The sequence below is a fragment of the Tripterygium wilfordii genome, chromosome 3 (genome assembly GCF_013401445.1).
Source record: "Tripterygium wilfordii isolate XIE 37 chromosome 3, ASM1340144v1, whole genome shotgun sequence".
NCBI lineage: Eukaryota > Viridiplantae > Streptophyta > Magnoliopsida > Celastrales > Celastraceae > Tripterygium > Tripterygium wilfordii.
The window spans coordinates 4283725-4337308 of NC_052234.1; the positions used below are offsets into that span (position 1 = coordinate 4283725).

The following is a 53584-nucleotide window of genomic DNA, read 5'->3' on the forward strand; positions in this document are numbered from 1 at the left end:
TTTTTCCTTCTTTGCGGAGTATCATAGGTCACTACACAACTTTCTCGTCCAAACAAACTCAGACGGTCGACATTCCAAAAACTTCCCCAGACCTCCATCATCAAAATTTGACTTAGTCCAGCTGCCAACTGTTGATTCTTACTTCTCGTTGATCATGTGAGTGAGATAATCATACGTATGACATACCTTCAATGTTGTACAAGTAATTTAAGAAATTCAAATCACAAATTAATAAAATGAATATTCCATAAAATAATTATCGGATACAAGAGTGTGAAAAATAATGGTCAACCAAGCAAGTAATCACATCCTACATAAACATATGGATCTAACATGTGCAAAAAAAGAATCCCTAGTTATAGGTTTCAAGACCACCTCTTTCTGTGCAATTATATCTATGTTATAATGATATTTCAACTACATATGTTTAGTTTTTTCATGGTACGTAGGATCTTTAGAAAATGTCAGTGCAACCATACTATCACACCAAATTGTGATAGATTTTGATGTAGTCTTGACAACTGATAGAACATTCTTAGCCATATAACCTCTTGGACTACTAAGCTACATGCAATGTACTCAGCCTCCATAGTAGATAAGGCTATATGCAAGATTGATTTTTTTTCCTACTCCACGAGATCACTCCTTCGTTAAGCAAAAGGCATATCCTGAAGTTGATTTGCATTCATCCACGTCTCCTTCCCAGTCTACATCAGAGTGGTTGACTAACCGCAAATCCTCCCCTTGATAATCCAGTACATAGTCCATCGTTCCTTTCAAGTACCTTAGTATCCTTTCGACCGCTTTTCAGTGCTCAAGCCTGAGATTCAATTGAAAGAGACCTACTATCCCAACTGTTGGGATTATCTCCTAAAAACATACCATGTATGACAGTTCTGAGGTTTATTGATAAATATTTAATATTGCATTATGTGTGTTAGACGTCTTTTCATTTATGTATGAATGTTCCATCAATATCTAGAGATGTTATTTATAGTAATCTTGGATACTCAGATACACTTTATGTGTAAGTATAAATAGACACAAGATTCACTATTACATCTTAAATAAATTAGTCACAACCAGATTAACAAAGCTAGGCACTTTGTTGATATAGGTTGTAATGCATGGACATCTCCAAATAGGAGAGTGGTTTGTCTTGATCACTCGAGAGGAGTCTCGGATTGGTGCACTAGTGTATGTAAGGAAACATACATTGATGGACTTACATAGGAAAGAACAACCAAAAAAGTACTATCAATGAGTTGTTCATCATATAGCTGTGAGAGTACGATATCTCTTAAGCTTGAGTAGGTCAATACTTTCATACTTATAGCGTGTGCGTTTTGATTCATCAATGAGTGAGACACACACTATTGTCAATATACTCGATGAATTGGATGTATGCCTCTAGGGTGTGGGAACATACCTACAACATAGTCATTCATGTACTTTCAGGATACGGAAGTGTAAGCACCCACCTGAGAGGTTCAAATTAATCTACCCAGAAACTCTGCAGAGTGATCCTTATGGATCAAGTGTTAGCATTTAGATCGACTGGCCAATCTAATACGCTTAGTGGATAGATTTAAGGGAATTGAGAGCTCAGGGGAAATATGGACTTTGGAGTGTTTGATAGTACATAAACTCTCACTCCAACTGACCGGGTGTTGCATGGAGGATATATTCATACACATCTCACAGGTCAGGGACAGGTTTCTAATAGGAAAAGCCTTGATGTAAGAATCGTACATCTCTGGGAGTTCATCCATAGTTCAGATAGTGTCAGACGAACATTGGATTGAAATATTATTCCTAGTCATAGGGCTTGGCGGTAAAGAATAATGTTTCGGGAGCCTAGATTTGTATGTCCTGCGGAGTCCCCTTGGTAGCCTCATTTTAGTCTCTCATCCTACTAAAGGAAGATCGGCAAATTTCACCTTATCACAACTGTCATTGGGATATTTCAAGAATAGAGTTTGTATAACAAAAAGGATATAATTTTATTGGGTTTTGGTTTCCCAAAGATAACCTCAAGATAAAATTATTTTTGTTAAGATATACAAAATTCTTGTAAGTGTATCTATATTAAATAATAAGTCTCAGAATTTTGGTTTAGATTGTAAAATAAGTATTTTACATAATCAAAATTAAAGTCAAGAATGGACCAAAGACCAATATAATATCTGAGCCTTGAATTCTTGAAAGATTGGGCCCAAAGGAAAACGTAGAGGTCCAATAAAGTTGGAAAGATTCTATTGTGGACCAAGATAGGCCCAACCCATGCCTTGCAATGCAAGACACGGTCGGCCATACTAGGTTTTCCAAAAAGTTGGCCAATCACTACTTGAATTGGTGGTCAAGTTTGTTAGTTTCCTAATTCCAATGGAATTGGAATTTCAAAGACCTAGTGACACTTATTTAATTCTATATAAATACAACACTTCTATATTTTTTGTTTAAGCATCAAGGTTGTAGTTTTTTTTTCTCAGCCGCTTAAGACAAAAAGAAAAAAGGAAGAGTGAAATCTTATAGTAGCCGAGTGTTACATTCACACAAAAAGGAAGCAACCGTGTGTGTAATTTTGGTTCACCGCCAATCGGTGATTTTTGTTTTGCTTGTTCGCAAGGAGATTAAGGGGAATACCAAGGAAACGACGTAGGCATTCCAAGTTCATAGAGATCAAGACGGTGATTCGCACGGTCAAGAAAAGAAGAAAGCTTAGGACCTCGATTTTGAAGAGGTTGGTTAATCTCTAACTTTCTTGATGCCATGTTGTGTGTGCTTGATCTTGTTTTAATAATTGTTAGGATATAAACCTAGAAGCATGCTAGGATTATTTACAAAGATTAAAACTTGATCTTGTGTGTTCAATTAACATGTTAAAATAAGATTTGAGATCAAATAAATTTTTAGAAGCATGTTAGGCAAAAACACGCTATGGTCATAGGGCATCGTTTGTTAAATTTTGATTTACACCTATGCTAAGACAATCCTAGTTAGCTTCCGCTGTATGTCTAAAATTGATTTTAGCAACCAACACCAACGGCATAGCTGATATCTAGTCGAATACACAACATTGCATATATGAGTCTCCCAATAGCACTAGAATATGGTACTCTGAATATTTTATCTTTTTCTTCTGGAGTCTTGGGATCCATTTTTTGAATAAGGCTAATATTCCTTTCACAAGAAGTATCTATAGATTTACAGTTATGGATATAAAATCATTCCAATACCTTGTGTAGGTAAGTCTCTTGAGATAAACTCAAAATTCTTTTTGAACGATTCCTTAAGATTTTTACTTTAGTAGATAATTGGCTTCACCCATATTTTTAATTTTAAAGTTTGACATAAACTCTTTGTTATTTTCAACCAATAAGATGTCATCCACGTATAAGGATAAGGTGAATCGAAGCTATTCTCACCATTGGTAAAAAAAAGTTTCTTCGTAATCAATTCCCTCTTTGTGATTGTACTCCTTAGCCATAAATCTAGCTTTATATTGATCTATGTTCTCATCAGCGTTACACTTGATTTGGAGAACCAATTTATTCCCAACTGGTTTTCAATTGGGTGGAAGTTCAAGTAAGTCCCAGACCTGGTTTTTTGTTCCATAAACTCCATTTCTTCAATCTCAAATTGACGATGGAGAATATGTTCATCCATAGTCCTTCAAGGTGGAGATTTAACTTGATCTTGCTCGTCTTGAGAATTTTCAGCTAAAACGTCGCTCCCCTTGTTCCTATATAGTTTAGTATCCTCAATTCACAACTATTACCATCATCATTGATACTCGTTGTTTTATAAAATTGAAAACATAGGTTCGTATTTTAGGTCCTTACTCTATGATAACCAACATAAATTTACTATAGATAAATTTCAATATATACTAACCATAACAAACCGCATTAGATAATGCAGATAAATTTTAATATAAACTAACCATAAATAACGACAACATCTACTATAGTGACCTATCCTAGAGGAGATTTGTAATATCCTGACCTGATTTTTACACTATTCATAGTTTTTTGACGCATTGTTCGAGGTGGAGTGAACCTCGATGATCGCAAATCGGGATTTGAGAAGAATAAAAATTAAATTAAGATAAAAATCTGGAAATATTTTTCGTAAGTGGGGGATTTAAAAAGAAAATTTTTGGGACAAGAATCACCTTAATCGGAGTTAAATGGAATTAGTTATGATTTTTTAAAGTTTAATACGTGTATATGTCTTATAAATGTACAATGGCATTTCTGTAAAAACTGTAGGGACTACAGTGAAAAGATGAATTAATTAATTAAATACCAAAACCTTTTAAAATTTTCAAAAACGCCCTCTTGTTTTCACGATTTTCTCTCTCTCTCTCTCCTCTTTCTCTCTCTTAAACGGGTTTGACAGTGATTTTGTGATTCCGGCGATGGTGGTGGTTGTGGTTGGTACCAGAAGAAGCGTATTGACGAGACGAGTGTAACCCAACTTGAATCACATCAAAAGAGCTCCGGTTTGGGAGAAATCTAGGATTGAAGTTCCGGCCACCGTGAACTTCCTTTGGTTGATTCGGCCGATTCCGGCGACGGTTTGGCTTGTTTCAGGTACCTATGAGTTCATCTCATCAAGCTCTTCGACTTGATATAAGATTTGACAGGTTTGGGTGGTCGGATCGCCGGCGGTAGTGTTCAATAGGTTTTGGCCGAGTTGACCGAGTCAGGCCGAGTTGACTCGGTTGACTGGTGTGTTGACCGGTCTGACCCAGTTTGACCCGGTTTGGCACTGTTTCACCAGGTTTGACCCGGTTTTACACTGTTTGACCCGGTTTTGGCCATTTGACCCGGTATTGATAGTTGACCATTGACCGTTGACCATAGTTGACCGATGGTATTTTAACTGTATTTTCGTGTATCGTGTTTTTCGGTGTAGACGGTGATCCCGGTTGAGATTCGGAGCGGGTTGACTTTCGGAGTCAGGGGTTGACGGGGACGCTTGCGTGGTATTTGCTTTCCGATTTCCAGGTAGGGTTTTCCTTACTCTTGTGATTCTAGAGTTCCGGTTTCACGGACTCTTATTATAAGGTGGTTTTGTCGGTTTCCGGGGGTGGAAATACGGCTTGCTATATGTTTATTTATATTCCTAGTTGATTATGATTATTGGATTGTTTTTAGGAGTGGGGTGGTTGGAGGTGATTGGAGGTGGTTGATGTAGACTGTGGGGCCCATATAGGAGCCCAATTTATTGGATATGGATTTATGATGGATGATATATATAGACCGGGTACGTACCTGTAGACCGTCTGAGATGAGGTGCATCATAGGGGACGCTCTCTGGTGTAGGCTATGCTATTGGGATATCTGATCCTCATCCAGTTTCGGTGTGGACCTAGACTGGGAGACACCCTACGGGGATTAGGGTGGGTCCAGGGGTGGATTATGGATTACGGATTATGAATTATGGACTTTGGAGTGGATTATGGATTTCTGGTGACTGGGGTTCGTGGTTACAGTGCTATATAGCCTTATCGGCTACTATATTACCTGATTGGACTGTCGATGATTGCTTATTTATTGTATTGCTTATTCTGCATCATATTCCTGGATTTCTTATATTTTTTTGGATATCGGTGTTTCCTTTCTACCCCCTACTGAGCTTTGTAGCTCACCCCTCTTCTTTATTCCCTTTCAGGTGAGTTCGGTGCGGGAGATGGTGGTTAGTGACGGGTTGCGTGAGCTGATGTGTAGCCTCGAGCCGACTATTCTAGCAGGGCGTGGATTTTGGTATTGTATTTTGTGTATATTACACGGTTTGGTATCGAGTGGATATATTCTACTGATCCGTTGTTGTATATTTACTCCGGTGGTTATCTTGTTGGCTACACATCATGCGCTTCCCGACTAACCTGGTGAGTTTTTATTTTTGGTGTTTCTTGCTTTTGGATTTATGTATACGTGTGTTATATTTTCCAGATATGGTGGATACACGTAGTACCCGGGCACGAGGAATGGGATGGGGTAGGGGACGACATGGGGCGGATGAGCCTCATGGGGTAGATGAGGCGGGTGTGCCTGAGGTATACCCGTTAGAGCGTGGGCGAGGATTGAGAGGTAGGGGTGCGAGACGTGGTAGAGGTGTGAGACGTGGGAGGGGTAGGGGTAGGGGCAGGTAGGGAGTGTATATAGACCCAGTGGATGATGTTGAGGAGGATCAGGAGGTACCACCGGTACAGCCAGCACCACAGGGGGTAGAGCGCGGTAGTGACTACTTTACGGCAGGAGGTCCGGGATGTTACTGAGTTGGTGTGAGCTCTTGGGAAGACTGTTACGGGACTTGTGACCCAAATTACTGCTCCAACCCAGCTGCATCACAGGCACCTATTGAGGTTCCAGCATTGGTTCTGGCTCTGGGTGGGTTACAGGAGGGTGCAGGACAGATTGTGGCAGCACAGGTAGTTCCTTTGGTGACTGACACTTCGATCAAGGAGCTAGCCGAGTTGCGGAAGACGAATCCTTGGGTTTATAGGGGAGTGATAGATCCAGTGGCAGTAGAGGAGTGGCTTCGCCAGCTACGCAGGAAGATGACCCCTTGCGGATTCCTGAGGAGAGGAGGGCTTTATTAGCTGCGGAGTTTCTAGAAGGGGATGCTTTCACTTGGTGGGAGGTGATGACAGTTAGTCGGGGCAGAGAGGGTGTGCCATGGGTAGAGTTTGAGACGCTTTTCTGGCACAGTATGTTCCACAGACGGTGCGTGTAGCTAAGGCTAAGGAGTTTCTCGAGTTGATTCAGTCTCCAGACATGACAGTGACACAGTATCAAGCTCGTTATGAGGAGTTAGGGCGATATGGGGAGGAGTATATTTGCACAGAAGAAAAGAATATTCTGAAATTTAGGAGAGGATTGTCACCAAAGATTTCACCTCATTTGGCGGTTCAGACTATCACCACCTATTGTGAGTGTATTGATAAGGCACTCGGAGTGGAGAGGATTTTAGTGGAGATTAAGGATTACTGTGAGATTCACAAGAGGAAGCTTGAGAGTTCTACATCTGCTACTGGCGAGAATAGTCAGCACAGACACAGGACTGATACTCGGGGTCAGTAGCAGAGTCAGAGGTAGGGTTCTCAGAGTCGGAGGCAGGGTTACCGAGGACCTAGGCAGGGACAGCAGGGTCCTAGACAGGTTCAGCAGGGGCAGAGACAGGTTTAGCAGGGGCAGAGATCAGACCAGCAGGGATAGTCTTCGAGGCGGGACCAACAACCTCAACATTGCTATGTTTGTGGTCATGTGGGCCACATGCGTTGGGATTGTCCTATGGCAAACAACCCGTTATATTTCCGATGTGGTTTGCCAGGACATACTAGAAGAGATTGTCCGCAGGGTGGAGGACCTGCATTGCCAGTACCTCGAGGTCAGAGGGCTCCAGCTCCAGTTCCAGCACCAGTTCCTGTACCGAGAGGTCCTGCAGGACGGGGTAGGCCACCAGCTCAGCAGCAGCAAATTCAGAGAGGTGGAGTGTATGCAGTTGGCCCTGATGCGGTACCAGCAGAGCGAGATCATTTGGGAGGTAGGTTTCTCTTATTCAGTTCTTGGGCACGTGTTTTGTTTGACACTGGTGCTACGCATTCATTTATTTCTGCATCATTTGCTGAGGCATTGGGTTTAGAGATTACAGGAGTGCCGAGGAGATTTATAGTTGATTCATCCCTAGGACCAGGTACCATGATTAGTGGTATCTGTAGGGACTGTGTTTAGTTTCGCAGACCATGAGTTTAGAGCTGATCTGTTTGTGATGTCATTTACTGATTTTGATGTTATTCTTGGATTGGATTGGTTGACTGCGTATGAGGCGATTATAGAGTGTGCTGAGAGGAGGATTACACTGATTGTGTTATAGCGGGTTTGATTACTTCAGCGTCTAGGGAGGATTCTTCGATCCTTATACCGGTTGTGAAGCATTACATGGATGTTTTTCCTGATGATTTACTGGGGTTGCCACCACAGAGGGAGATTGATTTTGTGATTGAGTTCTATACCACCGTACAGGATGGCACCAACAGAGCTGTAGGAGTTAGACACTCAGTTGATCGGTTTACAGAAGTTGGGTTTTACACCTGTTTTGTTTGTGAAAAAGAAGGATGGTACGATGCGTATGTGTGTGGACTACTGACAGCTGAACAGGGTGACAGTGAAGAACAAATATCCATTGCCGAGGATTAATGATTTGTTTGATCAGTTGAGAGGTTACCACTATTACTCCAAGATTGATCTCAGATCGGGTACCACCAGTTGAGGATCCAGGAGGGGGATATTCCGAAGACAGCTTTCCGCGCACGGTTTGGCCATTATGAGTACTTGGTTATGCCATTTGGGCTAATGAATGCAGCTGCAGCGTTTATGGATTTGATGCACAGGGTGTTTAGGTCGTATCTGGATCAGTTTGTGTTTGTGTTCATTGATGACATATTGGTTTATTCAGCCACTGAGGAGGAGCATGTCAGACACTTGGAGATTGTGTTGCAGACGCTCAGAGAGCATAAACTGTATGCCAAGCTGAGTAAGTGTGAGTTTTGGGTGACTCAAGTGAGATTTTTAGGGCATGTGATTTCTCAGGAGGGTATGGCGGTGGATCCAGCTAAGGTGGAGGCAATGGTAGCATGGAGGAGACCGAAGAATGTAGGAGAGATTCACAGTTTCCTAGGATTAACATGTTACTATCGGCGTTTTATCGAGGGGTCCTCGAGGATTACGGCACCGATGACTCATTTGACCCGAAAGGATACTCCGTTTGTATGGATAGACGAGTGTTAGCAGGCTTTCCAGGAGTTGAAGACTCGGCTCACATCACCTCCAGTGTTGGTGATACCAGACAGAGGTATTGGTTATCGGGTGTATTGTGATGCTTCAGGAGTTGGATTGGGTTGTGTCTTGATGCAACAAGAGAGAGTGGTTGAATATGCTTCACGTTTATTGAAACCGCACGAAAGGAATTATCCTGTGCACAATTTGGAGTTGGCTGCGGTAGTGTTCGTACTTAAGCAGTGGAGAAAGGTTTGAGGTATTCTCGAATCACAGGAGTCTTCGGTACTTGTTTACTCAGAGGGATCTAAACCAAAGGCAGCACAGATGGATGGAGTATCTTGAGGACTTTGATTTTTCTTTACAGTATCATCCGGGCAAGGCCAATGTGGTGGCTAACACCTTGAGTAGAAGATTGGTTGTAGCTCGGTTGGCTATTCAGGAGTTTGGGTTGGTGTACACACTTAGTCAGTATCGACTGGATATAAAGGAGCGTGGAGATGTATTGAGTTTACGGAGTTTGATTGCTCGTCCGACACTTGTACAGCGGGTGTTGGATGCACAATTGGGGGATGCATTATTTGATGACATTGAGGATATAGAGGGATGGGTTAGAGGCACTGATGGTGGAGTCAGATTCCGAGGCAAGCTAGTAGTTACAGAGGATACAGAGCTACGGGAGGAGATACTTCGGGAGGCACACCACTCACGGTTTACGATGCATCCTGGTGCTACTAAGATGTATCGAGACTTGCGGAGGTAGTATTGGTGGAGTGGCACAGACCGTGACTCACTGTCTTACCTGTCAGCAGGTAAAGGCAGAGCATCGATGACCCGCTGGATTATTACAGCCGCTTCCATTACCTGAATGGAAGTGGGAGCATATCACTATGGATTTTGTGATGGGTTTATCTATGACTCCGCGGAGACATGATGCAGTTTGGGTTGTTGTGGATCGGTTAACAAAGACAGCTCATTTTATGCCTATTCGTCAGACATATTAGATTGAGTTGTTCACGAGATTATATGTACGGGAGATAGTCCGATTGCATGGGGTACCGTTGAGTATTGTGTCTGATCGGGATCCCAGGTTTACTTCACGGTTCTGGGGCAGTTTTCAGGATAGTCTGGGGACGAAACTGAACTCCGGTACAATTTTTCATCCTCAGACTGATGGGCAGAGTGAGCGAAATATTCAGATTCTAGAGGATATGCTTCGGGCTTGTGTGATGGATTTCCGAGGAGATTGGGAGACCCATATTCCTTTAGTGGAGTTCGTGTACAATAATAGTTACCAGAGCAGTATTCAGATAGCACCGTTTGAGGCATTATATGGGAGACTTTGTAGATCGTCGTTGTGTTGGTCAGAGGTTGGAGACAGACCATTATTGGGTCCAAAGATGGTGCAACAGACTACTGAGGTGGTGACAGTGATTCGACACAGCTTCTGACAGCTCAGTCACGTCAGAAGAGCTACGCGGATAGGAGACGTAGACCTCTACAGTTTCAGGTGGGGGATCACGTGTTTTTGAGGGTTAGTCCGAGGCGAAGGATACAAAGATTTGGGACAGCGGGAAAGTTAGCTCCGAGGTTTATAGGACCATTTGAGATTTTGGAGAGGGTGGGGACGGTAGCTTATCGATTAGCATTACCCCTACAGTTGTCAGGAGTACATGGTGTATTTCATGTTTCTATGTTACGGAGATACCATAGGGACCCTTCTTATATATTAGATTGGTCTACCTTGGAGATTGGTGAGGACGCTACTTTTGAGACCCGTCCTATCAGGGTTGTGGATAGGCAGGAGAGACGACTACAATCGAAGACCATACCCTTAGTCAAGGTGATATGGCAACATTATGGAGTAGAGGAGGCGACCTGGGAGTTGGAGTCTGACATGCGAGCTAGATATCCAGAGTTATTCTCTACCTAGGTATAATTTTAATTTGGGGGACGAAATTTTTCTTAAGGGGGAAGGATGTAATATCCTGACCTGATTTTTACACTATTCATAGTTTTTTTGACGCGTTGATCGAGGTGGAGTGAACCTCGATGATCGTGAACCGGCGTTTGGGAAAAATAAAAATTAAATTAAGATAAAAATCTGAAAATATTTTTCGTAAGTGGGGGATTTAAAAAGAACATTTTTGGGACAAGAATCACCTTAATCGGAGTTAAATGGAATTAGTTATGATTTTTTTAAGTTTAATACGTGTATATGTCTTATAAATGTACAATGACATTTCTGTATAAACTGTAGGGACTACAGTGAAAAGATGAATTAATTAATTAAATACCAAAACATTTTAAATTTTTCAAAAACACCCTCTTGTTTTCACGATTTTCTCTCTCTCTTCTCTTTCTCTCTCTTAAACGGGTTTGACAGTGATTTTGTGATTCCGGAGACGGTGGTGGTCGTGGTTGGTACCAAAAGAAGCATATTGACGAGAAGAGTGTAACTCAACTTGAATCACATCAAATGGAGCTCCGGTTTGGGAGAAATCTGGGATTGAAGTTCTGGCCAACGTGAACTTCATTTGGTCGATCCGGCCGATTCTGGAGACGGTTTGACTTGTTTCAGGTACCTATGAGTTCATCTCATCAAGCTCTTCGATTTGATATAAGATTTGATAGGTTTGGGTGGCCGGATCACCGGCGGTAGTGTTGAATGGGTTTCGACCGAGTTAACCGAGTCAGGCCAAGTTGACTCGGTTGACTGGTGTGTTGACCGGTCTGACCCGGTTTTGGCCATTTGACCCGGTTTGACCGTTGACCATTGACTTTGATCGTTGATCATAGTTGACCAATCGTATTTTAACTGTATTTTCTTATATCGTGTTTTTCGGTGTAGACGGTGATCCTGGTTGTGATTCGGAGCAGGTTGACTTTTGGAGTCAGGGGTTGACGGGGACGCTTGCGTGGTATTTGCTTTCCGATTTTCAGGTAGGGGTTTCCTTACTCTTACTTGTGATTCTAGAGTTCCGGTTTCACGGACTCTTATTATATGGTGGTTTTGTCGGTTTCCGGGGGTGGAAATACGGCTTGTTATATATTTATTTATATTCCTAGTTGATTATGATTATTGGATTTTTTTTAGGGGTGAGGTGGTTGGAGGTGATTGGAGGTGGTTGATGTAGACTGTGGGGCCCGTATAGGAGCCCAATTTATTGGATATGGATTTACGATGGATGATATTTATAGACCGGGTACGTACCTGTAGACCGTCTGAGATGAGGTGCATCATAAGGGACGCTCTCTCGTGTAGGCTATGCTATCGGGATATCCGATCCTCATACAGTTTCGGTGTGGACCTGGACTGGGAGACACCCTACGGGGATTAGGGTGGGTCCAGGGGTGGATTATGGATTATGGATTATGAATTATGGATTTTGGAGTGGATTATGGATTTCTGGTAGCCGGGGTTTGTGGTTACAGTGCTATATAGCCTTATCGGCTACTATATTACCTGATTGGATTGTCGATGATTGCTTATTTATTGTATTGCTTATTCTACATCATATTCCTGGATTTCTTATTTTTTTTGGATATCGGTGTTTCCTTTCTACGCCCTACTGAGCTTTGTAGCTCACCCCTCTTCTTTATTCCCTTTCAGGTGAGTTCGGTGCGGGAGATGGTGGTCAGTGACGGGTTGCGTGAGCTGATTTGTAGCCTCGTGCCGACTATTCTAGCAGTGCGTGGATTTTGGTATTGTATTTTGTGTATATTACACGGTTTGGTATCGAGTGGATATATTCTACTGATTCGCTGTTGTATATTTACTCCGGTGGTTTAGGTGGTTATCACTATTATTATTACATATGTTTATTGGGTTTAATTATCGGTATGGGAATTGGTTCGAGGGATGGGGTGTCCCCTGCCGGTCACGTCTCTGTGGGTATAGGTACACTTCGGTATACATTAGGAAAGAGGGGCGTGGCAAGATTTGTGGAATTACCAAAATATCCCAAACACATAAACTCCATACAACATCATTCCAAAACCTTTATTTCAATCAAGAAGTGGTTGTGGCCTACCCAGATTCTGGGCGACAAGTCCCACATGTGCAAAGACATTATCAAGCCAGAACCTCCTAAGCAGCTAGGATCCAAAGGTTCATCTAAATCAGTAAAGTTCTATGCCTATGATGTATCCAAGACATAGTAGATCTTTGATTGTCTCTTGGCGGATAAGATGATCAAGTTACCTTCTGGGCATAGAATTCCTACTCCAAAAGAAATCCAAAAGAAGACATATTGTAAGTTACACAATGATTCTGTTACTTTACCAACGTTTTGGTTACTTTCAGAAATGCGATTCTTGGAATTACTTTACCAATGATTGTGTTACTTTACCAATGAGGTTGGATGCTAATCCATTTTCTCCAAAGATTGGAACACATGGTTTCAGTCAACATAGGCCAAATGCCTAGATTAACTCCAAGACATAAGGTGATTTTGGAAGATGTTCACAAGGCCAGACCACTAAGCAGACATCAAATATCCCTTGTCCAGATTTCAAATCCCAAAGAGTTCTGGCGCAACTGATAGTTTTGACAAAGGAAGCAACCAATGAAACCTTCCGGAAGACCAAGATTTTGTTCAGAATATGGGCACGTACTACTCAATTAGAGGCATGATCTGCACAAAGAAGAAATATTTATTCCAACTCTAGGGAAGGGATTCAAGGCTCCTTTTCATGAGTCAAAAGCTTTGAACTCGGGGGCAAGTTCAATGCAAGGAAAGTAAATTCAGAAGGCTCTAACTTTTTTAGACAGGATGTTTGTGGGAAACAAATCAGGGAATCAAAAAGAACAAAAGATAAGTCAGTCCATCACCGTCCTTCACAACCCAAATCCAGAATGGTCAAACCTCCAGTTTCTCTATCAATGTTTGGGTGAAAGTCCAACATCTAAAGGATAAACCAACACTCACCAAGACTCAAAATTGAAGGTTACAAAGGAAGCGACAGAAAGTAAAGAATGTTGCCAAACATCCCCAACAACCTGTCAGAAGGCTTGTCCAGATCCTAGCTAGGTAATCTAGTGGCGAAGGTGTTCAGGAATCAGTTAACCTAAAATCCAGGAATCAGTTATTGGAAATCAAGGTTGTCTGAAAACCAATGTCCAAAAGGGTACAAATGAGGAAATTATTGTCTTAACTATTTATCCTCTTCCAATTCAGTTTCTTGAGATATGACCGAAATTTTAGCAGGATTATCTCAAAGAAAGTCTAGGAGAATTTGGAATTTGTCAGTCCTACGTTCCTGAATTTTCTCAAACACGTTTCTAGCTACTACACGACACTAAGAAGCCAAGGTCACGTTCATCCTGTACTCTGAAGAAGAGAACATTTTCCATGTACTATTGTGTAGGAGTATCAATAGAATGGTGATTGTTAGCCATGTTTCCACAATTTCGAGCATGAAGCTTGCAAGCCATAAAGATGGACCATATCACAACCTCCTAGAGCACCCACATTCACCCTGAAGAATAAGCACGACCAAAGAGATACTATCATCATAGAAGGATGCGGTTATGAAGACCACTAATCCAATCACTCAAGTAAGTAACAAGAAGGCAATTTCTCATGTTTCCCCTGAAAGATTACGCATATTAACGCAGCAAAAATTTAAAATTTATTAACTATGCGATTGAGCAGGATCAATTAGCATACATGCATTAAAAGGACTATCGTATAGTCATTTAATTAGCGATTTAGATTCGTACCTTGTGTTCCTTGCTCATGAACTCAACGAACCGGATTTTCCAAAATTTAGATTGAGCTCCTTGCTGCCACGAATGTTCAACAATCAAGATCTTCGATTCACCACAAGCCGTTCACGCTTCCGGCCTCTAATTAGTCCACACACGCATGTCAAATCTTGAAACTTCCAAAACCGATCAAGGACGATCATTTGGAATAGATGGAAGCCCCAAACACTTCTCTAGCAAGAATGTGTTGGAACAAAAAAAGAAAGATCCAAAACAACTTCTTGAATCGCTCTTGAAAACGATCAAGATTGAAGAAAGGTGTTCTTGACAATCTTGCACCCTATGCTCTTGAATTGAGATGAACTTTTCTTCTCTTTAAGATCACGAAAATAGAACACCACCACCCTTTAGAAACTCATTTCTTAGTGATTAACAAGCAAGACAAATACTTGAAATTTCTTGATTGATCAACAACGGAAATCGGTACAGGAGAAAGTAAGAAGAATAGAGAAAAGAAAAACTTTCTTTGATTTTTTTCACGCCACACTTCTCTTTATTGCCGCCGTTCATGTATTTATTCTCCTAAGGGATTCAATCCCCTTGGGCATAGTAGCATACACGGCACAAACAATTATTGAGTTGTAAATCAATTACAACTCTAGTTATTTAAGATTATCTTGATAATCTTAAGAGCTTAAATTTCAACCATTGGATCATGATCATCCGATGGTCAAGATCCTTTCTCCTTTTATTGTCAGGATAAGTAGTAATTCATAATTAGTTATTATCATATGCATATGATCTTTATTCACATAATCCACGAGTAAAGTAAGAAACTATTTTTCTAACTTTCTCCTACTCTGGCCAGAGATTTTTGGATCATGAAATCACGATCACATAGGACATTCGCCCTCTTATACTGAGAGTGATATATCCCGTATTGTGCATTCATATACCTCCATGCGTTAAACACAATAACTAACTGTACGTGCACATAACCCGTGGCTAGGGAAAGCAACACATTGGACAATTAAGTTAAGGCATCTCACACACAAGATAACAATAAAGACTCATGTCCAAGGACTAGATGCGCAACCATATTTATAAGATCTTCACTTGACATGTAGTATAACTCCAAGTGATGTTCTTATGGTGGTCACATTCAGTTTACCTATTCTCTAACAGGAACCTACATGCTTGCTTTAGTGTCCCTACAAATATGGTGAATACTCACCATCCTGTTCGTAACAACAAACATAGCATGTACTAGCCTTCCGAATTATCATTTTCCAATTAATAATTCTATGGCTAGGAACATTTATGATTAAGATATAAGAGAATTTGGAATTCCATCTCAACTTTTGAAAATAAATTCTCTCTTCTTAATAAATGGACATTTATCAAAACAATTAATATATTAAGCGTATGATAAATAAAGTGCCTGTGTATTTATTAAACAAATAAATACTAACAATATCTATGAAAATTTCATAAAGCCAAATCTAACAATCGGCTTTTAGGGCATAACACTAACAATCTCCCACTTGCACTCAAAGCCAATCGCCTTGGTATCTCATACCGTACTTCTCTAAGTGACGATCCAACTACTCTCATGTCAAAGCCTTGGTGAGTGGGTCCGCTAAATTTTTTGCAAAGCTATCTTCTGTATGGAAATATCACCTCTACCAATTATCTCTCGGATGATATGGTAGCGTAGCTCGATGTGTTTGGACTTTTGATGAGACCTTGGTTCCTTGGATTGAGCTATTGCACCATTGTTGTCACAATACAGGGGTATTGGTGACTTGATGGTTGGAACCACTTCTAGTTCTGCCACGAACTTCTTTGTCCAAACGAGCTCTTTTGCTGCTTCCGAAGCTACAATGTACTCCGCTTTTGTGGTTGAATAGGCAGTAGTAGGTTGCTTAGAACTTTTCCAATACACAGCTCTACCATTAAGAGTTATCACATAACCCGTAGTGGATTTTCTATCATCCACGTCAGATTGAAAATCCGAATCAGTATATCCTTCAACTCTCAAGTTATTGCCTCCATAAATCAAGAATAAATCCTCAGTTCTTCTTAAGTACTTAAGGATAGTCTTGACCGCGACCCAATGTTTTGAACCTGGGTTTGAATAATATCTACTTATAACACTTACAGCATGTGCATACATGAGGCTTCCTAATGCAGATGCATATGGAATCGAGTTCATGCTTGCTCTCTCCTCAAATGCTTTTGGAGACATGCTTTTAGACAAGTGGATTCCATGTCGAAAGGGTAGATACCCTCCCCTGGAATTTTTCATTTGAATCCTTTTCAGAATCTTGTCTATCTACGTGGATTGGGATAATCCTAATAACCTATTAGATCTATCTCTATAGATCTTTATACCTAGTATATAGGATGCATCTCACGAGTCCTTCATAGAGAACTTCTTTGAGAGCCATAATTTGACCGTAGATAAAATACCTACATCATTCCCAATGAGTAGTATGTCATCGATATAAAGAATAAGGAATACAATAGTGCTCCCACTGATCCTCTTGTACACACATGGCTCATCCATATTTTGAATGAAACCAAATGATTTGATTTCCTCATCGAATCGGATGTTCCAATTTCGAGAAGCTTGTTTTAGTCCATATATTGATCTTTATAGTTTGCATACCTTGTGACTTTCACTATTCGACACGACTCCCTCTGGTTGTGCGTATCTCTTCCTCAATGTTTCCATTAAGGAAAGCATTCTTTATATCCATTTGCAAAATTTCTTAGTCGTAATATGTAGCTATTGCAAGCATAATCCGAATAGACTTTATCATGGCTACTGGTGAAAAAGTTTCCTCTTAGTCAACTCCTTATCTTTGAGTATAACCTTTAGCCACTAGCCTAGCCTTATAAGTCTCCACGTTTTCGTCTACGCCTCTCTTTCTCTTGAAGATCTATTTACATCCTATAGGTACAATACCTTGAGGAGGGTCTACAAGAGTCCAAATGCAATTAGAATACATGGAGTCCATTTCGGATTTCATGGCATCTTGCCATAAACTCGAGTCGATAACAGATATCGCTTCTTTGTAGCTGTTAGGATCCTCATTTCATAATGAGTATTCTCCATATTACCTTCATAGAGATATCCAAATCTCTTAGGTGGTGCAGATGTTCTAACAGACCTACGTAGAGGTTGTGTGTCTTGAATATCTACTTGAATAGGATTTTTGACTGGTTCTCTCTCAATTTGTGATTCATTAATCACTTCATCAAGTTCTACCCTCTTAGTTGTACCTTTATCTTGAATAACTCTTTTTGAAGAAATATAGCATTCCTACTAACAAACACTTTGTTATCTGTAGGAAGGCAGAAGTAATATCCCAATGATTCGTTGGGATATCCCACAAATCGACATTTGTGAGACCTAGCCTCCAACTTTTCGACTTCTGTCTTCTTGACATAAGTAGGACATCCCCAAATCTTTAAGTATTTGAGATTTGGTTTGTTCCCATGCCACATCTCATGTGGTGTCTTTGAAACGGATTTGGTTGGAACCCTATTCAATAAATGGTTAGCAGTATCAAGGGCATATCCCCAAAAGGATGTAGGAAGATTAGTGAAACACATCATGGATCAAACCATATCTAATAGGGTTCAGTTCCTTCTTTCAGATACACCATTATGTTATGGAGTAGTCGATGGTGTCCATTGTGAAACGATACCACATTCCTTGAGATGATCTAAAAACTCGTTACTTAAGTATTCTCCTCCTCGATTCGAATGAAGAGTCTTAATACTTTTCCCAGTTTGATTCTCAACTTCATTCTTGAATTCTTTAAACTTTTCAAAAGATTCAGACTTGTATTTCATTAAATACAAGTAGCCTAACCGTGAATAATCATCAGTAAAGGTAATGAAGTAGTGAAAACCACCCCTAGCAATGATGTTCATTGTACCACATACATCTATATGTATGAGTTCCAATATTTGCGAAGCTCTCTCACTTTTTCCTACAAAAGGAGATTTGGTCATCTTTCCCATGATACAAGATTCACAAGTTGGTAAAGGTTTTGAATCTCTAAGATCCAAAATGTTGTTCTTAACCATCTCGTTAATTCTTTGTTCACTAATATGACCTAATCGTAAATGCCACAAGTAACTATTATTTGTGTCATCTCTTGGTCTTTTAGACCTTGTGTATCTTCCTTTTTCTCAATCACATTGACATGTTCATCCATTTTTAAGCAATAGATACCATCCACAATCATTCCAGAATTTAATAACTCTTTATTAAAATATAAAGAACATAAATTATTCTCAAAAAGAATAGAATATCCATCTCTAGTCAAACTTGAAATAGAAATAATGTTCTTCAATAAAACTAGAATGAAAAGACAATTTCTAAGTTCTAAATTATGGTTGGACGGAAGGTTCAAGATCGTGGTCCCTATGGCAGAGGTGACAACAGTTGCTCCATTGCCAACTCGGATAGTGATCTCCCCTTTAGTCAGTCTTCTTATGTGTTATATCCCCTGTAAATCATAGATTTTACGCCGGAAGTTTTACAAATTTTCGTTGCTAAAGTTTGTTAAATTTTTAGAACAATTTGTGACGGAACTTTCCGTTAAAAAAAAAATTCGTCGCAAATGTCATTGTAGTTTACGATGTGATTTCCCGCCAACATTTGCAACGGAACAACGACGGACTTTAGCAACGGATTTAGCGACGGACACGAAATTTCATTGCTAAATCCTATCTTTGGACACCACTTTCAAAAAATCTTACTTTTTCTGGCACAAATTAGTGACAGAAATAATGTCGTTGCAAATTCCGTCGCTAAATTTTATCTTTTGACACAAAGTTTGCGACGGAAATAATTCCGTTGCAAATTTCGTCGCTAATATGTCAAAAAATTATTTTAGTATATCGTTGCTGCCTCTTTTTCCCATTTCTCGCTTTTTACATTCTGTTCTTCCCCTTCATCTTCCTTGCTTTATCTTTTTCCTTTGATAATGGAGGTTCCTGAGTCTCGTAAATGGATTTACAACAGGGTTGGACCCAATCGAATGTGACCTAGTGATGAGTTTTTTAGTGAGGTTGAGGAGTTAATTTCTTATGCATGTGGAAATAATCCACGATTTGTGGACACAGGAACAATAAGGTGTCCATGCGTGAGGTGTAAATGCACAAGATTTCAAGGATTTGTTGATATAAGGGTGCACTTATACATAAAAAGTTTTCAACCTGGATATCATTACTGGCAGCTCATGGTGAGGAAATGCCTAAAATTCCCACTGTTGTGACTGTCGATGTGTAAGCATATGCTGTAAATTATTACAGGCAAGACAATAATTGGGCTAATTTCAATCAATACGAGCAGATGGTGATGGACGCTACTGGACCTTCGGTTGGGAATGAGTTCTTACAAGGAGAGGATAACAACAAACATTTTATGTCAGAACCTCCTAATCCCGATGCGTAAGCTTTCTTTGACATGTTGTCTGCTGTCCAAGCTCCACTATGGGATGGATATGAGTCACACTCAGAGTTGTCTACTGCGATGAGGTTATTAAGCATTAAAGCTAACTACAATATGCCACAGGGTTGTTTCGATGACGTTGTTCATCTAATGAAAGAGACTATGCCAGAAGATAATAGGACGCCTGCGGACTTCTATCAAATCAAGAATTCGGTGTCTAAACTCGAACTTGGGTATCAACGAATCGATTGTTGTACGAGTGGTTGATTGATATACTATAAGGATGACGCGAATGAGAGGCAGTGCAAATTTTGTGGGGTAGACCGTTATAGACCTCGGAGAATTGGACGAGAAAATTATAAGGATATTTTGGTTAAATGTATGTGGTACCTTCCTCTGATTCCCAGACTTTAAAGACTTTATAGTTCAACAGTTATAGCAAAGGAGATGAGATGACATTATGAGCATTGAAGCGTGTCCAACAACCTGTGTCATCCATTAGATGGAGAAGCATGGAAATACTTTGACCGAACAAAAGTCGATATTGATCAAATAGAGTTACTCGTCGATAATGAAGCTGAACCTGATGAAGTGGATTCCGATTCTACAATGCAAATGATTGAGGAAGATACCGATAATGACAATGAAGAGGAAGAATCGAAATTTGATGATTCTGAGACAGAGGAAGAGTCGGAAGATGATTAACGATGTGTGTTTATTTATTTTATGAATATTAAACTTTTCTTAATTGTATGAAGCCATTGTTAATTTTAATTTTTATGAAATGGATGATTACAGTAACATATATATATGTATAATATTATATATATATATATATATATATATATACACACACACGTAAAGAATATCATATAATTTGAATATATATTAAATATATACACATAAAAAATATCAAACACACAAACACATAAAAAAATGTTAAATATATTCTGAATATAGGCGGTATTACTTAAAATTTCAATACAGAACGCAGGGCTTCAAATTTCAATACAAAACGTGGGGGCTTCACGTCAAATGTCAATACAGTACCCAACTTTCCCTAAAAAAAACCCTACATCTTTCCCTCATCACAATCTTTTGACATTTTCCTTACTCTCTCTCGCTGCTGCCTCTTTCTCATTTCTTTGATCGCTCTCGCTCTCTATCTTACTTTCTTGCTACTCAATCTCCGTTCCAAAATTTTTGATGAGAAGACATTAGGGGCCCTCCTGAAAGTTCGTTTTAAATTTTCGTGTAAGAACTGAAATTTTCGTGGAAGATCTGAAATTTTCGTTCTTCTCAATGAGAAGACATTACTTAATTGAAGATTCAAAGTTTGTTTCTTTAAATGTTGATGACCCTATATATGGCCCTCCTGTAAGTTCTGGTTAGTTCTATTCTGTTTTTTTGTTTTTGATTTTAATCATCTAAAGGACAAGTGCATGTAGCTCTTATTAGTCCCTCGGGAAGACGAATTATTAAACTCAATTTTCTCCAGATTTTGACTTCTTGCTCTATTTCTATTGTTCTTTCCAGTATTGAAATTCTCGACTTTTGAGATGCTTTATCTTATGTGAAAGTATGAAATTCAATTATTTGAAGTAAATGTGTTCATGTATGTTGCCTTTCTTGTTTCAGTCAAGACCAAACATGAATGAGGATAATGATTGAAACTTTCATTAGTTTTAGGCTTTGCTGCTGTTGGGCTTTGAAGTAGAGGAGGCGACAAAGGTTGGATATATTAAGTCTTGTATTCCTTATCCATTTCATTGTGTTTGTTCTTGTAGGTTTTTGGTTTCTTTTCCTTTGAAGTTGGAGGAACATCCGAGTATGCAAACAGATACTTCTTTAAGGAATTTTGGTTGATTCTTACTTCAATGAATCCTTGTGAGGTTATGCTGCGAACAAGTAAAGCTACAAATTTTTTTTTTTTAATTTTCCGTTTAATTTATTTTTGAATGATTTGTGGTCTAGATAGTGAATACTAGGGGTTCAATGAATTGTTCTTCATTGCCAACGTAACTGCTCTACTGGGTTGTGAAATAAAAGTTTAATATGCCCTCTTTTATTTGTGGATAGAAACAACAGTGATGATGGTGGTCATCACCAGCCAAATGTCAAGTTTATTCAACCCAAAACCAAGCAATCTCTTGAGTAGTAGGATTTGAAGCAATGGAAGTTCATCCTTTCTTATGTCTAAGAGGGCTACTACTCTGAATGATGAGATTGCTTGGTTTAAGTGAGAAGCTGAGAGGGGTGTTTCACTCTCTGGCATTCACCCTCTGAAGGCAAACCAAACTTATTGTAGGTAATACATATATGTGACCTGAGTGTACATTGATGCAATTCAAATTGGTGTCCAAGGCCACACAACAGGTTTTGACAAAATGTCCCGCTGAATCTGCATCCATGTGTGCTGATAATGTCTGTGGTGGGTTCAAAACAGGGTTCACGGCAAGGAGTAAAAAATCCTTACCACAATGCCACACCATCATTGCCTCATTGGCATTGTTTTGACGTAATTATTTTAGCGAACAGAATACTCAATTCAATCTATTGAATGAACATGATAGCATTGTTGTTCATACTATACTGAAAATTTTCATTGACTATTCTATTTATGTGTTTGATCTCATTGTCTTGGCTTACACCGTTTGACCTCTGAAGCTAATCTTTTATATACATTAGTTATTTAATAGTCTAATTTGGCTATTGTTTTTACCTACTGGTTGATTGAATTATGGGCAGATTCATGTCGATGAATGAGCGGAAGATGATTGACTTGCATCAAGGATGGAAGTTCATGCAGAAAGGGATCACCAAGCTAAAGAACATTTTACAAGGGCCGCCTGAGCCACAGTGCAATAAGTCATGTTATATATATTGTTTTCCTTCTTAAATATGTTGTTGGTCATTGTAGAAGAAATTTTTTTCTTGAATTGATTATAAAGGAATAAAAGATTAAAAGCTAATATTAAAAAAAGATCTACACACAGCTCCACCTATGTGTCTTTCCGATGATGAATCAGGACTGTCGTGTGTTGCCTTGATAGTTGTGAATGGATTTGAGCGTCGTGTGTTGCTTTCAATAAAGTTGGTTTTATTGACGGAAGTTTGCCTATTCCAGCCTTGAATGATCCAAATCATCAACTCTGGAAGCATTCTAATGGTTTGATAAAAACATGGATTACAAATGCATTTGCTACTAACATTGTGCAAAGTATATCTAGTTAGAAAATAGCTCAAAAATTATGATCTTATCTCAAGAACAGATACTTTATCGTCAATAAGATAAGAGTTTTCGATGTGGTGAAAGAAATATCAAATATGAATCAGCTCACACTGTCAATCACTGATTATTATATAAAGCTGAAGAGTTTATGGGATGTGTTGCAAGAGTATGAGGAAATACCACATTGCAAATGTAAAAATTGTAGATGTGATATTCTTAAACCTCTTATGGCTAAGATAAAAAGAAAAAGGTGATGTAGTTTCTTATAGAACTAAATGAAAGCTATAGTGCAATTGTAAGCAAATCCTCTTAAAGTAACCTTTTATAGACATCAACAAGGCTTTTAATATGATTAGCCAAAAAGAGAGAAAGCAAAAGATCACATAAAATGGTGCAGTTCTATCACAAGAAGCAATGGCTATGGCTGTGAAAAATTGCACTAACATCAACACCAATGAAGCATCTAAACCCTATCACAAAAATAATCATGCAAAGAGAGATTCAGATGGAAACAACAAATAGCAAAACAATAGAGATACCCTTTTTTGCAACTATTGCAAGATGACTAATCACACAATAGAAAAGTGCTTCAAGATTCATGGTTATCCAAATCAACCATCTAAGAAGCCTAAACACAACAATTTCAATCAAACAAATAGAGCTTCTTGTTAAAGCTAGTATGTTTTGATGTAAAAATATGTTTGTTGTGGTTGTAGTGCTTAGTATGTATCTATGATGAAATTTCTAGGGCGTTTATTGCTATATGATTAAGCTTATTATGTCTTGATAATGCCAAATGCTTTCCTGCATACTCTATTCATAGTTTTGACTAACTTTTATCAAAGGCATGAAGCTTAACTATAAGCTTACAGGCCATTAAGTTTCAAGACTATATAAATATGCTATGACAGCACATGATGTAGATGATCTTTGTTGACCTAGACACTTGCTGACTAGGCTCAAGTGAGGCTATGAAATTGATTTAGATTTTAGAAGTTTGAAAGTAATAAGAATCACAGAAAATCAAAACAATTTGGAAGATATGAGCTGATTGAATAATCAAAAGAAATATTCTCTAGAAGTTAAAGAAAAAGTTGCAAATCAAAGATGATTTCCTAGAAAAAAAAGGAAAGAAGATTATTGGAAGACAAGTAAGGAAAGAATATGTGATTTCCTATAAGAATAAGAAAGAGAGAGGATTCCTTGAAGACAATAAAGCAAAGAAGAAATTATTTGCTAAAGAAAAGGAAAGAAAGAATAGGAAGGGAATGGAGATAAATTAGGATGATTTCAAATCCTACAATCAAAGACATGATTCAAATGGTCAAAAGCGAAACCCTAGTCCAATATAATATTTTTAGAGGCTGTCTAAAAACTTAAAGACACATCATACGAGCTTTCAAGCAATCTTGTCATTCATATCTTTTGACTTTTGCCTATTATTTCCTACTCAACGTTAAATATTCTTTACACTCAAAATTTAGTTTCTAAACCTCTAGCCATATCAAAAATACTTATTTGTAAGAGTGTGGCTAGCACTTGAGCCAAAACCAACTGTGTGTAAAGAGGTGGACATATCTCTGCATCAACAAGCTGTTATAGCGGATTTTCAAATCTCAAGGAGGAGACTTGAGTAGTGGATGTAGGTTCACTTGTGACTGAACCATTCTAAAATCATTTGCACTCTTTTTATCCTTACTTTTACAGTCTCATATTATTGTTTTCTTGTGCCTTATTGATCTTAGATTGCTATTTGATTGATTATACCTCTTGTTGGCTTGTTGAAGTGTGTGGAACATTATTAGAATTTATTTTGACAGTATAATACTCATACTTTGTTTCTAGACTACATAGGTTAACAAACTCATTGGTGAGGATTGCGAGTTTATTTTGAGGTAGGGATTTCTCACCCTTTTATTTCGAAACACTTTCAATCCACCAAATTGCTTGAATGGTAAGCTTTGATTTCCGCCTCGATCTTTTCTGAGGGGAAGCAAGCCTTTCATGCTTACCATTATTTTCTTTGTACTAATGTCAGTGACAAGGTTATCAGTGATTTAATATGGTGAATGTTCATAACCCTTGAAATGCTTGATCATAAATCAGGCATTGTGTAATTCTTCACGCATCATGATGAATGGATGTTTCTGTATATGTATATGGTACGAAGACATATTTTTAAGAACTTACATTAGATGCATGGTGAGACCCGAGGATAGACCCAGGGCTCACGTTAGGTGTTGGATATTATTTGGGCACGTGCGTGGATAATGGATAGGAGCCTTGCGATGGTCCTAATCCATAGGATTCCCGTAACGGTATTTATTACTGCACGCTGGCTAGTTATTCGATGCTAGGCCAGGCGTGGCAGACTGAGATATCACTGTGGGGTCAGTAGTGAGTGATTACGATCACATACGTGCCACCTTCTCTCTAGCAGTTTGAGATTGACGTTGATGGATGACTGGTATTTGGTTCTTGGTATGGGTTGGATACTAGAGAGAGAGGTAGCGCGCGAGGATTCTCGTTGGCTTATCGTTGTAGGGCGAGAATCTAATCCGCTGGCTTGGGTGTCATTGGAGGCGGATATGGAGGTTTATTGTATGTTTGTTTACAGGTTGGGTTTCCCAATTTATAGAAAGATGCTGCCAAAATTTTTAGTGAGATTATAATGACTTGTGACGTAGCACGTGAGGTGCACGTTTTGTTTGTCCTTGTTTTTCTCTTAACGCTCCGCGGATCGGGTCGTGACAATTTGGTATCGGAGCCAGGTTGGCTCTGTGTAGGACATAGGGAGTGGGTCAGTATGCACGTGTGAGTGTGTTTGTTGTGTGGTGATTGTATATGGTGTTTCCAAGCCATGTCACAACCTTTGTTGATCCGATATGTTTCTTTATTCCCATAATCGTCAATATTTATTTTGCTAAATTATTTTTAGTTATTTGTGTGATATATATACATAGAGGTCCTAACATTGATCGGTCCCATGGTGGGGGACACAGTGGAGGACGAGGTTCAGTGAGTGCTCAGTCATTCGAGGTATGACAGGGATAAGGTTTGATGGATGATCCGATAGTTGGGGATATATCTAGTGTAAAGGGGATAGGATATTAGGGATGATGTTACTATGTTTCCAGAGTAGAGTACTATGAGAATTTCGATTGTGGGAGTTGATCTAGGACAGAATTTAAATAAGGATGAGAGACTAAATGGTACAAAAGAGATGAATGGAGTAGATGATCCTATTGCAAATAACGATAGGTATACTGCAACCACAAGTGTTGAGAGACGTGATGTAGATTGTGAGGTGTATTCTTAAGTCGTTGAGTAACAGAGTAATTTTCATTTAGTAGAGTTTCGATTAAATATGTAGTCGACTATACTGCAATCGAGGGTCTAATAGAGATATGTTGCGATGCTTATTTTCTTTCGTATTTGATCTTGTTTGTTTTTCCTGAATCCATTGAAGTTCATTGTCCTTCATATCTGATTATGTTATTCTTTGTCCATCGATGCCAATATCCTTTTTTGTCTATTAGTTTCTCTGTGACCGCTCATGTTCGACCCATTCGGTATTCAATTTGGTTATTCCTTAATCAATGGCTATTGAGAATAATTATACATTTGGCATGGTGTAGATATACACCAAAGTTATGAGAAGGGCAAATCTAATATGTTTCGTACTGATATGGCATTGGTTGTGGCCGACTCGACGTAAGTCGTTGTCCGTATATGATTATATTCTATCCGAGAATTTTTCCTATATGTTATATTGATCATTTATGAATTTATGAAACTCCATACTCATTTTGATTATAGTCATTGGTTGTATAAGTCTTGACAAGTGAAAGTTTAAGACCTAGAATGAAGTTTGAATAAAGGTTGAAGTGAATTCCGATATGTGGGAGGTATAGAAATTATTGGTTGTTGAAAGGCAACAATAATGGATATTCTAGGATATGATTGTTTTGACATAATGTGATAAGTGGGCCATGGAATTAAAAAAAAGAGAGATATTAAATTAGCTCTAAGCCAATAGTTTTGGGATGAATAGCCTGCCATGAGATATGAATTTATAAAATTGATAGTACTTGAATAGTTATTTGATTTATTTGTAGCCAGGAGGCACCATTATTGGAAAAATGGATATCAAGTTAAGTTTTTTGTAAGGGTCAATTAAAATAATAAAATGTATTCGTGTTTTCAGAAAGGGATGAAGTTTAATAGCTATATACCAACGGAGACTAAACTTAGTAATATGAATGATAGTGTCATTAGAAGCTATCGGAGAAATAAATCATATGAAGGGAGTGCAATTGGAATATCTAGTGGTTTGCTTTAATATGGAATTAATTTTAAGGATGATATTTGTGATATTGGTGGCGAGTACTTGTATGACCATAGTTCATTAAGATGAATAAGTTATACATATTAAAACATCTTTAAGGTTAAAGTATGGACTAAATTTAGATAGAGTAGTATGGTTATGGTCATATACCAATATTTATAATTATATGGATTGATGTAGTTTATCTATTTGGATGACTCAGTTGGAGATTATTGTTCATCAATGGATTTTGTGACTATTAACTTTGGTTGATGAAATTGACCCGACAGAAGATTTTAGCTTTGTGGTGATTTAGTTTGCATCGTAAGGTGACTTTGTTCCATCGTTCTATAATAAATAAATAGTGGATATAAAGTTGTTGGAAGCATTGGAGCCATTGGACCACCCTCCAAGCATTTAGGATAGAGAAGAAGAAAGGATTTTAATATACAAAATTAACGTAGATGTCAAAACTTGTCAGTCAATGATTAATGTAGCCAAAATATTCAAATGGATTGGAAGGACACTTGAACCGCATAAAGACAAACTAATGAACAGAACTGGTTTCACTTGAAATTGAATTGTGTTTGTAAAGAATAGTAAGGATATTACCAGTAGTATGTTAACCCAAGAGGGTACATTTAGATCCCATGTGGTTTTTCCTTGGCCTAGGAACATGATAAGATGTTGAGCAGATTATGGTCAGCTAAATCTTCTTGTTATTATTACATGCAATAAGTAGAGAGTTGGAGATGATGGTAGTCCTAATAATAATTAATAGAAATGAATGCCTATTTATAGTCTAAGTTGTTTGTTCATACAACTATCAAAGATTTTGGAGTTTCGGAAGACATTGGTTGGTGAATTGTAGTTAATGATATAAATAGTGTTTGTGATTTTTGTTTTAAATTTATTCGGTGACAATTTGAGTAAGATTAATGAATACAAACACATGTAGGGGAGTTATAAATGAATACAAATTGTTGAAGGGCATTATGAGTATATGTGTGTTATTATTGTAGTTCAAAAATTTAGAGCACTTGTATTCAACTAAATAGTTAAATGATATAAATGATAGGGTGAGGAGAAATACCAATGACCTACTAGTGCATTATTTTGTCGAAGTGGGTGATGTGGTGGATAGATTTCTCTTGTCTTGTGTGGTGAGCATTGTTATGTTTTGGTGAAGGCAGTTAGCACTTCATTGGTTAAGTAAGTTCAAACCTAGACCTGAATTTGAGAGCTATATATGATATTCATAACTAAGTTCTTTTAAGTAAAGATAAGTCATTATCTGTCCTGAGTTTCTGGAGTTATTATGTAATAAAAGTGACTTAAAAAATTGATGTTTGAGATCTTTTCGCCTAACTAGTTACTAAAATCAATTTGGTCAGTGAGTGATAGAATATTATATAACTAGAACGAAGTATTTGACTCGCTAAATATGTGATAAGAGGAACATTATGGACCGATAATAATTAATGGGGACTTTATTAAGTTCTGTGTTTATTCATTAGAGACATTAAGTGTGCCCTCTTTTAAGAAATCTAGTTTATAATCAGTTGAAAATAATTGGGGTTCTTGATTAGTTAATTCATCTGACTATTATAACATCTTATGGTTTTAAATTTTAAGTGGGTTCAATTGAAGGGAATAGAAGTGATTGTGATAACTAGTTGCAGTGATTACTATAATGGTTTGGTTGTGTTGGATTGTAGTTGTGAACAAATGTTTTGTTGATTTTAGTATTGGAATAAAAGTTGATTTATTTGTCGTTTGTACTATTATATACTCTGTAGAACATGATATGAGATGATATTGTTCTCGGCTGCCGTAGTTAAAATCTGGATCATATTTTTTTAATACAACTACTGGAGTTTCTTATATTGTATTGAATGTGAAATGACACAGTATGAAGCTTTGTATGGGAGACCTTGTAGATCACCATTGTGTTGGGTGGAGGTGGGAGAGACGACATTATCGGGTCCAGATTTGGTGAAAGAGACACAAGAGAACGTGGAGGGGATTCGAAAGCAATTACTTATGGCTCAAAGTAGGCAAAAGTCTTATGCCGACCGAAGAAGAAGACCATTGGTGTCACGCCCCTCTCTCACAAGGTATACTGAAGTGTATCTGTACCCACAAGAACGTGACCGGCAGGGGATCCCATCCCCTGAAGCAACCTTTAATCCAATACATAAACCAAATATAAGAAGACACATCTATTCGAGATCAGACTGAGTAAATAAGTAACATATACAAAGTACAATACTCAAAGTCCCCACGCCCAGCTAAAAAGTCGGCTCGAGGTTACACACTAGCTGATGCGTCCCGCCGTTGACCGTCGTCACCTATATCCAACTCACCTGAAAGGGAAATAAGTAGAGGGGTGAGCCATGAAGCTCAGTAGGGCATAGAAGGGGAACATCGATATCTAGAATTAAGAAATCAAGAATTATGGTGTAGAAAATGAAGTACCATAAATATATAACTATCAGTAATCCAACCAAGTAACATAGTAGCCGATAAGGCTATACAACACCGTAACCACAAACACCGGTCTCCAGTAATCCATAATTCGTACACAATAATCCCTAGTCCATAATCCGGAATCAATAATCCACCCCTGAACCCACCCTAATCCCCTTAGGGTGTCTCCCAATCCAGGTCCACACCGAAACTGGATGAGGATCGATATCCTGATAGCATAACGTACAGAGAGCGTCCCCTGTGATGCACCTCATCTCAGAAGGTCTACAGGTACGTACCCGGTCTATATATATGTTATTCATCATAAATCCATACCTAGGTAATGAATAACCCTAGATATTTAGCTCGCATGTCAAACTCTAACTCCCAGGTCATCTCCTCGGCTCCATAGTGCTGTCATATCACTTTGACTAAGGGTATGGTCTTCGATCGTAGCCGCCTGTCCTGTCTATCCGCAATCCTGATAGGACGTGTCTCAAAAGTAACGTCCTCACCAATCTCCAAGGTAGACCAATCTAATATATAAGAAGGATCTCTATGGTATCTCCGTAAGATAGACACATGAAACACACCATGTACCCCTGACAACTGTGGGGGTAACGCTAATCGACAAGCTACAACGGTGATCTACAAGGTCTCCCATATAATGCCTCATATGGTGCCATTTGAATACTGCTCTGGTAACTATTATTGTACACAAACTCCACTAAAGGAATATGAGTCTCCTAATTTCATCGGAGGTCTATCACACATGCCTGAAGCATATCCTCTAGAATCTGAATAGTACGCTCACTCTTCCCATCAGTCTGACGATGAAAAGCTGTACTGAAGTTAGTTTCATCCCCAAAATATCCTGCAAATTACCCCAAAACCGTGAAGTAAATCTGGGATCTCGATCATACACAATACTCAATAGCGCTAATGTAGTTGAACTACCTTTCATCATACAATCTGGTCAACGACTTTATCGGATCTATATGACGAATAGACATAAAATAGGCTGTCTTTGTCAATCGATCTACAACAACCCAAACTGTATCATGTCTCCGCGAAGTCATAGGTAAACTCATCACAAAAATCCATAGTAAGATGCTCCCACTTCCACTCAGGTAATGGAAGCGGCTATAACAATCCTGTTGGTCGTCGATGCTTTGCCTTTACCTACTGACAGGTAAGACGTCTGGTCACGGTCTGTGCAACATCTCTCTTCATGTCACTCTACCAATACTGCCTCCGTAAATCTCGATACATCTTTGTAGCACCAAGATGCATCATAAACTTTGAATAATGTGCCTCCTGAAGTATCTCATCTCGTAACTCTGTATCCACTGGAACCACTAATCTACCCCGGAATCTGACTCCACCATCGGTGCCTCTGACCCAACTCTCCATGTCCTTAATATCATCAAATAGTGCATCCCCCAACTGTGCATCCAACACCCGTTGTACAAGTGTCGGACGAGCAATCAATCTCCGCAGACACAATAGGTATCCATGCTCCTACATGTCTAGTCGGTACGGACTACGTGTATCCACTAACTCAAACTCATGGAGCCAACCGCGCCGCGACCAACCTCCTACTCAAGGCGTCAGCCACCACATTGGTTTTGCCTGGATGATACTGTAAAGTAAAATCAAAATCCTCAAGGTACTCCATCCATCTGCACTGTCTCTAGTTTAGATCCCTCTGAGTAAACAAATATCAGAGACTTCTGTGATCTAAGAATATCTCGAATCTCCCTCCATAAAGGTAATGTAATACCCCGAACTTTATTTTTTTTTAGAAATTAGGTATGACAAACACGTGTTGAGTATGTATATGTATATAAAATCATTAGAAATTAATACCGAGTGATTTGGGGGTGTACGAGTGGTTTTAAAACTGAAAAATTTGACTACAGGGGTAACCGTCAGGACAGTTTTTAAAAGCCGTCCAGACAGATATAGAAGAAACTAATACAGGTGAAATTTTAGCATAAGTGTCCGGACACCTATAGAGGTGTCCGGACACCTCCTTAAAATTTTCACCCGAGAAGTTGTTTTAAACACTCATTTTCGCGATTCTTTCAAAATAACCGACCAAAACAAACTCTAAACCTCATTTTCTCTCAAATTTCCTCCCTCCTATCAATCTAAGATCATCAACCAAGGTAAGATTACTCTCTTTCAAGTTGTTTCAAGTTGGATTCCTAACTTCTCTCTCTAGCTTACATATTCTTAAATCCCTCTCTTTGTTCTAATCTTTCAAGGTTTGAACCCGAACTCAAATCCATGGGTTCCTACATCATTTGAGGCCTAAAGGAAGCTTGAATCCCTTCCCTCTACTTGTTTCTACAACCTTGGTAAGTTTCTTAAACCTAGAAGCTAGTATTTAAAGATTGGGTGATTTGGGATTATAGGGTCTCATAGGTTTTGTAGATTTGGGGGAAATTATTTAAATTAGATGAAATTAGTGATCTAATAGGTTGATTTAGACTTGTTTATGGTTGTATTGCTATATTCTATTGTGGATTGGAGTAGCAAGCTTGAGTAGGTGAAGTTCAAGAATTTGGGAAGTTTTGGGTAAGAGAAGGTAATGAGTTCTTGATTTATTGGATTAATTTGTGTTAGATATGTGCAATTGAAGTTGCTTGTATATTGATTGGAGGATGGGTTTATCGAATAATTGGTTGGTTGAGGCCGGGAAAAGTCAAGGTTGAGTATTGATTTACAAAGCTAATTTTTGGAGTGCGAGGTAGGGAAATTGCAACCTTTGTTATTCTCTTCGAATATGTCTTCCTATTGAGAACATTTATTCTTCCCCATTGTTCATTATGATGCGTTCTCGCCTTAATTTGTGCCTAAGGGAGAATAACCCCACTTTGTGATATCTTTATTGTATGATTTGAATTATATTGCATATCTTACGTGTTCAATCTTCCATTGAGCATGAATTACTCTTGAACATGCATCATGTAGTAGTATATGTATATATGTAGGTTGTAGATTTACCCTATTGCATAACCATGTTGGACATGCATTGTAATTACATGGAAGATGTCGGGTATGGACTCGTATATCTCCTAGTTGTGATTGATGTGAAATGTGGAATGCCATTGGGCTGTTCAGGGTTCCCATGACTACGGGAATGCCGGTGGGCCAGATCAGGATTCCATATGTGCTTGAAACACCATGCGATGATGTCGTTAGGCTGTTCAGGGTCTCGATATGTGTAGGGATGCAGATAGGCCAAGTTAGGATCTCATATGGTGTACATGATGTTAGCTATCATATTGTTGCATTTGTGCCTTTCTTTGATATTTCAGCCTTATATTATTCACTTACTCTTTATTATTCCCTACTGGGCCTTTCGCTCACCCTTTTCTTTCTCCTATTCCCTCCTCGCAGGTGAGTCTAGTTTCGGTACCAGGGTCGCGGATCAGGAGGAGGGTGCGTCACATGGATGGACCCCTAGAGAGTGATAGGACTAGATAGTTCTAAACTTTATTTATGTTATTACTATTTTGGTCGTATCTATATTTCTTAGTTGAGATATTGTGTGATATCCCTATTTGATGATGGGATGGACGGTAGGGAGGGTACTCCATGTGATCGGGACTCCCGAACCGGGTTTGTGGACTTCGTGTCCTGATGATTTCTTATGTTTGCTATTAGTGGATTGGAAGTTACTACGGTTTTTGGGCCAAGTGGGTGCTCCATGAAATCGAGACTTTTGTGTCGGATATATGAGATAGCCAGGTACTAGAGAACTGCGCGACTACTCTAGTGGGGTCTTATAAGATTGCCAGGTACTAGAGAACTGCATGCCAACTCTAGTGTGGCATTATGATATTGGAATGGTACCATTGTGATAATGATTGAGAAGTCATTGGAGGTAAGTTTGGAGGTTCGGATGGGTGACCGGGTGCATATTTTTGCATTGACATGTTGTTGCATTTACTTTCTTTAAATTCATCCTTTCATTACACTCTATTTATATCTCTACTAGGCATTCGACTCATTCCCTCTTTTCTATCATTTCAGGTGAGTTGTTTCTGATGTCGGTACTACAGATCAGCAGGAGGGGGCGTGACCGCGGTGGCCTGGACGGGTGATTTGCTTTTGTGTTGGACTTTGGATATCCTCTGTTAGTTTGGGATTATATATTATGAGATTGTTTTCGGAATTTATGTTGGATGACTAGGAGGGTGCTCCAGAATATTGGGACTCCTGTGTCTGGTAGTATGGTTGTGTCAGTGGACCCTGATGGTCTTGACTAGATTGATTCTGATTGTTGTTGGATGTTATTAGATTATTATGAACTGGTAGGGTTTTTTGTATGGGTAGGATGACATTCTCCAATTTATGGGGAGATGTTGTCCAATTTTCTCTCAACTCTATTGGAGTTGTGTGGCGTTAGTGGTGTCATGGTGTCATTTGTCTTCTTCTTTCCTTCTCCTCACACTCCGAGGGTCGGGGCGTGATAGGCATAGTCAACCCAGGCAGCATCTGAATAGGCATAAATATACAAGGCAGTCGGATCAGCATGTAGTTTCAAACCATAATCAATGGTACCCTTTATGTAACGTAAAATACGCTTAACAGTAATCATGTGAGATGTGCATGGGGCACTCATAAATTGTGCAGCCATGTTTACTGCGAAGGAAAAGTCGAGCCTGGTAAGAGTAAGGTATTAAAGTGAGCCAACAATTTCACGGCACTCCGTAGGGGATGCGAACAATAATCCATCATTAGCATGAAGAGCAATCTTGGTAGCGAGTGGAGTAGATTATGGCTTGCAATGAAGCATATTATGCTTTACTAGAAGATCATGGGCCTATTTCGCTTGATTTAAGTACAAGCATTTGGTGTCTCGGGTCACTTGAAGGCCAAGAAAGTAACTTAGTGGGCCAAGATCCTTGATATCAAAAGAAGTTCTCAAGACATTGATAAAAGTATGTAACATGGTAGGATCATTGCCACTGACAACAATGTCGTCCACATAAAGGAGTAAATAGATAACCTGGGTACCACGTCAAAATATGAAGAGTGATGCATCGACCTTGCTTTGATAGAAGCCAATAGAGAATGAGAAAGAGCTAATACAAACAAACCAAGCCTATGGGGCATGTTTGAGGCCATACAAAGATTTGTAGATGGTACACATGATTGGGACGAGTGAAGCCAACGAATCCTGGCGGCTGGCTCATAAAAACATTTTCCTAGTTGCATCCATGAAGGGAGGCATTCTTCACATCAAGTTGGTGAAGAGACCAACCTTTTGAGACTACAAGATTGAGTACAATTCGAATTGTAGCTGGTTTGACTACTGGACTGAATGTCTCTACATAATCAAGACTGAGTCATTGATGAAATCCTTTGGCGGCTAGACAGGCCTTGTAGCGGTGGATAGAGCCATCTAACTTTCGTTTGATGCGGAAAACCCATTTGCACCCAACTAAATTCTAATTGAGAGAGGCAGGAACAAGTTGCCAAGTGTTTTTTTTGAGAAGATCATTGATCTCTTCAGCTATTTCATCTCGCCATTCTTGGTGTTTGGATGCTTGTGAAAAACAAGTTGGTTCATTAGAATCAAGCTAAGCAAGTAAGGCATGAGGTAGAGGATACCATACAGTGCCGTCAGTCCGGATTTTGGGTTTAGCAATACCAGCTTGGCACCGAATAACCATGGGATGATGGGTGGTTGGTGGGTCGAGTGTTGGGACTAGGCTCGATTAGGGTGCAAGGGTAGGAGGTGCAACAGATGCGAAAGAAGTAGGATTGGTTTTATGGTCTGGGGAGGGTGAATGGTGGTCCACGTCACCTGGTTAAGGGGAATTAGAGGAAAGTGTTGGCAATGTGTTCACAGGGGCAGTGGGTCTATGTGGGCGGGTGCAGGCCGTAGGTTAGTTGTCAAAGAGGACATCATAGTTGGCAGAGGAGTAATGTCAAGTGGTGCCTGTAAATCATGGTAAGGAAAATAGTGCTCATGAAATAAGACATGATGACTAACATAGACGTGACTTGTGGAAAGATCAAGACAACGATATACAGTGTGATGAGGACTGTAACCAATGAAGACACAAGAGAGAGAACGACTCATGAGTTTGTGGTGAACATAAGGACCAAGATGTGAACAACAAAGACACCCGAAGACCTTAAGATGTGAATAAACAGAAGGGGTTTTGTAAAGAAGATAATGAGGAGAAGTCCAGTGAAGTGTGGCAGTAGGCAAAAGGTTAATGATACGTGTAGCCAATAGGGCAGCATCAACCCAAAAGGAGTGAGGGAGATCGGAGGTAGAGGAAGGGTTCGAATCATGGCAACTATGTGACGATGTTTTCGCTTTGCGATGCCATTTTGCTGTAGGGTATAGGGACAAGAAAATCATTGTTGAATACCATACTATTTACAAAAGTTTGAGAAAGAATGATTTATATATACAGTCCCATTATCACTTTGGAGAAATTTGATTGTTGTTTGAAAAAGATTACGAACAAGAGAAAAAAAGGATTGAAAGTGGAGAAAAACTTTAGATTTGTGACGCATTATATAGATCCAAGAGCATCGAGAAAAATCATCTGTAAATAAGACATGATACCGAAAACTAGTGTCAGTGAAAATGGGGGACATCCAAACATCATAGTGCACTAAATAGAAAGGAGAAGTAGCACGAATTTTATTAATTTCAAAGGGAAGTTGAGTAGATTTGCTAATAGCACAACTCGTACAAAAAGATAATTTAGTAGAAAATGATCCTATATGAGGTCGTAAACTAGTCAAGACAGTAGAAGAGGGGTGACCAAGACGGTTGTGCCAGACAGAGGAAGAGATAATTGCAAGAGCGTGAGACTTGACGTTGGGGGATAGAAGCGAGAAAGGATATATAGCCCGTCCTTACATGGGCCCAAAAATAGGAGACAACCAAAGTGGAAGTCATAGATTTGATAAAAGTTTGGAGCAAACAAGAAGAAGACTTGATTGTCTTTAGTAAAATGAGCTACAGAAAGTAAATTTTTACGAAGAGATGGAACAAGAAAGACATTACGACGAGAAAGATAAATTGGAGGATAATTTTCTCACTTTCCATTGATATGAATGTTACAGATATATAGGTGTACATGAGTGTTATTCTTGGTAACTAAGATAATATAGAATCAACTTACAATTATCTATATTTGGACACATGATTATTGTGAACTCTTTGATTGATGCTAACTAATTCTTGATTGATCTTCAACACCTGATTTGATTTGATCCTTATCTCTAACAACAACCAAACAATGCCCTAAATGTCGACAATTGATTTCCTTAATTCTGGTTTCATTAAGATACGTGAATTTTGTTTCGTTCCGTAGTCCTTATTAGATGAGCATAATTGAACATTCAATTGGTGATCAATAAATCAAATAAATAATAGACTATAAGCATGACAATTAAATACATTAATAATTGAACCAAAATCATGCACTCATTAAATTGAAAAACTTGTAATATTCATACTAGACTACATCACACCCAAGCAATAAGAAAAACTAGAGAGAAGAACAAAAACAAAATAAAAAGTTAGAGAGACTGCAGCTCTCCAACTCCCTTTCAAAGTTACCGTGACTGCTATTTGCATTGAATACAAGGGCAAAAAGGCTTCCTTCAGTTGCAAACCAATTCCAAATCCCTCTCGGCATCCGGCTTCTCTTCACATCTTTTCTTTCCAAGTTAGGACTCCTACTTCTTTCTCTCTTCATTGGCTTGGCGGCCCCACCTTTTAATTATCCTTTTTTCATTCTTATTTCCTTCAAGTCATGTAAATCTTCCTTTGACTCTTCTAGCTTGCTTTAATTTCTTCTCCTTTCGTCTCTCTAACCCGAGCTTTCCTTCATTATCTTGATTTCCTTCTCTTTTTTATTTATTTATCTTCTTTTCTTGCTTTGTCTTCACACGTGGATCTCTTGTTTTCTTCTTGACTTTGGATTGGGCTCAAGCAAGCAATCTCCTTCTTGTTTCAATTTTTGAATTTCATTATCAAGCCCAACACAAGGATTTGGGCTTAAGCATAATCCAATATTCTTTTAAATCCAAACGACGCGATTTTTATCACTTTTCTCATAAATATTCTTAAAATCGAAAAAAATGAGACATTATGTAGAATCCATGCTTAGTTCAACGACTCAATCGGATCCAAGATGGGATCAGCAGCCCCAACACTGTTATGCATATGGACATGTGGGCCATATGCGTTGGGATTGTCCTATGACAAATAACCCGTTATGTTTTCGATGTGGTTTGCCATGACATACTAGGAAAGATTGCCCATAGGGTGGAGGATCTACACCACCAGCATCTCGAGGTCAGAGAGCTCCAGCTCCACTCCAAATCCAGCACCAGCACCAAGAGGTCTGCAGGACGGGGTAGGCCACTAGCTCAGCAGCAGCAGGTTCAGAGAGGAGGAGTGTATGCACTCGGCCTTGATGCAGTACCAGCAGAGCGAGACCATTTGGGAGGTAGGTTTATCTTATTTAGTTCTTGGGCACGTATTTTGTTTGACATTGGTGCTACGCATTTAGTCATTTCTGCATCATTTGCTGAGGCATTGGGTTTAGAGATTGCGGGTGTGGCGAGGAGATTTATAGTTGATTCGCCCCTAGGACCAGGTACCGTGATTAGTGGTATCTGTAGGGACTGTGTATTTAGTTTCGCAGACAATGAGTTTAGAGCGGATTTGTTTATGCCTATTCATAAGACAGATCTGATCAAGTCATTGCTCAGATTATATGTACGGGATATAGTTCGATTGCACGGGGTGCCATTGACCATTGTGTCTGATCGGGATCCCAGGTTTATTTTGTGGTTTTAGGGCAGTGTTCAGGATATTCTAGGGACGAAACTAAACTTTGGTACAACTTTTCATCCTCAGACTGATGGGTAGAGTGAGCGTACTGTTCAGATTCAGGAGGATATGTTTCGGGCATGTGTGATAGACTTTCGAGGAGATTGGGAGACTCATATTATTTTAGTGGAGTTTGTGTACAATAATAGTTACTAGAGCAGTATTCAGATGGCACCGTATGAGGCATTTATGGGAGACCTTGTAGATCCCCATTGTGCCGGTCAGAGGTTGGAGACAAAAAATTATTAGGTCCAGAGATGGTGCAGTAGACTACTGAGGTGGTGACAATGATTCGGCGACGACATCTGACAGCTCAGTCATGTCAAAAGAGTTATACAGATAGGAGACATAGACCTCTGGAGTTTCAGGTGGGGGATCATATATTTCTAAGGGAGTCCGAAGAGATAGTTATAGAGATTTGGGAGAGCATGGAAATTAGCTCCAAGATTTATAGGACCATTTGAGATTTTGGAGAGAGTGGTGATGATAGCTTATGGATTAGCATTACCATCACAGTTGTCAGGGGTACACGATGTATTTCATGTGTCTATGTTACGGAGATATACCATAGGGATCCTTCTCATATATTAGATTGGTCTACCTCGGAGATTGGTGAGGACTCTACTTTTGAGACACGTCCTATCAGGATTACGGATAGACAGAAGAGGTCACTACGATCGAAGACCATAACCTTAGTCAAGGTGATATGGCAGAATTATGGAGCCGAGGAGGTGACCTGGGAGTTGAGTATGACATGTGAGCTAGATATCCAGAGTTATTCACTACCTAGGTATGATTTTAATTTCGGGGACGAAATTTTCTTAAGGGGGAGGATGTAATATCCTGATCCGATTATACACTATTCATAGTATTTTGACCTATTGATTGTGGTAGAGTGAACCGAGATTTGGTGAGAATAAAAATTAAATTAAGATAAAAATATGAAAATATTTTTTATAAATAGGGGATTTAAAAAGAAAATTTTTGGCCCAAGAATTACTCAAATCGGATTTAAATTGGATTTATTATTAATTTTCAAAGTTTAATGGATTTTCAAGAATAACAAATTTTGGGAATGACATTTTTGTAAAAAAATCATAGGGACTATAGTGAAAATTTGAATTAGTTAATTAAATACCTAGATTTTAATTCTTTTCAAAAAATACCCTCTTCCTCACACGGTTTTCTCTCTCTCACGCTAGTGTTTCTCTCTCATGGCGACTTTATAATTTTGGCGATGGTGATGGTCATGGCTAGTACCAGAAGAAGCGCAGAAGAGAGACGAGTATAACCCAGGTGGAATCACGTTGATCGGAGCTGTGGTTGGGGAGATATCAGCAATTGAAGTTTTTGGCCACTGTGGGTTTCGACGGTCGATTCGGCCGATTCTGGTGACAGTGTGACTTGATTTTGGTATGTATGAGTTTGTCTTTCGAGCTCTTCAATTTGGTGTGTGAGTTGCCGATGACAACGTTTGGCCAAGTTGACCAAGTTTGGGCGAGTTGACTCGGTTGACCAGGGTGTTGACCGGTCTAACATGATTTAACACTATTTGACCGTTGACCATAGTTGATCTAATGTATTTTAACTGTATTTTCGTATGTCATGTTTTTCGGTGTAGACGACGATTCCGAGTGCGATTTGGAGTGAGTTGACTTTTGGAGTTAGAAGACGCATACGTTGCATTTGCGTCCGATTTCTAGGTAGGGGTTTAACTATCTCTTGCATATGACTCGAGAGTTCTGGTTTCACGGACTCTTGTTATATTGTGGCTCTATCGGTTTCCAGGGGTGGAAATACAACTTGTTTAAATACTTTAAACATTCCTTGTTGGGTATCATTGCTTAAATGCTTCTTGTTGTCAATATTGTTTTCTGGCTTGTGTTCCGGATTAGTCACACCTTCATGGGCTTAGTCTTTTGTGGGGCCACCTTTTGTGGTGGGTTCCACTTCATGTGTATGTATATATTATCAGGAGTGAGGTGATTTGGGGTGGTATATGTAGACTGTGCGCCCATATAGGAGCCCAATATATTGGATTTATGATGGATAATACAATTGACCGGGTACATACCTATAGACCGTCTGAGGTGAGGTGCATCGTTAGGGATGCCCTTTGTTGTAGGCTATGCTATCGAGATATCAGATCGTCATCCAGTTTTGGTGTGGACTTGGACTGGGAGACACCCTACGGGGATTAGGGTGAGTCCAGGGGTGGATTATGGATTACAGATTATGGATTATGGATTATGGATTATGGATTTGGGATCAGGGGTTTGGATTTATGGAGCAAGAGTGCATTTATTACACTCTATATTGAGTATTTAATTATGGACTGTTGGAGACTGCGGTGTGTGGTTATGTAAATGCATAGCTATATCAACTTCCATACTGTTAGGGTGGATTATTGTTTGTTGACATTCGTATTATACTTCTTATTCACGTATTGTTTCTTGATTCTATGCTTGATATCGGTGTTCCCCTTCTCTATCCTACTGAGCTTTATGGCTCACCCCCTTTTCTTCATTCCTTTTCAGGTAAGTCAGAAAAGGGTGATGGTGGTTAGTGACGGATGCGTAAGCTGATGTGTAGCCTCGAGCTAACTCACCTAGCAGGGTGTGGGGTTACGGTATTGGACCTTGTATGTACTACTTTATTACCCAGTCTGGCACCGAGTAGATATGTTTTATTATTCCGCTGTTGTGTTTGTACTCCGATGGTTTCGTGGTGGGTATGTATATGGTATTTTGGAGACAAGACTGTTTCCACGTTATGCTTAAGGAGTTATTTCTATATTTATTTCATTTGGTTTATCTGGTTTAATTATTGGTTTGGGAATTCGTTCGGGGGATGCGTTGTCCCTTGTCGGTCACGTTCTTGTGGGTATAGGTATACTTCGGTATACCTTGGTATACCTTAGGAGAGAAGGGCTATCACGCTTCTCTCTTTAAGGTATACCGAAGTGTACATAGCCTACAAGGACGTGACCGGCGAGGGACACCCCATCCCCCGAACCAATTCCCAAACCAATAACTAAACCCATTAAACATATATAATAATAACAATAATAATAGCTTCGGAAACATGATATGAAGCAGTCTTGTATCCAAAATACCATATATACAACCACATAAACCATCGGAGTACATATCCAACAGCGGAACAGTAAAACGTATCTACCCGATGCCAAACCGCATAATATATACAAAATACAATACCAAAATCCTATGCCCTACTAGAAAAGTTGGCTCGAGGCTACACATCAGCTCACGAATCCCGTCATTGACCGCCATCACCCACGTCTAACTCACTTGAAAGGGAAATAAGAAGAGGGGTGAGCCATAAAGCTCAGTAGGGCATAGAAAGGGAGCATCGATATCCAGAATAAAGAAATCAAGGAATATGATGCAGAATATGAAGTACCATAAATATATAACCATCAGTAATCCAACCAAGTAATATGATAGCCGATAAGGCTACACAACACCGTAACCACAAACATCGATCTCTAGTAATCCATAATCCGTACACCATAATGCATAATCCACCCCTGGACCCACCCTAATCCCCTTAGGTTGTCTCCCAATCCAGGTCCACACCAAAGGGCGTCCACTGTGATGCACCTCATCTTAGACGGTCTACAGGTATGTACTCGGTCTATTGTATTATCCATCATAAATCCATATCCAATAGATTGGGCTCCTATATGTCCCCACAATCCACATCAACTACCTCCAATCACCCCACCCTTAAAAACATACCAATAATGATAATCAACAGGGTATATAAATAAAACATGCACACAGGCCGTATTTCCACCCCTAGAAACCGACATAACCACAACGTAATAAGAGTCTATGAAATCGAAACTCTAGAATCACACACAAGAGACAAGGAAACCCCTACTTGAAAATAAGAATCTGAATCCAAGCACGCGTCCCCGACAAACCCCTGACTCTGAAAGTCAACCTGTTTCGAATACCAATCAGGATCACCGTCTACACCAAAAAATACGATATACGAAAATACAGTTAAAATATGTCTAGTCAACGGTCAAAATCAATGGTCAACTCGTATCAAACCTGTTCAAGAGTGTCAAACCGGGTCAAACCGGGCAAACAGTTTCAAACCAGTCAACCTAGTCAACTCGCCCAGACTTAGTCAACTCGGCCTCACTTAACTCAATGGTGTCATTGATGATCTGGCCACCAAAACCCATCAAGCCATACACCAAATTGAAGAGCTCGAAGAGATGAACTCGTAGGTACCTGAATGAAGACAAACCGTCACCGAAATCGGCCGGATCTACCAAAGGAAGTTCACAGTGGCCGAAACTTCTATCTCTTATTTCTCCTCCACCGCAGCTCCGATCAACGTGCTTTTACCTGGGTTATGCTCATCTCATTCCTATGCTTCTTTTGGTACCAACCTTGACCACCACCGTCGCCGAAATCACAAAGTCAAAATGAGAGAGAAACATTCACGGGAGAGAGAGGAAGTGATGAAAGAGAGGATGTTTCTACAAATAGTGAAAAATCTAGGTATTTAATTAATCAAAACTTTTCATTGTTGCCCCTGTGGTTTTACAAAAATGCCACTCACAGAATTTGTTATTCTTTAAAATCCATTAAACTTTGAAAATTCATAATAAATCCAATTTGAATCCGATTTGAGTAATTCTTGCACAAAAAATTTTCTTTTTAAATCCCCCATTTATGAAAAATAATTCCATATTTTTATTTTATATTAATTTTTATTCTCCTCAAATCCCGCTTCACGGTCAACGAGGTTCACTCCACCTCGATTAACATGTCAAAATACTGTGAACAATGTATACTCTGGTCAGGATATTACATCCTCCCCCTGAAGAAAATTTCGTCCCCGAAATTAAAATCATACCTAAGTATCGAATAACTCTGAAAATTTAGCTCGCATGTCAGACTCCAACTCCTCGGTATCCTCTTCTGCTCCATAATGTTACCATATCACCTTGACTAAGGGTATGGTCTTCGATCGTAGTCGCCTCTCCTGTCTATCCACAATCCTGATAAGACGTGTCTCAAAAGTAGCATCCTCATCAATCTCCAAGGTAGACCAATCTAATATATGAGAAGGGTCCCTATGGTATCTCCGTAACATATACGCATGAAATACACCATGTACCCCTGACAACTGTGGGGGTAATGCTAATCGATTAGCTACCATCCCCACCCTCCAAAATCTCAAATGGTCCTATAAACCTAGGAGCCAATTTCCCCGCTCTCCCAAATCTCTGTACCCCTCGCTTTGGACTAACCCTCAGAAACACGTGATCCCCACCTGAAACTCTAGAGGTCTACGTCTGCTATCCGCATAACTCTTCTGACGTGACTGAGCTGTCAGAAGCCATGGGCGTATCACTATCACCAACTCAGTATTCTGCCGCACCATCTCTGGACCTAATAACGATCTGTCTCCAACCTCTGACCAGTACAACGGTGATCTACAAGGTCTCCCATATAATGCCTCATGCAGTGCCATCTGAATACTGCTCTGGTAGCTATTATTGTACACAAACTCCACTAAAGGAATATGAGTCTCCCAATCTCCTCGGAAGTCTATCACACAAGCCCGAAGCATATCCTAAAGAATTTGAATAGTCCGCTCACTCTGCCCATCTGTCTGAGGATGAAAAGCTGTACTGAACTTCAGTTTCATCCCCAGAATATCCTAAAAACTACCCCAAAACCGTGAAGTAAACCTGGGATCCCGATCAGATGCAATACTCAATGGTACGCCATGCAATCGAACTATCTCTCGTACATATTATCTGGTTAATGACTCCATCGGATCTGTCTGACGAATAGGCATAAAATGAGCTGTCTTTGTCAACCGATCTACAACAATCCAAACTGCATCATGTCTCTTCATGCCACTCCACCAATATTGTCTCCGTAAATCTCGATACATCTTGGTAGCACCAGGATTCCTCGCAAACTGTGAATAATGTGCCTCCCGAAGTATCTCGTCTCGTAACTTCGTATTCACTGGAACCACTAATCTACCCCGAAACCTGACTCCACCATCATTGCCTCTAGCCTATCCCTCCATATCCTCAACGTCCTTAAATAATGCGTCCCCAACTGTGCATCCAACACGCGCTCCTCCATATCCTCGACGTCATCAAATAATGCATCCCCAACTGTACAAATGTCGGATGAATAATCAAACTTCATAGACATAATAAGTCTCCGCACTCCTCCATGTCTAGTGGACACTAACTAAGCGTATCCACTAACTCAAACTCACGGATAGCCAACCGAGCTGCAACCAATCTTCTACTCAAGGCGTCAGCCACCACATTGGCCTTGCTTGGATGATACTGTAAAGTAAAATCAAAGTCCTCAAGATACTCCATCCATCTACACTATCTTTGGTTCAGATCTCTCTGAGTAAACAAATACTGATGACTCTTGTGATCTTAGAATACCTCGAATCTCTCTCTATAAAGATAATATCTCCACTGCTTAAGTGCGAACACTATAGTAGCTAACTTCAAATCATGCACCAGATAATTCCTCTCATGTGGCTTCAATAAACGTGAAGCATACTCAACCACTCTGTCCAACTGCATCAACATACAACCCAATCCAACTCCTGAAGCATCACAATGCACTTGATATCTGATACCTCTATCTGGTATCACCAACACTGGAGGTGATGTGAATCGAGTCTTCAACTTTTGAAAAGCCTGCTCACAACCGTCTATCCAAACAAACGAAACATCCTTCTAGGTCAACCGTGTCATCGATGTTGCAATCCTCGAGAACCCCTCAATAAAATGTCGATAGTACCCTGCTTACCCCAGGAAACTACGAATCTCTCCTATATTCTTCGGTCTCCTCCATGCTATCACTGTTTCCACCTTAGTTGGATCCACTGTTATACCCTCCTGGGATATCACATACCCTAAAAATTTCACCCCAGTCACCCAAAACTCACACTTACTCAGCTTGGCATACAATCTATGCTCTCTGAGCATCCGCAACACAATCTCCAAATGTCTGACGTGCTCCTCCTTAGTGGCCGAATAAACTAATATGTCATCAATAAACACAATCACAAACTAATCCAGATATGGCCTGAGCACCCTGTGTATCAATTCCATAAACACTACGGGTGCATTGGTTAGCCCAAATGGCATAACCTAATACTCATAATGACCAAATCGTGTGCGGAAAGCTGTCTTCGGAATATCCTCCTCCCGGATCCTCAACTAGTGTTACCCCGATCTGAGATCAATCTTGGAGTAATAATGACTACCCCTCAATTGATCAAACAGATCATTAATCCTTGGTAACGAATATTTGTTCTTCACTGTCACCTGATTCAACTGCCGATAAACCACACACATCCGCATCATACCATCCTTCTTTTTTACAAACAAAACAGGAGCTCCCCAAGGTGAAGTGTTCGGTTTGATAAAACCCAACTTCTGTAAATCTATCAACTGGGTGTCTAACTCCTTCAACTCTGCTGGTGCCATCCTGTACGGTGGTATAGAAATCGGATATGTACTCGGATACGGCTCAAGCACAAAGTTAATCTCCCTCTACGGTGGTAATCCCGATAAATCATCAGGAAAGACATCCATATAATACTCCACAACTGGTATAGGGGTCAAAGAGTCCTCCCTAGACGCTGAAGTAATCAACCCGCGACAACACAATCGGTGTACTGAGGATTATCTAGAAAATGTGAACACGATAGAAGTCTCGTCCCACGAAATCTAACCCTCCCCTTACATATGGTCAGTGTAATCCCCCTCTCAGCACACTCTATAATCGCTTCATACCCAGTCAACCAATCCAATCTGAGAATAACATCAAAATCAGTAAATGGCATCATAAACAAATCTGCTCTAAACTCATGGTCTACGAAACTAAATACACAGTCCCTACATATACCACTAATCACGGTACCTGGTTTAGAGCGAATCAACTATAAATCTCCTCGTTACTCCCGTAATCTCTAAACCCAATGCCTCAGCAAATGGTGCAGAAATAAATGAATGCATAGCACTAGTGTCAAACAAAACACATGCCCAATAATTGAATAAGAGAAACCTACCTCCCAAATGGTCTCGCTCTGCTGGCACTGCATCAGGGCTGAGTGCATACACTCCACCTCTCTAGACCTGTTACTGCTGCTAAGCTAGTGGCCTACCCCGTCCTGTAGGACCTCTCAGTGTTGGTGCTGGAACTGAAGCTGGAGCTGGAGCTCTCTGACCTCGAGGTGTTAGCAGTGCAAGTCCTCCACTTTGTGGGTAATCTCTCCTAGTATGTCCTACCAAACCACACCGAAAACATAAGGGGTTGTTTGTCATAGGACAATCCCAACGCATATGGCCCACATGACCACATGCATAGCAATGTTGGGGCTGTTGGTCCGATCTCTACCCCTGTTGACCCTGTCTCTGCCCTTGATGAACCTATCTAGGACTCTGCTATCCCTACCTAGGTCCTCGGTAACCCTATCTCTGACTCTGAGAACTCTGCCCTTGACTCTACTACTGTCCATGAGTATCAGTCCTCTGTCGGTGCTGACTACTCTTACGAGTAGCATATGTAGAACTCTCAAGCTTCCTTTGATGAATCTCCCAATAAGCTTTAATCTCCACTAAAGTCCTCTCACCTCCGAGTGTCTTATCAATACACTCGCGATATGTGGTGATAGTTTGAGCCGCCAAATGAGGTGAAATCTTTGGTGACAATTCTCTCTGAAATTTAAGTATCTTCTTTTCCTCTGTGGAAATATACTCCTCCCCGTATCGCCCTAACTTTTCAAAGCGAGTCTGATACTGAGTCAATGACATGTCCGGGGACTGAATCAACTCAAGAAACTCCTTATCTTTACTGCACGCACTGTCTGTGGTACATACTGTGACAGAAATGTTGTCTCAAACTCTGCCTTTGGCATACCTTCTCTGCCCCTACTAACTATTATCACCTCCCACCATGTAAAAGCATCCCCCTCAAAAACTCTGCAGCTAATAAGGCCCTTCTCTCCTCTGGAATCCGCAAGGAAGTCATCTTCCTGCGTAGTTGGCGAAGCCACTCCTCTGCTACCACCGGATCTATCACTCCTCTGCTACCACCAGAGTTACCTGTGCCTACACAATCTGTCCTGCACCCTCCTGTAACCCACCCAAAGCTGAAACTTGTGCTGGAATCTCAACAAGAGCCTATAGTGCAGCTGGGGCTGAAGCGGCAATATGTGTCACAAGTCCTATAACAGTCTGCCCAAGAGCTCGCACCAACTCAGTAACATCCAGGACCTCCTGCAATGGAGTAGTCGTTACTGTCTCTATCTCCTGTGGTACTGGCTGTACTGGTGGTATCTCCTGATCATCCCTAATATCATCTACTGGATCTACGTAAGCTCTTTGCTTACCCCTGCTCATCCCACTTCTCCTACCCCTACCTCTCCGTCCTCGCCCACGCATTAACGAAACTACCTCCGGTATCATAGTCTCATCTACCTCGAGTCGTCCCCTACCCTGTCCCTATCCTCGCACCCGAGTACTACGCGTGTCAACCATATCTACAAAATATTGCACACTTGTACGTAAATCTAAAGGCAAGAAATACAAAAATAAGGAACTCACCAGGTCAGTCGGGAAGCGCATGATGAGTAGCCGACGAGATACTTTAGGTAACCTAATCACTGTAAGTATCTAAACCTATAGTTTCGATACCAAACTATCACGCCCCTCTCTCCTAAGGTATACCGAAGTGTACCTATACCAATAAGGACATGACTGGCAGGGGACACCCCATCCCCCGAACCAATTCCCAAACCAATAACTAAACCCAATAAACATATATAATAATAACAATAATAATAGCTCCGAAAACATGATATGAAGTAGTCTTGTATCCAAAATACCATATATACAACCACCTAAACCATTGGAGTACATATCCAATAGCGAAACAGTCAAATGTATCTACCCGATGCCAAACCGCATAATATATACAAAATACAATACCAAAATCTCATGCCCTGCTAGAAGAGTAGGCTTGAGGCTACACATCAGCTCACGCATCCCGTCACTGATTACCATCACCCATGTCTAACTTACCTGAAAGGGAACTAAGAAGAGGGGTGAGCCATGAAACTCAGTAGGGCATAGAAAGGGAGCATCGATATCCAAAATAAAGAAATCAAGGAATATGATACAAAATATGAAGTACCATAAATATATAACCATCAGTAATCCAACCAAGTAACATGGTAGCCGATAAGGCTACACGACATCGTAACCACAAACACTGGTCGCCAGTAATCCATACACCATAATCCATAATTCGTCATCCATAATCCATCCCTGGACCCACCCTAATCCCCGTAGGGTGTCTCCAGTCCAGGTTCACACTGAAACTAGATGAGGATCGAATATCCCGACAGCATAGCCTACACCAGAGAGTGTCCCCTGTATGCATCTCATCTCAGACGATCTACAGGTATGTACCAAGTCTATTATATTATCTATCATAAATCCATATCTAGTAGATTGGGCTCCTATATGGCCCCACAGTTCACATCAACTACCTCTGATCACCCCACCCCTAAAAACATACCAACAATGATAATCAATAGGGTATATAAATAAAACATGTAGACAGGCCGTATTTCCACCTCCAGAAACCGACATAACCACAATGTAATAAGAGTCTGTGAAACCGAAACTCTAGAATTTCACGCAAGAGACAAGGAAACCCCTACCTGAAAATAAGAATGTGAATCCAAGCACACGTCCCCTACTAACCCCTGACTCTGAAAGTCAACCTGTCTGAATCTCAACTGGGATTACCGTCTACACCGAAAAATATGATATACAAAAATACAATTAAATCAGGTCAAACAGTGTCAAACCGGGTTAACAGTGTCAAATCGTGTCAAACCAGTGAACACACCAGTCAACCGAGTCAACTCGTCCAGACTCGGTCAACTCTACGTCACTCAACTCAATGGTATCACCGACGATCCGGCCACCAAAACCGACCAAGCCATACACCAAATTGAAGAGCTCGAAGAGACGAACTCATAGGTACCTGAATCAAATCAAACCGTCGCCAAAATCGACCGGATCGATCAAAGGAAGTTCACGGTGGTCGGAACTTCGGTCTCTGATTTCTCCTCCACCGCAGCTTCGATCAACGTGCTTTCACCTGGGTTATTGCTCGTCTCACTCCTACGCTTCTTTTGGTACCAACCTTGACCACCACTGTCGCCGAAATTACAAAGTCACAATGAGAGAGAAACATTCACGGGAGAGAGAGGAAGTGGTGAAAGAGAGGGTGTTTTTACAAATAGTGAAAAATCTGGGTATTTAATTAATCAAAACTTTTCACTGTAGCCTGTGCGGTTTTACAAAAATGTCACTCATAGAATTTGCTTTTCTTTAAAATCCATTAAACTTTGAAAATTCATAATAAATCCAATTTGAATCCGATTTGGGTAATTCTTGAGCCAAAAATTTTCTTTTTAAATCCCCTCATTTATGAAAAATATTTACATATTTTTATTTTATATTAATTTTTATTCTCCCCAAATCCCACTTCACGAACTGAGGTTCACTCCACCTCGATTAACGTGTCAAAATACTATGAATAGTGTATACTCGGGTCAGGATATTACTAGGGCGTGACAAAAAGAGACAAAAACAAGTGTAATGTGAGGTATAAAAATAGGTAAATATCATGCTATCAGCTATCATGAGACAAAATATTTTTTTCTAAAGAGATTCCATTTGAAACTCTTATAAGTCCAAGGTCCAATATTGAAAGTATTTCAAAAGTTTTCCTTGACTTTTTCCATGTCAACAAACAGTTCGAAATGCCTGGTCTTTTTTATAGAATAAGTCCGAGTCAAATGGCAATGAGTCGAAGCACTTCTTTTTACATTACACTATTTCAAAAACCCATGGACTCAATTGTATGGATATGTAAAATACATGATTTCCAATCCTAGCAGGAAAAGGAAATGGATACTTGATTTAGAATGAGTAAAGAGAATTCCATATTCGATCTCATAGATACATAAAAAATTATGTGGAAAGCCATATTCGACGAAAGTCATATGAACAGGTTGGAGGGAGATCTTTCAAGGTTGATCGCTAAATCATATGCATAGTTATTTCACTTGAAATCTTGTTCAACATATGTTGGCAGGTCTGCTAAGGAGGCGTTATATTTTTCCGCCAACTTTGGATCATTGATCTCTTTGGTTTGTTTGGTTCACATTGTGTTGTTGTGGGGTTATAGTGTTTGCTTTTGCTCTTTGACAACAGGCTTTGTTGGGTCATTAACTTCTATTTGGGTTTGTTTTGTGGCTGATTTGGCCTTGCCCTTAGGGTATGCCCTCGTGGTTGTACTAGCTTTTTTCGCTTTGGTTACGAAGCTGCTCATGTTGATCAACTATACTTCAAAGGTACTTCATTATTTCATTTTAGTTTTTGGTCTCTAGTGTCATTTGATTAGGGGTGGCTAATTATTCTTTTGTTGCCATGCTATTTATGTTTGTTTTGGATTTCAATGCTTCCTCATTGGGGGAATCTTTCCTAGTTGAGTTCTGATTGGGACAAATCCTTTGTGTTATTAGTGTTTGTAGTGATTATATTATTCAATTAGGGGATCATAAGTTATGGACTGACCTAGTAGTAAAATTTGTTTTGTTGTCATCCTCAAGATGAACCCAGTTGTCTGAAAATAGGGCAATATAGGAGTTCTATGAGAAGAAAGTCACTTTGAGGATGCCTCATAGACTAGTTATTCGTGCTAGAGATCGACGAGTATGCCATGTCCACATTTTTTGATTAACACTTCATATAACGATTACATGGTAGGAAAACAAACCTCTCTATGCCAAAAGAGGGGACAAGTCATGTATTGTCGTTGATCGAGGAGTTTGTGGATGTATTTCTAGATGATCTATCGGGTTTGTCACTGTAAAGGGGATCGAGTTTGAGATTGAGTTACATCATCATTGTTGAAGTTTGAGATTGAGATTAAGATCGAGCAGTTTTAGTTTTGAGATTGATCAACATCACTGATTGTTAGAGTTGGAGATGCGGGAGAAATACCAGATGCTATTCAGCATTAACGTTATAGTTTGAATTTTTAGGATGAAATTATTTTTAAGGGGAGAAGAATGTGAAATTCTATTTGTAGGGGTCTATTTGAACTAGTCTTGAAATTTTAGGTATAATTAAAAATCTGAAGTAGCTAAATACATGTATTTATACTCCTCCTCCTTCACATTCTCTCCCACGAAATCCTAAACATACCTTATAGACACGAAATCTTTAACAAATTACACCTCGCATAAAATCCTACCAAAACCTTCTCCGGACAATTTTCCACGACAATGAAGTGTGCATTCAATGTGGCAATCTGGAGTTTAGCTGCTTCACTTGTTGCGCTGTCTCCATGGGATACTGATGGATTGTGTATCACGTTATGTTTGCAGACCCTTTGTGTGAGTTGCTAGGTTGGAAATTGGTGGGTTGAGTTTTGTTTTAAAAAAATATGTAAAGATAATAATAATATATAATTAAATAATTAATAAATGACTTGGATTGACCCATTCAATGTGACATGACCAAATGGATTGTGACCCAATTTTTTATTTAATAATTGGCCCAAAATGCTGTTTCAAGTGGACTTGCTTTTGGAAAAAAAAATGGGCACTTGGTCCAACTTTGTTTTGTTGACCATTTTGAAAAGTTTCACTCATAGAATGTTTTTGGCCCAAATAGTGCTCTAAGCTATTCTTGAAAATGACCTAATTTACCAAACTAAAAATAGTTTTACAAAATTTTGTAAAGCTTGACCAGATTTTTCAAGGGTTGACCAAAGCTTATAATTGACCAATTTGACTAATGTTTGAGAAGATAAATTAGTGGATTTATGATTCAGTAGGTTAGTGCAAACTAGATTAATAAATAGACTACCAAAAACTTATTTTAGACAATATAATAACTTGATATATGTCAGTATATATCTGTATAGGTGATAGATGTGACATAGTACACATGGTAGCGGTATAGTTTGGTTTACACTATTGTCTAGGTAAGGATTCTTCATTTATTGGCCTCTAGTGTCAATATTTCTACGAAAATATCTCTTTGCTTGGTTAGTGCTCGTTGTTCATTTGTTGTTCAATTTTCGGTTGACTCGTACTTGCTATTCATTTGTCGATTGCTTCTAATTCTATTTTTTGAATCATAATAGTCTTAATTGATAAATTTATTTTGGGATGTAGTTAGAAATGTATTGATTTGGAAATTAGATATGTAACAATTTTTTAAATGAAATTATTTAGTTTTCAATTTCTTTCAAAATTTACAAAATTTATTGAAGTATTAATTTTGTACCGATTTAAATAGAAGCTTATTTTAAAAAACTAAATCAAGTAAAAGTGTTTTAGTTTGATTGAAATTCTTCATAGAGCCTTGTATAACAATTTTAAAAAATAAAAATTTCTACATTAGTTTTCGAATCATTTCGAGAGCATAAAAAAATTATAAAAAATTAATGCATCATAATGCTCACTTTTATTAGTGTTGTTCACTAGGATACCTACTATATAGGTAACCAAGTTTTTTATTTAATATTATACCTCTACTGGGCTATTTAGGTCACTCTATTATTT

The 53584-nt window shown here is 39.4% G+C and overlaps 1 long non-coding RNA gene across 1 annotated transcript; it reads right to left on the reverse strand.

Annotated features, from left to right (window-relative positions):
- Positions 1-13926: 13926 nt before the first annotated feature.
- On the reverse strand, positions 13927-15058 carry LOC119987910. Its single transcript, XR_005465514.1, has 2 exons — positions 14515-15058; positions 13927-14270 (listed from the first exon to the last, which is right to left on the reverse strand). It is a non-coding gene; the product is annotated as an uncharacterized LOC119987910 (long non-coding RNA).
- Between the last annotated feature and the right edge of the window lie 38526 nt (positions 15059-53584).